At 41.7% G+C, this 72,089-nt stretch overlaps 6 protein-coding genes across 10 annotated transcripts; all 6 read left to right on the forward strand.

The window, feature by feature from the left end:
- The first annotated feature begins 14,272 nt into the window (after nucleotides 1–14,272).
- Nucleotides 14,273–29,630, forward strand: LOC117711855 (uncharacterized). Of its 5 annotated transcripts, none has more exons than XM_034507770.2 (2): nucleotides 14,273–14,579; nucleotides 22,936–23,428. In XM_034507770.2, exons 1-2 carry the CDS (start codon nucleotides 14,273–14,275, stop codon nucleotides 23,268–23,270), a joined length of 642 nt encoding a protein of 213 aa, XP_034363661.1. In that variant the 3' UTR covers nucleotides 23,271–23,428. The 5 variants fall into 5 exon arrangements, with proteins under 5 accessions (XP_034363661.1, XP_034363659.1, XP_034363660.1 ...); XM_034507768.1 differs by lacking the exon at nucleotides 14,273–14,579 and adding an exon at nucleotides 29,173–29,630 and having other exon boundaries at nucleotides 22,884–23,076; XM_034507769.1 differs by lacking the exon at nucleotides 14,273–14,579 and adding an exon at nucleotides 29,173–29,630 and having other exon boundaries at nucleotides 22,884–23,070.
- Nucleotides 29,631–37,141: 7,511 nt separating this feature from the next.
- On the forward strand, nucleotides 37,142–37,924 carry LOC117712086 (keratin-associated protein 2-1). The gene has a single exon (XM_034508107.2). It carries the CDS (start codon nucleotides 37,183–37,185, stop codon nucleotides 37,573–37,575), a length of 393 nt encoding a protein of 130 aa, XP_034363998.1. The 5' UTR covers nucleotides 37,142–37,182; the 3' UTR covers nucleotides 37,576–37,924.
- A 4,043-nt stretch (nucleotides 37,925–41,967) lies between these two features.
- On the forward strand, nucleotides 41,968–42,400 carry LOC117712007 (keratin-associated protein 2-1-like). The gene has a single exon (XM_034507987.2). The coding sequence runs from the start codon at nucleotides 42,008–42,010 to the stop codon at nucleotides 42,398–42,400; it is 393 nt and encodes a 130-aa protein (XP_034363878.1). The 5' UTR covers nucleotides 41,968–42,007.
- A 3,615-nt stretch (nucleotides 42,401–46,015) lies between these two features.
- On the forward strand, nucleotides 46,016–46,449 carry LOC117709863 (keratin-associated protein 2-1). Its single transcript, XM_034504266.2, has one exon. It carries the CDS (start codon nucleotides 46,057–46,059, stop codon nucleotides 46,447–46,449), a length of 393 nt encoding a protein of 130 aa, XP_034360157.1. The 5' UTR covers nucleotides 46,016–46,056.
- A 7,302-nt stretch (nucleotides 46,450–53,751) lies between these two features.
- Nucleotides 53,752–54,184, forward strand: LOC117711323 (keratin-associated protein 2-1). Its single transcript, XM_034506909.2, has one exon. The coding sequence runs from the start codon at nucleotides 53,752–53,754 to the stop codon at nucleotides 54,142–54,144; it is 393 nt and encodes a 130-aa protein (XP_034362800.1). The 3' UTR covers nucleotides 54,145–54,184.
- Nucleotides 54,185–58,746: 4,562 nt separating this feature from the next.
- LOC117711322 (keratin-associated protein 9-3) lies at nucleotides 58,747–59,163 on the forward strand. Its single transcript, XM_034506908.2, has one exon. The coding sequence runs from the start codon at nucleotides 58,747–58,749 to the stop codon at nucleotides 59,161–59,163; it is 417 nt and encodes a 138-aa protein (XP_034362799.1).
- Nucleotides 59,164–72,089: the final 12,926 nt, after the last annotated feature.

Raw genomic sequence — 72,089 nt, forward strand, 5'->3', positions numbered from 1 at the left:
CCCACCTGCTGCCGCCCCAGCTGCTGCATCTCCAGCTGCTGTCAACCCTCCTGTGGTGGATCCAGCTGCTGTGGCTCTAGCTGCTGCCGCCCCTGCTGCCGCCCCTGCTGCTGTCTGAGACCAGTCTGTGGTCAGGTCGGCTGCCAAACCACTTGCTACCGCCCTACCTGTGTCATCTCCACCTGCCCCCGCCCCATGTGCTGTGCCACGCCCTGCTGCTGAGAACTTTCTTGAACACATCCACATTTTCCCACCTCCTTTATTATGAAAATAGACCTGTGTACCTCATAAATATGTTGAAAGAGGACTTTCTTGTCAATTGTGTGTCCATACCCCATACTCAGGAAAGCTGCCTCTGGTGACTTCTATGTCATTTCAGACTAAAACACAGACTTGGAGGTTAAGAAATTAATAAGAAGGAGATGGGAGCGGATCCTGAAGGGATTCTAGAAAGGAGTGGAAATGTTAATGGGATCGAAATACATTGTATGCATGTTCAAAACTCTTAAATAATTAATACAAAATATTGTATTTTTAAAAGAAATTAATAAGAGTGCAGGTGTTCTCAGCCTAAATGTGGAAATACATCCAGCACCTGTAGAGGCCAAACCTTTAGGGTTGAAAGTCTCATGGTGCTTGCTATCTTACTTCACCTTTAACTGTGACATTTCTGTATTTTGCTGCTATTTCTAAATAAAATTCATTTAGTTGGAATAGAAATACAATTTTTTGCGTCTTTTGCTTTATGACTATTGACTTTGACTAATGAAGACTATACAACAAGCACAACTACACCAAACTTTCCTGATCCTGCTGTCACAAGTTCAGAAAGTTTCCAGCACAGTGAGTTAAAAATTTGCAAAAAGGAAGTAAATAGTCAGTTGCGGTGAGTTCCTGAGCACACCAACCTGTCATGTTCAGAAGACACTAACTCTTAGTCTTTCTACTCTTTTTTTTGTGTGTGTGTGATGCTTCCTTAGCAGTGTGTACATGTGTATGGATGTGCATGTGTGTTTATGTGTGTGCGTGTATGTGCATATATATATATATGTGTGTGTGTGTGTGTGTGTGTGTGTGTGTGTGTATGTACCTCCACACACGTGTGTGTGATAAAATGCCCTGAATTCTCTGCAATTTCATATTCTCTACTTTGATATTTTTGAGTCTGCATTAACTGCAGAGTCAACTGCAAAGAAAAGTTTCTCTGATGAGGCCTGAAAGATGTCTACTTTCTTCAGAGGCACAGGCACTGATAAGCTGCCCATGTTCCAAGAAATCACCTCCTAGCCATGCTCACGCAGATAGCCCTGTTTACACTCAGTTGGTCACAGCCACCCACGGACAAAGGCATGAAAGAAGGAAGGGGGCTGGCTAGTCAGGCGAGAACTCTAGGTCTGGGAGGGGATGAGACTGGGTGACAGAATAAGAAAAACTAAAACACACAGAAATGAAACTGTCAAAGAATAAAAAATTAAACAAAAATAACCAACAAAGAGAATGTGTACCTATTATTAAAACTACAGCCCATATTGTTTTGATTTGCATTTCTCTGATGACTAAGGATATTGAACATGTCTCTAAATGCTTCTCAAACATTAGAGATTCCTTTGTTGAGAATTCTCTCTTTAGAACTGTACTCCATTTTTTATTTGGGTTATTTGGCTTGTCGATGTTTAGTTTCTTAAGTTCTTTATATACTTTGGATGTCAGCTGTCTGTCAGATGTGAAGTTGGTGATCTTTTTCCATTCTGTAGGCTGCCATTGTGTTCTTTGTCTTACAGAAGCTTTTCAGTTTTATAAGGACCCATTTATTAACTATTGATCTCAGTGCCCAAGCTGTTGGTGTTTCGTTCAGGAAGTTGTCTCCTTGCCAATGTGTTCAAGGCTATTTCTCACTTACTCTTCTATCAGATTTAGTGTATCTGGTTTTATGTTAAGATCTTTGATCCACTTGGACTTGAGTTTTTTACTGGGTGTTAGATATGGTTCTATTTTCATTCTTCTACATGTAGACATCCAGTAAGACCAGCAAAATTTGTCAAAGACGCTTTTCTTTTTCTATTGTATAGTTTTGGCTTTGTCAAAAATCAAGTGTGAATAGCTGTGTGGATTTACTTCTGGTTCTTTGATTTAATTCCATTGATCAACCTGTCTGTTTATATGCCAGCATCATGTGAATTTTATAATCAGGAATGATGATACTTTGAGAAGTTCTTTTATTGTACAGGATTGCTTTAGCTCTTCTGGGTGTTTTTGTTTTTCCATATAAAGTTGAGTACTGTTCTTTCAAGGTCTGTAAAGAATTGTGTTAGAATTTCAATGGGAATTGAGTTGAATCTGTAGATTGATTTTGGCAGGATAGCCATTTTATTATGTTAATCCTACTAATTTATGAGCATGGGAGATTCTTCTGTGTTGATATCTTCTTCAATTTCTGAATCTATGAAGGTGATGAAGACTCCTAGCAATGGGGGATATGGAGTCTGAACTGGCCATCTCTCGTAACCAAGAAAGACTGCCAATGGAAGGACTGGGGCACCAACCCAGCCATGAAATCTTAGATTCACAATTTGTCCTACCTACAAGTTGTACAGGGGTAAAAGATGAAGCAAAAGTTGAGGGAAGGGTCAGCCAGTCTCAGCTTGAGACACATGCCATGAGATAGAACCCACCCCTGAATTATTAATAATATTCTACTGTGTTTCTAGACAGGAGCCTCACATAACTGTCATCCAGGAGGCTTCACCCAGCAACTGATAAAAACGGATAGAGAGACCAACAGCCAAATATTAAGTTGTACTTGGGGAATCCTATGGAAGACGAGCAGGATAAATTGATGGCCCCAGAGGGATCAAGACACCACAAGAAAACCTACAGAATCAACTAACCTGAGCCCATAATAACTCATAGACACTAAACTGCCAATCAGAGAGTATGCATGGGATGGACCTAGGCCCTCTGCACATACATAACAGTTATGCAATCTGAGTCTTTTTGTGGGTCTCCTAAAGTGAAAGCAAGGTCTGTCTCTGACTACATTGCTTGTATTTGGATCCCATGCTCCTAACAGAGCTGCTTTGTCTAGTCTCAACAGAGTAGATTCAAAATGTCTCTAATCTTACTGCAACTTGATATGCCAAGTCTGGTAAATATCCATGGGAGGCTTCCCCTTTTCTGAGGAAAAGGGAAGGAGGGGTGGGTGTAGGGCAGGGGAGGTAAGAGAAAGGAACTAGAAGGAGAGAAGGGCAAGGAAGCTGAGATCAGAATATAAAGTAAAAATATAACTTAATAATTTAAAAAAAAAACTTACAACCAGCTTTTTAGAATAGTCCACTAAAATACTTTCAAGCCTGTTGTCACTTTGAGTATCAAAAATACCTACATTAACTTCAAAATGAATAAAGCACAAAAAAACCCAACAACAAAAACCCATACATACATGGAAAGAAAACCGTAAAATGCCAGTGCATGGATGATGTTTCTGAAAACATGTGAAACATGTGAAGGTTAATTTTCAGGTGTGAAGAAACAGAGTTATATAGAGACTGAAACTTTCTAAAAGTATATCTTTGCTATTTCTTCCACTCAGCTTCTGACTATCAATTCCATCCATTTATAGGAAAATTATTTTCTATGGAGGACAAACTCATCATTCTGAGATGTTTTCAGAGAACATAAAATGAAAAACATTCACGCAATAAGTACAGAGGAGTCCCTCAGAGCCCTCCACACTCCACCCTAAGCTTGCCCCTTCAAAGGATTTTCCTTCTCCCATTCCTTTCTCCTCATGGACTATTTTCTTACTAAAAAAGAGATATCCTTTCCATAATTAACATAAATTTTGCCTTCTACCCCAACAACAGCTCCAAACACAACCCCACATCCTTCCTTTTCCTTTCTGAAGCCCCTATTTGTACACTCTGACTACCCAAAATCACAAAACCACCTCTCTTTACCTTTATGAACATCATAACACCCTTCCCAATATACTCAAAGACCCTTTTGCCTACATCTCCACACCTCATACTCTCTAACCCAAATCAACTTCAGAGATCTCAAACCCATCATTCAGTCCTTTTTATACAAGTTGTTTCTATATTCCACCTCTTTACCCTATAATGCTCCCATATTGACAGAAAAAAAATCCTAATAAAACCTTCTACCTAGTCAAAGACCTTTACTCCACTAATACTGCCATTGTCCCACTTCACCTTGTGGTCCCCAACCCTTAAACTATCCAATCTGATATCACCAGTAACATTATTACTTTTCAGTCCTAAATATTAAAGATACTTTTTTTTATCATTATCCCTAGATATGCGTTCTCAACATCTTTTTGCCTTCACTTGGACGACCCCAATATTCAACAATCCTGACAACTGACCTGGACTGTCCTTCCCTGGGGAGATTCAAAGATACCCACCACCATATCAGCCAGGCACTCACTGTGGAGCTGGCCTGGCTTCCTGCTTTTCCCTTCAGCCTGTTTCAGTATGAGGATGACCTCCTCCTTTGCAATCCTCCCCTCTCGGATGCCAATCAAACACTGCCTCATTCCTCAGTTTTCTTAGCTCCAAAAGTTACCAGATCTTGCCTTCCAAAGATTAGCTCTCCTCTCAAGTAATCTATCTTGGATTCTTTCTAATCCAAATAAACAGCTCATTTTAGACCACCTTGCCCGTCTCTGCTTTTTATCTCCACCATCAACAAAATCCAAACTGCTTTCCTTTTTGGGGATGGCCAATTTCCTCTGCTCATAGGTACCTAGATATTCACTTCTAGTACATCCTCTATACCAAGCTAATTCTGGATCTGCCCATGAGCCTCAACTTTCCAATTACAAACAAATCTTTAAATGAAACAAACATAAAATTTCTTACCTGTCCTCACCTCAACTCCTCCACACTGATATCTTTACCCCAATACCCCCAGACCCTCTTCACTCCTATCCAGAAACTCTCCAAGACCTCCTCCTCAATCCCTCTTACATACAAGAGTATCCTCTAAATACTTCTGTCTACACTTTTTATTCAGATGACAGCTCTGTCCTGTCAGATGACCACCATAAAGTATATGCATGGATCTAAAATGATGCCATTGTGAAGGTGACTTCATAACCCCCAGATGCTACTAATTAACAGATATAATTAATAGCCCTCACTACAGTTCCAAATCATTAACAGTTTATACAGACTCCAAATATGCTTTTCATATCTTGATAATTCAGCCATCTGAGAGGAGTGAGGATTTCAAATACAAAAGACAACTCACTTACTAGCTCTTCATATGTCCCTAACCTCCTCACGGCCTCTTATTTATCCTCTCATGTTGGCTTGGTTCATTTCAAGACACAGCAAATTGACCCCTCCCTTGTAACTAAAGACAATAATGGCACCAGATGGCAGCCTTTTTATCACCAAACTTTTCTTCAGCTATTCTACTACATAACCCAGATAGCAACACACCTAACCCTCTTTCAACACAGGATATCATTCCTTCCTTACATCATCTTTCACTCTAATACAAAATCCATTCTATCTTTTCTCCAATGCTGCTATCCCTTCCCTAGCCCCAGATGGACCCAAAGAGCCTGGACATCAACTGACAGCCTGCTATTCCTGTCCCTGACCAACATTCCGGCTTCCTTAGGTCCTTAACAACAATGCCCAATATCAACAGTAAGCAGCCAGACAGAATGATGCCCATTTAACCAACACCCAGAGACCCAATAATAAAACAAACCAGTGGGAAGGAAAGGCTCTCTAACAGGCCTAAGCCTGGAAAATATGGTGCCAACAGGTTTTTCCCTTTACCCATCTCTTTCCCTTGCTAAAAACCATTATGTTACAATCCTAAACCTAGCCTCTGTGGTCCTTTCCCTTATTTGGTCACTGATTCATTTCTGAGACTAAACATCAAAGTTTGACAATCAAAATTCATTATTTGGTTATACTGGCTAATATGTCTAATCAGGCCTTACAGACTCACCCTAGCACAGACTTCTTTTCTCCTTAAAAACTTTTGTAAATAAAAACACCTGCTGCTGCTGCTTGCTCTCTGTCTCTGATCCAGAAGTAGAATTGCCCCTGCATGCCCCTCCAGGGTATTAAAGATTTTTTTGTGCAGAGGATTTAGTGTCTGGGTGTGTTCTGTACTGCCTCCAAAGGGTCACAAATTATATATGGGACATTTTTATATAGCCACAATACAGATATAGAATTAAATTTTGTTTAGACTATACTGTTGTCTAATATGCATTTCATATCCAAATATTGTTAATATTGCCCTTTAGAGGAATTTCTGTCCATACATATACATTACATTTAAATATCACATCTTTTTCATCTTAAATCTAAAATATTTCCTCAGCCTGTCACTATGTTAGAAGGTTCTGACCATGCTAAAGAGGACGGAATTATGTGAAGAATGCCTCAGCCTTTTTTTTTTTTAATCTCATGTTTCCCAATAGCTACAGTTGAATTATGCCTTTGACAGAAATAAACTAGGTGTCTTTTCAGGGAGTGACTGCATATGTCATGTGTGTGTACATATGTGTGCATGAGCATGTGAGCCTGCATGCACATGTACATCCACGTATGTGTAGCCGCAAATGTATGCTCACGTTTGCGGAGACCAGAAGACAACCTCACATGTCATGCCTCAGACACTGCCTGCCGTTTTGTTTTTGAGAGAAGATCATTCACTGGCCTGCCTGGCTCGACCTGTCTCTACCTCCCCAGTGCTGAGATGCCAAGGGCCTGCTACCATGCTTGGAGCAGCTTCTGGAGTTTGAACTCAGATCCTCATCCCAGCAGAACAAGTATTCTGCCCACCAAACCACCTTCACGGCCCCAAAAATGAACACTGGTTCCCAAATTACATGTTCTTTCACATTAAGTTAGTATTTTTCCATTCTGAAATTAATAAAAGTTTGATAGAGAAATATTTTGAAAAACACAAGTATGTTCCTGGTCAAACCCATGATTTAACTCATCTTCATTCCACTGTTGTGGATAGCTTTTACCTTCTTTTGTTTCTCTACTTGGTCTTAGTATGGACTGATTATTTTTATTTCACTTGATGAATTAAAGTCCATCACTGTCATTATTTGTTTTGGTGTCCAAGTGGTCCCCTACTGGAGCTGTGAGATTCCCTAAATGTCCTGTTGGAGAATGGTTCTAACCCTTTGATTCAATCGCGAATCTGAGTGTCCAAATGCTAAAGGTCCTTGTCCCAATTGGTTTTCAATCAATCAATAAAAATGCCAGTGGCCAATGGCTGGGCAAAGGGAGATGGGGCAGAACCTTTAGAGTTGCATGGGCTAGGACACAGGAGAGAGGAGAGAGGATCACTGTGAAGTAGTGGGAGACAGAAGAATGTAGGCACTGCAGGATATAGGGGGAGCCAAAGAGCCATGTGAGATTACAGAGAAGTGGCTATGGCTACTGGTCACTTCCCCAATTGGGCCAGGGATAGCATGGGGAAGGTTTAGGAATGCCCAACCTTTGAGGTAGCCAAGGCATTTTAAAATTAACTGGCGTGTGTGTGTGTGTGTGTGTGTGTGTGTGTGTGTGTGTGTCTTCCATTGGAAAATTCAGGTAGCCCCTCTGCAAGTGAGTGAGTGGGATCCATCAGGAGCCAAAGCGGTATAGATCAAACCCACCTCTACAGTGTCCTATCATTAGTGACAATTTGAAGCACGGTAAAGGAAGTATTGTTTCTGCTGCATACCTTAAAGTACTTTGGGCAGCCCACTATGTAATAAGCATCTAGGACTCAGAGACAAGATTCACTTCCTCATAGCTCACAGGGAACTATCTCACAAAGATAAGCTTTTCCCCACTATTTCCCAACTACAATTACACTTCTCTTTGGACATCAAAAGAGATGTGAGTATGATGAGACAAATTGGCTTAAATAGCATCATGAGTAATTCACAAGGCACAGACATACACTAGTGACCCAATCCATGTGATAAACCCACCCAAGAAGCAAGGCTGACAAATAAGAAAGCAGAGAAGGTAATTCTGTGACAAAGACCAGATAAAATAATCTTAATGCATTAAATAATCTCAATGCACCAGGAAAAGGAAATCTTATACACTTTATCTTCAAGTATTTAAAAAGAAAAACCACTAGACTGACTTAATGATGACTAATTTTTCAGGGAAAAGAAATGCAACTAGGAAATCCTCTAGGCCAGGGTCACAGCACCCGTAGCAGAGTATAAAAGGGGACATGCAACACGGGCACTTTCAGACTCACTACACTCTCTCCTAATCAGAACCTAATCAGTACTAATCAGAACCTCCACCTCTGACACCATGGTCAGCTCCTGTTGTGGCTCTGTCTGCTCTGAGGAGGGCTGTGGCCAAGGCTGCTGCCAGCCCAGCTGCTGCCAGACTACCTGCTGTAGGACCACCTGCTGCAGGCCCAGCTGCTGTGTGTCCAGCTGCTGCAGGCCCCAGTGCTGCCAATCTGTGTGCTGCCAGCCCACCTGTTGCCGCCCCAGCTGCTGTGTGTCCAGCTGCTGCCGCCCCAGCTGCTGTGTGTCTAGCTGCTGCAGGCCCAGCTGCTGCAGGCCCCAGTGCTGTCAGTCTGTGTGCTGTCAGCCTACCTGCTGCAGGCCCAGCTGCTGCCGTCCCAGCTGCTGCATCTCCAGCTGCTGCCAACCCTCCTGTGGTGGTTCCAGCTGCTGCCGCCCCTGCTGCCGTCCCTGCTGCTGTCTGAGACCAGTCTGTGGTCAGGTCGGCTGCCAAACCACTTGCTACAGCCCCACCTGTGTTATCTCCACCTGCCCCCGCCCCATGTGCTGTGCCACCCCCTGCTGCTGAGATCCTTGCATGGATCTACTTCCCTCTCTATTGATTCAGATCTTTTGTGTATGTGTTTCAACTTGAAACACACCAAGTGTTTTGATGCTGCATAATTCAGCTTTGTGAGTCTGATGAGAAGCCAGACCATGGATGGTGTCTGAAACCTGGATTTCACCTGGAAACAGATTTTACTCAGCCAGCACACAACTGGAAAAATAGTTCTCTTCACACCCTATCCACAGGACTTTGCAGTTGCAGTAATCTAATATATCCCTGTAACAAAGGAAACCTCACATTTCTCTGCAATAAAAATTCAGTGTGACTGTTGCTCTTTTAAGATGGCGTTTACTTTTCTTAAAAACGAGTGTGTTTGGAGATTTGTAAGATAGTTCTATCAGTAAAGCACTTGTAGCACAAGCATGAAGACCTGAGTTCTATCATCAGAATCCATGTAAAAAGCCAGGTATGGTGGTACATGCTCATAAAGCCCATGTTGGGGAGGCAGAGCAAGAGAACCTCTTGGACTCCTGACGTAGCCAGGTTGGGCAAACTGGTGAACCCGGGATTCCAGGGAGAGAGTGTTTCAAAAACTAAGGTGGACCAACCCTGCTGAATGACATCAAAATTTGACCTCTGACCTACTCAAACACACACACACACACACACACACACACACACACACACACACAAGGCAAGTGTATTTTACTGACAGTTCACCAAGAAAATTGTCTTGCTTTTCAGGTTCCATTAGTCACTGCCTGAATTTTCCCCAAGTGCTATTTCCCAGGCAAACTACCTGCAAGCCTGCATCACTTCTGCCTCCATCTAGAGCAGAGCTTCAGTGTGCAAATAAAGTGCATGGACACGTATGTATGAAGATGCCAAGATGAAACTTGGTAGTTTGTATGCTAACCTCACATATTGATTTAAAAATAACCTACAAGCATATTTTAATATCAGATTAAAATGTCCTTGAAATAGAGTAGGACTTCATCCATGACTCACCTTTCCTTTTGATAGAAAACTTTCAAATCCAGATACATTGACAGGACAGAAACATAAACCAAAGGAGGGAACAGATGCCGTGAGAAAAACATACGAGTAAAATGTGCCCTATTGTAAATTGTGGCCAACTGCAGGCTGCGTGTCCACATCGTAAAGTCCCACAGAGCTTGTGGAGATTGTTCCCATGTTCTTTCGACGTGTGTGCCTGCTGAATGAGTCTGTTGCCATTGATTCTCTCAGATCCCAGTCTCTTTACACACTCATTCAAAGATCAGTTATTGAATGCTTTCAACACAGACCCCGTTGTAATTGAGGTGACAGCAGGAGCTGACATGCGCAAGACTCTGCACCCAAGTCTACATCATAGTGGAGTTTCTCAGTGAAGTATCTGATGTGCTCCTTCCTCCCTTTACAGTGTTTGTTCAGGGGCTTAACAGATGGCTCAGTGGCTGCTCTTCCATAGGACCTGAGTTTGATTCCCCAGCACCCACGCGGTGGCTCACAACTGATTATAACTCCAGTTGCAAGGAATCCAACCTCTTCTTCTGGCCTATGTGAGCACTAGGTACATACATGGTACACAGATGTAAGTGCAGGCAAAACGCCCATATACAGAAAAGTAAAATGAAATGATAACACAACAAATAAAAATAAAACCTTTGTCCTCTTCTGTCCATTTGTACATAGTATTTTTGCTTGTAATTTTATTCGGAGGGATGGAATTGAACTTTAGAGTTCCACTTTAGATTAAAAAAAAAATGGGAAATATTCCCCCCAAAGGAATATTTTTACTAATGACATTTTAATAAGGACCATCTTTCCATTCTAGAAAGTACCTGAAATCTTGACTTTGGAGAGGAAGCCGGAAGTGCATGCCCATAGACAAGGCACAAAATGGAGCTAAATCCTCAGCTATTTGCTTAGGTAAAAATTTGAAGGAGCTGAGTTTAATCCAAAAGACTTTGCAGAGGACACATTGTGATTTATCATTATGCTGCTGGTGGTCGAAATACATAAATATAGAGCAAATCCTCCAACTGGAAACTAGGACAGTGGTTCTCAACCTGTGGGTCACAACCCTTTTGGGAATCGAATGACTCTTTCACAGGGGTCACCTAATACCCTTGGAAGACATGAACATTTACACTCAGATTCATAACAGGAGCAAGATTACACTTATGAAGTAGCAACAAAAATAATTTAATGGTTGGGGAGGTCATGACAATATGAGGAACTGTATTAAAGGGTTACAGCATCAGGAAGGCTGAGAACCATTGCCCTAGGAGATGCAAAAATCAGAACAAAAGTCAATACACTGCCAAACGCAATTTACAGAAGAAGCTTTAAGGACAAGGGTAAGCTTTTACCCTTTATGGTGGGAGGACAGACACTGAGGGTGTGAAGTGGCTGGTCACACTGCATCTGTATAGAGCACACAGGAAAATTGACTGAATTTAAAATAATTAAATAATCTGTAAGGCAGAGCTTGTACTTGGCAATCTCCAAACCAGAACAAAGTAAAACATGCACCCCACATGAAAACTTGATTTCAAATATAATGTATCATTGTTATAATAAAAACCTGGAATAACCTAAATATTTCTCAGTAAAAGACTAGCCAAATGAACTATATTATGTTCACAAAACTGAGTATTGCATAGCTGAAATGCAATGAGAAATATCTGAAGCCACTACTGTAGAATAGATAGTAATATCCCATTGCTGTGGTGTGGTAAGTGAACCGAAGCAAACGGCAACTAAGTGTGCATAGTATAAGAGTTATCAAAGCCGACAGTAAATATGTGTAGGAGGAGCTAAGGTGGGAGGAGTAGGGAGAGGAAGAAGAGGAGTAAAGGAAGAGGAGGAGGTAGGGGAGAGACAAGACAAGAGAGAGGGGGACATGGAGGCTGATGTTTGCTTGTCTGTAGCAGTCAAAGGTAGTTGGTATATCTAGGTTGGGTATTGGGTTACACTTCTGATTGTATGGGCATCTTGTTATTGATCATTACTAAATATATAAGTCTTTGGATAATCTAAGCATTAGAGTCTCATCTGTACCAAGCCTGTGTGGTTAGTGGGATAGTCTGGGCAATGCCCAGCCTTGCAGAAACAGCATGGAAGATTGGCAGAGCCATCTCCCATGCTGGCATCTCATGGGTGGCAGGGATGGTGTCTCTGGCTGGCTGTTTCTAGCTGCAGCGCACACGTGGCCTCATGGCCTCGGAACATGGCATCTGATTTAGCCAGAGCTGCGGCAGCTTAGATAGTGGGCTTGACCAGCAGCCGCTTTTTAAAATAATTACTACAACAAATATGAACTTGTGTTAAAACAGTAATGTAAAGACAACTTTAAATTTAAAAAAAATAGAAAAACTTTTAAGTCAGTTGATATGGTAACTAGTCTGAGTTAATCATTACCTAATATACACAGGAGCACTGTACCTCATAAATATGTACAAATAGTATCTGTCAATCAAAAACAAGTTCTATCCATAGGGGAGAGAGAACATGCATGCAGAGAAGAAAGACAGAAGCAAGACTTCTTTGAATACATCTCATTTTGTAAAATTTATTTTGGAACCCAAAAATAATTTACAGTTATAAAACAATTAAATTTTAAAGTAATTTTTAGGACTATGAGAAGCAAACACGAGGTGTGTAGCCAATTCCAAGTAACTCTTGAAGTGAGAATTTTATCATTAGAACTATCCATCCTAAATGGATATGATAAGCAATGATAAGGTGTGTAGCCAATTCATGGTCAAATACCTGGCAAATGCAACTTAAAGAAGAAGCTTTAAGGATGAGGGTAAGCTTTTGCCTTTTATGAAGGGAAAGAGACACTGAGGGTGTGGAGTGGCTGGTCACACTGCATCTGTAGTCAGGAAGCCAAGAGAGATGATCACTTGATCACTGGTTCTTGGATTCCTTTTTCCCTTTATTCTGCATGGAACCACCACCTATGAGGCACATCACAAACATTCAGGCTGAGTCTTCCTTGATTTGTTAAAGTTTCCTGGAAACACTCTCTTTGATACACTCAGATGTGAGTTTCCATAGAGATTCTAAAAGCCATCAAGTTGACAACGATGATTGTACATCACACCAAGCACGATGACGATGTAGTAATGCATAGCTGTAAATGCTCGATTCAAGAGTTACCATTTGGGATGAGACAGTTGAACACATTCATATTATAGTCGTATGAGCTCAAGTAGGGTTCTTCCCGGTATAAAGACAAGCAAAAGGAGAAGTTTAAATTCCCGTAAACTAATAAAATAATGTCAAAGAAAACACTGGAGAGGAAGGAGGGTGAGGCTGCTGATTGACCTGAAGTAAAAGAACTTTCTGGAAAGAATCTGAAGAAGGTCCATTCTAAAAAGATGGAACAGGACAATTCAAAGTATGAAAGTTAATACTATTTCTGCTCAGTGGACTACTGAATCCTATAACAACTTTAACTGATTTCTGCATGAGTTATGGTGACCTGATGCCTTGTGGGTTCTTTGGAAAATAAACTCACTACAAGGACCACAAAGCACGAACAGATCTGAAGCATGGCCAGCGTTCACTAACAGTGATGATCTCTGTGAAAAGTACATGATCTCATTGAAAAGTACATGAGATGTAAATATGTGACTCTTGATCTGGATCCTGGTCTTAAGAACTTTACATTTGTGTCAGAATTCCCTTTGTAACAGAGCATACTTTAGTCTTTATAGACTCTTAAGCCTGCAATTATTGAAAGAGTGGCAGGGAAGGATGCTTTGCATGGAACATTTTTCATAGAAAACAGAATCCACTGCATATGCTGGCTTATCAGGAGACAGATCACACCCATTCAGACTTTGTATGCCACACACAGAAAGGATCCCTAGGGGGATAAGTTGACTCCTTAAATGAGTCTTTGGCATTTAAAAAATGCTCATAAAATGCTAACCAGCTGGATACAATCATTACAAGTTATAAATACACTTGTTCCTGATTGTATACAAGTAATTGCACAGATGAATCTTTCATCCCGTCCCTACCGGTGCTCTACCAATAGCTCTTGCTTATCCGCAGAAAAAAAGATAACATTTTGTGAGCCATTCTCAAAATATTATCAGGCAAGCATAAGTGACACGTGCATCATGTGCTAGTCTCAGTTTAGAAGGTACATAGGCAGAAATAGAAGTGTGAATGTCATTTCACACACCTTAATTCAATGAATCATAACAATGTAGAAAAGAAAATGATGCCCTTTCTAAACGCTGGAATATTTAACCTTGTAAACATGGTGATGCCTTAATAACACTAATTAACTTCCTGGTTAGGAAAACAAGGAAAGGAGCTTTGCTCATGGTGACACCACTTGCTGAGCAGAGTATAAAAGGGAATACCAGCCAGGAGAACTTCAGAATCTCAAAACACTCTCTCAGAAACCCACCAGAACCTCTACCTCTGACACCATGGTCAGCTCCTGTTGTGGCTCTGTCTGCTCTGAGGAGGGCTGTGGCCAAGGCTGCTGCCAGCCCAGCTGCTGCCAGACTACCTGCTGTAGGACCACCTGCTGCAGGCCCAGCTGCTGTGTGTCCAGCTGCTGCAGGCCCAGCTGCTGTGTGTCCAGCTGCTGTAGGCCCCAGTGCTGCCAGTCTGTGTGCTGCCAGCCCACCTGCTGCCGCCCCACCTGCTGTCGGCCCAGCTGCTGTGTGTCCAGCTGCTGCAGGCCCCAGTGTTGCCAGTCTGTGTGCTGCCAGCCCACCTGCTGTCGTCCCAGCTGCTGCCGCCCCAGCTGCTGCATCTCCAGCTGCTGTCAACCCTCCTGTGGTGGTTCTAGCTGCTGTCGCCCCTGCTGCCGTCCCTGTTGCTGTCTGAGACCAGTCTGTGGTCAGGTCGGCTGCCAAACTACTTGCTACCACCCCACCTGTGTCATCTCCACCTGCCCCCGCCCCATGTGCTGTGCCACCCCCTGCTGCTGAGCCTCCATCCCTTGATCCAGCTTCTATTTGACCTTTGTGCCCGTAGTTGGCCACAAGGGCATACAGAGTTGTATCAATGAGTGTTGTTTTGCTGAGTTACATCTCTGTAGTTTATTGGACCCAACAACAGCTGTTCTAGCTTCAATCCAAATCCCTCCTGTGGACCTCATGTGGACTTCCTTCCCATCAAAGTGTGAATTGGCTTCTACTGTATCAGCTGCTGAATTGAATCATCCCCAGATTCTTAACATTTAGTTCCCGGTCACAACTCTCAAGAGTCCACAGGTTGACTTCAATAGTTCTTTACTGTTGATCTTCATAGTCCCTGGTTTAACTGTTCAATGAAGATACTCTTCGGTCATTCTTACTCATCCAGGTTTCCTGTGTTGTGTCACTGTGTCAAAATAAATCACCACTTTTCCACTTAGAAAACCAGTGTGATTGTATCAATCTCTAATATTTCTCTTTCATCCTGAAGACCTTGTGTTTTGCCCATACCAGTAGGATAGATGACAAGGCTTATTGAGTGAAGAGAAAAAAAAATGTTTAGAACTACTTTAACGCCCCCCCCCGCTATTTTGTTTTTTTCCTTTTTTAAAAAAAATTCTATTGGATATTTTATTTACATTTTAGATGTTATCCCCTTCCCCATTCCCCCCCTCACCCAGAAACCCCCTATCCTACCCCCCTTCTTCCCTCTTCTATGAGGATCTGCCCCCACCCACCCACCCTTTCTCATATCCCCACCCCCGAATTCCCCCACACTGGGGCATCCAGCCTTCACAGGACCAAGGACTTCCTCTCCTACCTATGCCCAACAAGGCCATCCTCCCTACATATACAGCTGGAGCCATGGGTTCTTCCCTATGTGCTCCCAGCCTGGTGGTTTAGATCCTGGGAGCTCACAGCTAACCATTGAACTGCTCATGGGGTTCCCAATGGAGAAGTTAGAAGACTGAAGGAGCTGAAGGGGTTTGCAGCCCCATGGGGAGAGCAACAATATTTGTCTTTTTTTTTTTTTTTTTTCGTCAACCATCTCCTTTGTTTTTAGACAACATTGAAAAACTCATGGATAAAAATCAGAAAATTCATTTAGAAAGACTGTAGGTCGTGTTCTATGTGTTGATGTTCTGCATTTGCAAACATCTCGTAGTTACTATAAGGATAGTAGAATGGGCATCAATTGATTTTTTTTTAAAATGCAATTAGCACTAAAAGTGCTAAATAAGACAGAGAATGAAGTGAGAGATAAGGGGTTTATTTTAAACATTGTGTGTGTGTGTGTGTGTGTGTGTGTGTGTGTGTGTGTGTAAACTCTCATTTGCAAACAGAGGAAAGATGAAGTTGAAGATGATTCTGATTTAAAGAAACTAAGCTCCAGGATGCATCTTCTCCCAGTCCAGGCAGTTCTGCCACACCAAGATAGATTCCCTAACTAGGAAAGAAGACACTGGTATATGGAATGATAGCATTACAGTGGTATAACTAAAGACCTTACGTCTCTGAGCCCTATGGAGAAGAAAAAAGATCTTTTTTGTCATTGTTGAAAGACAGGATATCTCTTTGTTTAAAGGTGATGTAGATGCCCCAGTCTTGAAAGATAGCACAGATTTTCTACCCCTTCTCTCTGCTTTTCCTCTCTGCCACACACCAGTAGGCCCAATCTCCAGTCCTATCTGACAGCCAGTATCTACAAACCTATGTTCCCTTTCTGTTTGGCTTTCCAGTTGTCTTAGACAAGTAAGTAAACCCACCCTGCTACTCTTTGCTTTGCATGGAGATTCTTTCTTTTCTTCTTTTCTTTCTAATGCCCTCACTTTCTCTATTTTCTCATTTTAAAATTTAAGCAAGTGTGTGTGTGTGTGTGTGTGTGTGTGTGTGTGTGTGTGTGTGTGTGTGTGCAGTTTTTAAATTATATTTTGTGTGTGTGAGTGTTTTGTCTGTAGGTATATCTGTGCACCACATGTGTGCCTGGTACCTATGGAGACAATCAGATGCACTGGAACTGAAGTTTCCAATGTTGTAAGTCACTGTGTGGGTGCTAGGGATCAAAACCAGGTCCCCTGGACTGGTTAACCTCTGAGTAATCTCTCCAGCCCACGGGTATTGTTACATTTGTACCTTGGGCTGTTTAAAATGTATAGAATGGATAGAATATGATGCACATTTACTCCACTTACTTTACAACTGCTCAACAATATACTTCTTTTTAATAGCACAGAGAGAGGCACCCTGTTCGCTTCTAAGGCTGCCTAGTGCTGCACTTTAGAAATGTGCCAGCATTTACTCCTTAGCACCCTATTAAAGGATGCCCAGGCTATGTCCAGTTCAGCTCTGTTATTTTATTCCCCATTGTGAATAGAACTGATATAAATAATCCTATAAGAATGCTGTCATATACATATGTCCAAGAATAATGCTGCCATTTGTTGGCAAATCTTCTTAAGAAAATCACAAACACACTTATTTCTATATTGTCAATTTTGGGGTTTTTGACAACCCAATGAATAAAAAGTAGCATCTCTTAGTATTTTACTTCGTGTATTATGCATAAAAGGATCACATGCCTTATTCCTCCTCCTGTCATTGCCCACCTTCCAAATATTGGCAAGGCCTTGAAGTCGATTACATTTTTTTTCCATTTTCATACATCTTCGCAGGGTACATCTTTTTCCCTTTTAAGCAACTAATTTTTTTCTAATCTAGTTTTTAAGTTTAAATAATCAAATCTATTTAATTAGAGGTAATTCCTTTATTTCAAATATCAATGAGGTTTTTTAAGATATTCAATTCACCTTTTTCTCTCTTTTTATTTAAATTTTTTCATACAAAATATTTTAATGATATTTTTTCCTTCCTTTTGCTCCTCTCAGATATTTCCTTCCCACCAAACTTTGTGTCCTTCCTCTCAAACAAACAAACAAAAAAACAAGCTCATGTGGTCAGGGCAGACAGACCACAGCTGAGACAATGCCAGCCTGGTGCTACATAGCACAGGGCATAGCACTCCTGAGACAATCCCAGACATTCAGAGGCCCCGGAGTGCCACTAAGAGGAGCAAGTAAGTTGTAGAGAGATGAAAGAGAAAGAGAAGCAGAAGGATGTGTACACAATGAGGAGGGGCAGAACTGGAGACTCAAGGGTACCAAGGGGCAGCCTGGTGTGAACAGCCAGCGATGCCACATACAGCCATGGTGAGATCCTGCCCGGCCCCCTCTACAACCAAAGGCTATATCTGGGTCTGTGACCCCGAAGCAGCTGGGATCTGTTACCACCAAAGGCCAGGCAGACATCCCTGGTCTGAGCTGCCATTTGGGGCCATGTTAATATCTAAGGGCTGTATGGAGCTGACCCCACCCCCCACCTGGGCACTGTGAGAGAGCTGGCCCTTCCCCTCACCGGTTGCAATACCCAGGAGAATGGGCAGCCTCTGAATCTCAACTAGGCAGCACAGCAGTGCTAACCATGTTGGTAAGAGCCACCCCAAGGGTGTGAGCAGGGGAGACCTGGTGCTGAAACTTGTCTGCTGTGTGGTAATACCCTCCACTCCCATCTCCCCTCACCATGGCATACAGGGACGATGACCTGAGGGTATGAGATTGGGATACCTGCTCTGCACCCTGCTGACTATGGCATTGGGTGAGCTAGCTAGGGCTGTGCTGGGGAGCTTGCCCTGGTGGAGTGGGCACAGGAGCGCTGGCGGGCTGACCAGCTCAGCTACAACCCAGACTAAGATCCAGGCCTTTGAGCTGGCCCACCCCAACATCTACCCCATCTATGAAATGCTGCGTGAATGGGGCTGATCCTGCAGATCCAAAGCTATAGGATCTCTATGACACAGGGTAACAACTGAGAAGAGCCCCAGTGAGGATCCAGTACCGATAGTCTAGTGCAAGCCAGAGGCCACAAACCAGACCAATGACCCATTGCAATGAACATTTGCAAACAAAGAAGTGTGGACAAATGGTAGACAGTGGGACCCACTGTGACATACTACAACTACCACAATGAAGTTCTTTTTTCTTTTATGGGTGGAGAGCGGGTGCAAGGGCACAGGGAGATGAGTGAGACCGAGGTACATAATGTGACATTCACGCAGAATCAACAAAGAGGGAAAAACCCTCAAAAATGAAAGTCAAAACAAACAGTAAGACAAAAATAGCAAAGCAAACTAGAACAAGAAGCCCACGAGAGGAGTGCTTTTCTAATAATATTAGAAACATAATTATAAATGGGTGCCGTTCAACTGCTCAGTGAATTACTAACTTACCTTTCTCATATATCTAATCCCTACATCTGTCCCGTGCCCTTTCAAGATGTTATGTTCTGGAAAATGGGAGTTGAGTGGGATTATACTCTGCTCGACACAAACGTCCAATTTCCGAAGTTATGTCATTTCATATTTCTACGTTTTTTATTGATTAAATTTTCTTCTTTGAAAATTTCATACATTGGTATAATATATTCAGATTATTCTCACCTCAACCCTCTCTTACCTCCTTCCCACCCCACCAGTTCCCCTCCTCCCTACAAAACTGCTCCCTCACTTACTTTCTTGTTTAGAAAAACCCTTGACTTTAATCAAGCCTGTTTGTGTGCTACTAAATTTGGTACCTGATCAGTGAGTATAGAAAATAAAGGCAAGGACTTCACATCACCCAGAATCTATCAGTAGCCAATAGTTGAGCAGGAATGAGTAGAGCCCCACCCTAATCCATGACTGACTGCTGACAGGGCCAATCTTGTGCAGGATCAGAGCGGGTGGCTCTGAATCTGTCGCAGCAGAAGCTGTGCCTTACTTGGAGGATGGTGATCAATGGCCCTCCTCCCTATCTTCCAATGTTATATTCTTCTAGTCCCTGCTTTGGCTACGTTCCCTGAGCCTTAGAGAGTGTGGTGTAAGAGTCTAATTTAAGGTAAAGTATTGCTTGTCACTTATTCTCCGCACTTTGAGCAGCTGTATGCATCTGCATTCATTGCTGCTGGCTGCAAATAGAAGAAGCTTCTTTGCTTAAAACTGAGAGTAGCACCTGTCTACAGGTGTAAGCCTACACATCTGGAGGACAGTTTGCTTCTATATTAATTTAGCTAAACAACAGTAGTAAGTTTCTTTCTATGACTTTCCTAGACACATGTTTTCACCTGGGACTGGGTTCGTTCTAATTTACCTTAGAGGCTCTTTACATCTTATCGTGTGTGTGTGTGTGTGTGTGTGTGTGTGTGTGTGTGTGTGTGATGGCTTAGTATGCAGCATTTTAAAACTTTTATTGACTTTATTCTTTGACAATTCATAGATATAAAACATACGTCCTTATTATCAGTATGCATTTTTCATACCAAAACTATCAGGAAAGAATTGACTGCAAAACAGTGTATGTTCACATGCATGAAACAGGAGCATATTAAACTGAGATTCTTCTTGACTGGTGAGGCTCCATCTATGTCTGTTGACTTTATAACTAACTTAACTAACTTCATTGAAATGTCTATTGCATCAATGCTTTTCCTTTCTATATTTATTCTTATAATCTAAGACAGGCATTCACTTTACACCCCTAAAATACAACCACAACCCCAATGTTCTTCCTGCTTCCCGTCATTCTCACACCCCCAAATATTTGCAAGGCCTGGATGCTGCTCACATTTTTCTTCCCAGTTAATGACACAACATTCAGTATAAAGTCAAGAAAATCCTCAAATTCTCTCTGTTGTACTCACTGAGTATTGTCTTTCTCCGCAGTCTACACACATGATTGGACAGGTTGTTGAACCCATCAACTGCTGAAATGTAAGTCCATCTAAGCCTGAGTTCATCATCTGAATGGTCCTTTGTGAGGAGCCGACAGAAGGCGACTATCATCCTTGCAGCCATCTTGAGCCATATACCCTGATAAAAGACTTGATTACAATAGCCTACAACAGCTGAGCACACTCTGATAACATCTTGGTTTAGATACCTAGGATCTTCCCTTGGGTGTGTGAGATTAAAGGTGTGTGACTTAAGGGCATGGCTTAGAGATCAGATTTAGAGACAAGACCTAAGGGCATGACTTAAAGGTGTGGCTTAGAAGTGAGACATATAAAAGGAGAGAGGCAGACAGAAGAGTTCAGTACAACTTGGAACTAGGAATTAGGTTAGAGAGTACAACTTAGGGTACAACTTGGAGTAGGAATTAGGCATTGAGGAAGAAAACATTTGGAAGTTGGAGGCACTAGGGACTAGAAACTCAAGACTTGGGACTTGGAGAGAAGACGAGAGACTGAAGAATAAACGGGATTGAATCACACTCTGTCTGGTCTCTATTCTTCACATCCGTCCGTCCTCACTCTCTCTCTTGCTGAACCCTGACCCGCAGACTGGAGCAGCTTGGGGCAATTCAGGCTAACAAGTTAGTTCCCAAGGCTTTTGGCAGTGTGGGTCCCAACACTGACAGAATGGTCCTCGACATTTTGGCCCCCAAACCTGAGCTAGCTCGGGCCACAACAGTCCTTCTTTACTTCAACCAGCTATATCATCTCTATCATTGGTAAGTGCCTTTGGTTTTAATAAATCCCATATTGACTCAACTGATCTCACTCATGACTGGGCATCACACTAATAAATGCAAATGAAACATTTCCTGGAGACTAAAACCTTTTAGGCTTTACCTTGGAAAGGGGGATAAAACAAAACAATTTAGATATGATGTAATACTCTAGAACAGAGGCAATGGGAAAAGGAAAGGTGAGGACAGTAAATGTAAAAAAGGATCAGAAGTGAGCTGTGCTGGGTGTTGAAGGATGAGTAGGAGTTTGCTAATGTGACAAAGAAGAAAACTTTCTAGGAAAATAAAATATCCTAGGTGTATGAAATGACACCAGATTACCATTCTTCATATTCCATGAGAGACTGACTATGTCCCTTCAGTCTATTTGGGACCTCAGTGTAAGGAATTAACAAGAATAGCATCCATTTTACAGCATCCTTGAGAAATGTAAATAAGATAACAATTACAGGGGACTCCAAAAATTCCTGGCACACAGTAGGTCTTTTCAACCAACTTTAACTATCAGCGTTATCTCACTGTCCACTGGGAATACAGTCTTAAACATATGATTATGATTTTATTGACTAGTCCAACAACCCTTGGAAAACCTGACAAATTCTTTTTTCCATGCACATATCATGTCCTCTTGATCATCTGCAAATGAGAGTTTATGCCTTTCTTTGTATCTTATCTGAAGCAAAAAAACTTCTCCAATATACATTATTGAGGAAAAAAACTCAAAATATGGAAAAGACATAGCTTTTTAAATTATTTTTATTTATTCTTTGGGAATTTCATGCATGCAGACAATATATTAAGATCATCACTTGCACATATTCCCTGGGCTTGTTGACTTACCAAAGGGCTGATCAAAATATGCCTTTAACACACCCCACTCTGAATAACATGAAACTAGAAATTTAATAATTTTTAAGAACCCATCATGCCAACATGCTTTTGCTATTCAAAAGTAATTATCACTGCAAAACTGTTTCACCTTTGAGAGATTAAGTAAGACAAAACTGCTAGGGCCCTCCCTAAGCTTGCTCACACCAGACTACTTGAGAAATACAATACTCTTTGTTGATTGCAAGCTACCACCCACCTCCACGATCCCCAAATACCATTTTCATCCTCTTTTTCCACCAGTATCCTGTAAGACCTGATTCTAACCTGTTGCTGCCAGAGATATAGTCACCATAAAGTCCATTTTGAACATATTTCCCCAGGATAAGACCAGTAATAAAGAATTAACACTCAATCCAAAGAGACAAAGTCATGAACTGTATCTACTTCCAGGAATATAATATCAAAATGAGAAAAGGAAAGTTGATTCTCTTGGGCTTTGCCAAATTGGATAGCTTGGAATATAGCAGGAAAAGGAAGCAGCCTTTTCTATATATAAATAAACACAACTAATTAACTCAAACTAACCAATCTTCTGTAATATAAACAGGAGTCACGTGGCTAGTAGTCCTCAGCAGGGCATAAAAAGCAAGAGACAGCAAGGGAAGAGATCAAACTAGAACCTCTCCTCATCTTGTAAACCCACCAGATCCTCCACCTCTGACACCATGGTCAGCTCCTGTTGCGGCTTTGTCTGCTCTGAGGAGGGCTGTGGCCAAGGCTGCTGCCAGCCCAGCTGCTGCCAGACTACCTGCTGTAGGACCACCTGCTGCAGGCCCAGCTGCTGTGTGTCCAGCTGCTGCAGGCCCCAGTGCTGCCAGTCTGTGTGCTGCCAGCCCAGCTGCTGCATCTCCAGCTGCTGTCAACCCTCCTGTGGTGGGCCCAGCTCTTGTGGCTCCAGCTGCTGCCGTCCCTGCTGCCGTCCCTGCTGTCGCACCTGCTGTTGTTTGAGACCAGTCTGTGGCAAGGTCTACTGCCAAACCACTTGCTACCGCCCCACCTGTGTCATCTCCACCTGCCCCCGCCCCATGTGCTGTGCCATTCCTTGCTGCTAAATCTTCTCTTTGAGTGTGCCATTTATCTTCTCAATCTCTGCAGATGAAGTCCTTCTTTCTAAAAAGTGCATAGTGTTTGAGGGACTTGATCTCCTGAGTCCCAGAAGTCAGACTTGTTTGCAATTATTTCATGTGCACATTCTGACTTCTGTCCAAAGTTCTTCCTTAGAATGATTTTATCAAAAAACCTCTGAATAGCTTAACAGGTCTCCCCCAACATGCCTCACCTTGTATTTTTATCTATTCTTCATGCTGTAGGAATTTAAATTATCCCTAGCTCTCGGAGGAACAGGCATTTTAACCCTCATGACATTAAAATCCGTTGTCTTTTATAGCTTTTGCAAAGATTTTTTATACTTTACTACTTCTGTGTAACAAAAATAAAGATCCAAGGATGATGAAATTTGAACCGCTTTTTTCTTTAAAAATATATATGTAAATGTGTAAATAAAAAAGAGTGTGAGTGGAATGGTTCAATGGATAAAGGCAGTTAAGTAACAAACCCATTGCTCAGAGCTGCAAACCTGACATTCACATGAGGGGAGGAGACTGACTCCCATGAGTGGTTCTCTGATTACATGCATGCTGTACCAACTGCAAACACACACACACACACACACACACACACACACACAAAGAAAGACAAAAAATATTAAAATTTAAAAAGAGAGAAAGAAACCTTGAAACCTTTGCATATGTTTCCTGGGTAAATGTATTTTGTTTATCTTAGTTAGATAGTTACCTAGTTAATTTTTGAGATTGCATTTTAATTATGACATTTCTCCTTCCAAATCCTTCCATATATCCCACCCGACTCTCTTTCAAATCTATTACCTCTTTTTTCATCATCTGTTGTTGTATGCATATATTCCCAGATATAACCTATTGAGCCTACTACAGAAAACCACATAAAATCATTATGCAGTGTTGTGGAGCACAGTCCCAATAGATACAACTATTTAAAAAAACATTCCCTCATCCACAGCTCAGGGAACATTGTGGAAGAGAAGATGGATAGATTTTAAGAACTAGAGGATCAGGAAATTTGCTGTGAGATTGTGTCTCCTAGTGACATCAAAAACTACACCCATAAATCTCACAAACACGGCTGTCTACATTTGAATTGTATTTTGGTACACTTAAAAAGCAGAGCACACCCCCATCAGTTGCAGATTCCCATTGCCATCTAATTGTCTCTCCTGTCCTTCCCCACACCTGATCCTGAATCCCCCATTCCCCTCCTCATCTCTCCTCCCTCCCAGTTTCCTCTGTCTGCCTCTTATGACTATTTTATTCCCCCTTCTCAGTGAGATTCTAGCTTCCTCGATTGGGCCTTCCTTCTTGCTTACCTTCTTTGGGTCTGTGGAATGTAACATGGTGCCTGTATTTTATGGCTAATATCCACTTATAAGTAAGTACATACCATGCATGTCCTTTTGGGGACTAGATTAGCTCACTCAGGATGATAGTCTCAAGTTTCATCCATTTGCCTGCAAAATTCATGATGTCTTGGTTTTTGTTAGCTGAATAGTATTCCATTGTGTAAGTGAATCACATTTTATTTATCCATTCTTTAGTTGAGGGACATCTAGGTTGTTTCTAGTTTCTGGCTATTACAAATAAATCTGCTATGAAGATAGTTGAGCAAGCGTCTTTGTGAGATGTTGGTGCATCTTTTGAGTATATGCCCAGGAGTGGTATAGCTGAGGCTTGAGGTAGTTTTGCTTGCAGACAGGAACATGTTGTGCTCTGAGAAGCTCCACCCAGCAGCTGACTCAGACAGATACAGACACCCACAGCCAAACAGTGGGTGGAGCTTGGGGACTCTTATGGAAGAATAGGAGGAAGGATTGAAGGCCCTAAAGGAAATAGGCACAGGAAAACCAACGAAGTCAACTAACCTGGACCCTTGGGGCTCTCGGAGTCTGAACCACCAACCAAAGAACAAACACGGGCTGGACCTAGGCTTCCCCACTCATATGAAGCAGATGTGCAGCTTGGCCTTCTTGTGGGTCCTGAACAAGTGGAATGGGGACTATACCAAAAGCTGTTGCCTGTCTGTGGGTTATGTTATACTAGCTGGGCTGCTTTGCCTGGCCTCGGTGGGAGAGGAAGTGCCTAGACTCACAGAGGCTTGATGTGCCAGTGGGGGGAGATACCAAAGGAGAATGGGAGGGGGAGGAATGGAGAAGGGTTGTGAGAGGGGGTGACCAGGGGAGGGCAGTGAGTGGGATGTAAAGTAAATTTTAAAAAATTAAATAATAAAAAAAAGCAGACAACACATACGAGTCAAACTTCCAACAGAGCCAACGAGATGAAGTGGCATTGATCACTGCCTCGTTTTCTCTAGAAAATCTTCTTTGTTTCAGGTAATTTTTTAGGGCAGTAGGATTAAAAATGATGAAGCAGCCATAAGTACATAACAGGGAGAATTATCCAAGAAGACCAGACACAGCCCACACCACCTTTCAGACTCGTTGTGGGAAGTAAAAACAGCCAGTGGACAGCTTAGCAAAATGAAGACAAATGTGGTGAACCTTGTGCCCACATATGTGCTTCATGAGGGCAGATTATCAATGGGGCATTCATCTGCCTGCATAGAAAGACTGTTTCTGATGCAGACAGGTGATGTGGATGAAAGCTGGGCAGAGCCCACTGCAGTTGCTGGAGGTGGTGACATTTCCCCAAGCCTGTCCTTTTCCTAGGTAGCATGAAGAAGCAGCTCATTTCCCTCCTCCATTTAGACATGCTTCAAACATGTCATTCCATGTTCTGAACTCCCCAGAAGCCTGCTCACGAGGTACCCGTCCAGTTTTGTTTTGTCCCAGTATCTAATCCCACTCTCTTTCCTTCTCTTCCATGACAGTTGATCCCCAGAACATGTCTCCATGACCCTTCAGCATGCTGATCTCTGTCTCAGCACATGCTTTCTGGAGATTTCTACCTGTTCCAAAAACCTGTTCCTAATCGATGACATGAGAGCTGGAGCCATTCATTAAAATGAGTATTCACTCTCTCTGTGCCTCTTAGAAATAAGAACACAAGCATGATGGCAGAAACATGTTGCACATAATCCATGAAGAAAATTATAAAGTTTATATAAATAACATTTATTCCTTTCTAGGAAAACCTCTCTATCTTACCTCTCTCTCTTCCTCTCTCTCTCTCTCTCTCTCTCTCTCTCTCTCTCTCTCTCTCTCACACACACACACACACACACACACACACACACACACACACACACACATAGTTTTTAGAATTTAAAGCAACACAATAGTCTGTGACCAAAAGTAAATTTCTCTTCATGAGTCGTTGCTAATCTCACTCAGGATCCATTGGTATGCATTACAGCCTTATTAAACCTAGCCATACACATAGCGAGCAAACATCACTCACCCACACACCTAGCCTTTGCCCACACAATATAACCCAATCATTAATACAAATACTTTGGATGTTTTTTTTGTCCTCCTCTTTGGACCATGTTTCTCAATTCCTCTCTTGGACCTTCCTGGATGGAGTCTTTGTCCAGGATTCTATAGTGTGTACAATTCAAGCAAAGTCAAGGGGTTGTTCAGAAATATTTTTGGCTAATTGCTAGTTTTCCTAGCATTAAGAGTAAAACTGGGAAGTCTGGGGTAAAAGAGAATAGGTGTGATGATTTGATAAGTGCCTCCCTTCCTACCCTCCCCCCATGGCTTAGACATGTGAGTTGAGCAGTGTGTTGATGGCATTAGCGAACACATCTTCCTCTGCAACTCAAGGTTTTTTTTTTCAGCTTTCTACGTATAGCCTTTATCTGGTGACATCCACTATAAATGCCTCATAAGCAATATGAATGTCTGGCTAATGGGTTAGATAAATAAACATTCACTTTTGAACTATTTCCTATCTTTTCTCCAGTTTATACAGTGGCCCACTCCTATGCCTCCATCCACTCCACAAGCCACTATCATAAAGTAGAACGTGCTGAGTTAGAAGCTTGACGCAGAGGGTCATGACATGTGAAAAGGGCCATTTAGCAGGACAGACAAAATGCAGGAGGAAACGTCTCTGCTGAGCCTTGATGGGTGAGCAGCATTCCAAGAAGATGAAACACCTCCAGCCAAGGCTGCAAGCTTAATTCTTTATACTCCCTCTGCAACTCAGAGGCAGGCTCAGCTCACGCTTTGCTTCCTCTTGGGCAGATGCTTTGGTTTTAGCCTCTCTGTGCTTCTTAAGGTCCTCTATCAAAAGAAGGATGAGTAGACTTCATAGAACTGTGTTAAAAACAAAAGAAATACAATACAATCAGACAATGCATGATGCACAGTGACAATTTACAAACTGTATCCCCTCCATCATAACCCATAAGTGTCTAATATGTACCAACAATTTGTAAACTACACTCCCACCAAGGGTACATGGAACACATTTGTATACTGCATATTTTGATTTTAGTTGTTTCATTAAAGTTATTGGGATTCTTTATCTTTGCCAAATGTTTCCCTCTGCTTGTGTCTTGTGCAACCACTCACAGAAAGGAGTGAGGGCTACCTGCTCTATGCCTAGAATAGCCAACAGAAAATCTTGCATATATATTGTCAAAGTTAGGAGATCTCTCTCCATCTCTCTCTCTCTCTCTCTCTCTCTCTCTCTCTCTCTCTCTCTCTCTCTCTCACACACACACACACACAGTCTTTAAAATTTAAAACAACACAAGAGTCTCTGACCAAAAGTAAATTCCCTTTTATGAGTTATTGCTAATCTCGTTCAAGATCCACTGGTATGCATTACAGCCTTATTATATGAAATAAATTATATAAATAAAAAATAAACACACACATATATATACATATACACATATACATGTACATATTATATATATATATATATATATCCAGCAAGGAAACTCAGAGACTCAGCAGGTAAAGGTATATGCCGCCAAGCCTGATGACCTGAATTCCAACCCTGGGATCCACATGGTGCATGTACAAACACACATAAACACAATAAATGAATAAATAAATAAATAAATAAATAAATAAATAAATAGGTAGGTGTATAGGTCGATAAATGTGATAAAATGCGATAAATGATAAAAGTATATTACCTACACTATACATATTTTGAATGCCTTGGTGAGCAAAAAATGTAAGTTTCATGATTAAAAATGAATTAAAATTTCCCCACCCTTAATCGTTCTTCAGAAAGACATACAAAAATAACTGAGTTTCTATATTTCTAAGTGGTTGCACCACTGCCAAGCTCGTCAACTTCAGATACTGGAATGAGTTCTGACAACTTAGAACGTTCTCAGGTCTGCTCATCTGCCAGATCCTCTAATGGACACACAAAATCATCCTCCTGAGAGATGGACAGCCTCCTTCTAAATGGCCTTTCCTTCTAACACCTCCCTGAGTCTCAGCTGGAAGGAGCATCTCTTGATAGCACAGTGCATACCAGAATCTGGGGAAGAACATTTCTAGAATTAGCAAGGAATGGTGTACAGACAGGAGGGAATGCCATATTTAGAAAACAAAATGCCAGAGAGTCGTGTGACAAGTTACTTGCAACAACAGGTGACCCACTATGGAAAAAATGCAAGAAGTGTCTTAGTTGCAAACACGAGAGCCATCAGGAAAAGAAAATGTCATGTTTTCTTTCTTTTGGAGTATTTAAGTAGAAGCATTACAATTATGTAATTAAATGATTAAGTTTTTCCAAGAAGGTAAATATTAACAAGGAAATAATGACATAGTCATATGAGGCGTTCAGTGGGGTATAAAAGGGGGTGTGGGGCAAGGAGACTTCCAAACCTAATACCTTCACTCTCTCAGAAACCCACCCAGAACCTCCACCTCTGACACCATGATCAACTCCTGTTGTGGCTCTGTCTGCTCTGAGGAGGGCTGTGGCCAAGGCTGCTGCCAGCCCAGCTGCTGCCAGACTACCTGCTGTAGGACCACCTGCTGCAGGCCCAGCTGCTGTGTGTCCAGCTGCTGCAGGCCCCAGTGCTGCCAATCTGTGTGCTGCCAGCCCACCTGTTGCCGCCCCAGCTGCTGTGTGTCCAGCTGCTGCCGCCCCAGCTGCTGTGTGTCTAGCTGCTGCAGGCCCAGCTGCTGCAGACCCCAGTGCTGTCAGTCTGTGTGCTGTCAGCCTACCTGCTGCAGGCCCAGCTGCTGCCGGCCCAGCTGCTGCATCTCCAGCTGCTGCCAACCCTCCTGTGGTGGTTCCAGCTGCTGCCGCCCCTGCTGCCGTCCCTGCTGCTGTCTGAGACCAGTCTGTGGTCAGGTCGGTTGCCAAACCACTTGCTACCGCCCTACCTGTGTCATCTCCACCTGCCCCCGCCCCATGTGCTGTGCCATCCCCTGCTGCTGAGATCCCTGCTCTAGGTTCATCTCCTCTTACAGATATGTGCCATTCTTGCATGTGACCCTATAGGATACACGGAATTTGTTCAACGTTATTTAGCAAGATGAACCATACAATTCCTGTGAGCCACCATCTTCCCCAGAATCAGTCAATACCCCCTGGCTCACTTTACATTCTCTCAGTTGCTACCATGTCTTTCTAATGTTTATACTGTGCTGAAATTAATCTCTAAGTTGTGACCTAAGGATTTATCCCAATTCTCCAAATTGATTGACTTTGTAGCTCTAAATTATTGTTCCCAGTAAATTAGACATATTCTACAGCCCTTGACTTAGCATTGACTTTACAACCCCAGACCTGAGGGTTTGGGTGTATTCTATATGTTTTTTCCTAAAATGAATTTCTTGTATTCTGTTGTTTCTATTCTTTCTAATAAACTTTCTTACATGTAAGAATTCATTGGTACTGTCCTCTGTGTCTTTCATAACCATCGTACTCAATAATAGAGGTTAAACCAGGCTGGCTGGTTAAAAGCAGTTACTGTTCTTGCAAAGGACCTGAGATATTTTTCAACACGCATGTTAAGCCATATAAACTCACTGGCAGCCCGGGGTCCAGGGAACTGGCTGCCCTCCTTTGGCTTCCATGGGCAACTACATTCATGTGCACATACAGCCCCTCCATGCATACACATAGATACACACACACACATACATATACTTTAAAATAAAAATTAATCTTTAAAACATAATTGAGGGGACTGGAGAAATAACTCAGTGGTTAAGAGCATATACTGCTTTTCCAGAGAAGCTGAGTTTGGTTCCCAGCACCCAAACTGGATGGTTCACAACCACATGTAACTCTATCTCCAGAGGATCTGATGCCTCTGTCCTCAGTGGACAGTTATACTCACATGTACATACCCACACAGTTAATTATAATACATATAATTAATACATATAATTAAAATTAAGATAAATCTTTATAAAATAATTGAAGATTTGCCTTTTCTATAAATACAGTGGAAATTAAATTATTTTAAATCATTTTAAAAAATAAATTCTGTGTGAGATGTATGCATAAAAATGTGTATTTGTGTGCATGTGTCTATATGTGTGTGTGTTGATATTCAAATTTAGAAAAACTTTAACTCACATCTTTGTTCTTAATTAAAATACTTATGCCTTTAGTATATTATACCTTTAATCATATCAGCTCAATTTTGTAGACAAATGTAAAAGCAAATTCCTGAGGGGGGAAAAATGTACATGCAAGTGAAATCAAAAAATCTTCCTTTAAAAATATAATAAACCAGGTATAGTAGTGAATGCCTTTAATTCCATTATTCAGAAAAGCTGAGGCAGAAGAATCAATCATAAGTTGAAGGCAACCAGGCTACATAATGAATATTAGGCCAGGCGGCACTAGATAGCAAGGTCATGTCTCAATTAATTAATAGGCTAATTAATATAAAAATAATGTCCTCGACTTATTTCAATTAATGAAGCAGCATTTCAGAATTTATAATCACAAAAGTGAATTGTATTGCTCGTGGAATCGTGCTGTGAAGAAAGCAATTTGTTCTGTTTTCACATTTTGTTCTGTTTTCATGGTCACGTGACTCATCTGGATAGTGTGGAGTGTTTCAGAACATGGTCTTTTGGAGTCTTTGTATCTCTAGCATTTCCATTCTTAATATTTTAACAGATACACACTCTTCAAGGCTGGAATTCTTAAATTCCTCTTTTCTTTTTTGAGGAGTTTAAAAATTAGGTCATAGTAGCCAGGTGTGGGTGTAGATCTATTTCAACCAGACCCTATTCTAACAGTGCTTTAAGACAGCTCTGTAACTCACACCAGTGAGTTAGCTCAGTGTAGTGGTTTGAAAATGGCCCCCATAAGCTCATAAGGAGTGGCACTATTAGGAAGTGTGGCTTTGTTGGAGGAAGTGCGTCAATGGGGGGTAGGCCTTGAGCTTTCAGATGCTCAAGCCAAGCCTAGTTGGCTTGCTTTCTTCCCGCTGCCTGCCCATCCAGATGTAGAACTCTTGGCTTCTTCTCCAGCACCACATCTGCCTGCATGCTGCCATGCTTCCAGCCATGTCAACAATGGACTAAACCTCTAAACTGTAAGCCAGTTCCAATTAAATGTTTTTTTATAAGAGTCTTGGGTAGTGTTCCTGGGAAACACTGAGGGTTCCTCCAGGCTGGAAGTTAGGCACGGCTGCTGTGGCTCCATGGTTCCTCACAGCATGGCCCCCATGACACAAGAAAGTCCATGGGTTTTTACAGGCTTTAATGTCATGGTGGATGGTGGATGGTGGATGGTGGATGGTGGATGGATCTGGATGCACCCCCTCCCCAAACCCAGGGCAGACCTGAGTTAAATAGGAAGGGAAAGAAGGGGGAGGGGCTGGGGAGGAATGTTTAATTGGCTCCACCCTCTGGCCTTCAGGTACCTACTTAGTATGTAAATCTTTCTAGGGCCTGAGGCCTGCTCTTCATGACTGTTGGCCATAGACCTCTCTGTGGGAGGGGCTGTGGAGAGCTGAAGCTAAATGAAAAGAACCAGGGCTCAGGAGCAGAGCCAAACTCCTGCCATCCAGGGTTCCAAGCTCATGCTCGACCAAGCACCCAGCTGCTTCTCACAGCTCACTGCCCTACAAGAGTTGTCATGGTCATGGTGTCTCCTCACAGCACTAGAAATCCTAACTAAGACACTCTGTGCAGTTCTTCTGGTCCCAGTAAACTATTAAACCACAGCAGATGTGACACTTCTGGCCAACTAGCAATCAAGCAGACAGAATCTGTAACAAGCTGGTGCTAACCTTTCAGGTCCTTTCCTCGATGTCTTGCTTACAGCAACTCTTCATGTGGGTGAGTGGGAACCTTGCTTGCTTAAGTCATGATTGTAAAATTGTGGCCATGGTTGTTCACAAAGGAGAGGTCACAGGTGTCAAACGCTTTTCACATTTAATAAGTGAGATGAGGAGGATGGGAGCTCCAGATTCCCTGTGGATCTGAGCACCTGAGACTAGCTGCTCATGGGAGGTGGAAACTTCTTGATAGTTAGAATCTGGATCACCCCCCACACTGAGGATGTAGTAAGATGCACAATAATCATGAGTAAACAAAAATTGCACTGTCTTCTCTGCTGCCTTGATCACAGCAAGAATATCTACTTAACTGAGATGTACTGAAACTGCACAAATAACCCCCACCAAAGCTCATGGGCTACTTTGAGTTAGTAGGACCTTTTGATCTCAGAAAAAGTACTTTCACTAAGGCCATGGCATAGGACGCCACCAATTTTAATGCCACCTATATGACTGAATGGCTTTGAAGAGGAAGTCATGTCTATCACTGTAATAACAAACATACTAAATCGAACAATTCAGACATAATTGAGATCATCAGTTCGTTGATTAATAAAAAGTAAAACAATCAGCTGGGTGGTGGTGGTGACACATGCCTTTAATACCAGAACTCAAGAAGCAGAGGCAGAAGAAGATAGATCTTTCTGAATTTGAGGCCAGTCTGGTCTACAGAGTGAGTTCCTGAACAGCCAGGGCTACACAGAGAAACCCTGTCTCAAAACAAAACAAAATAAAAATAATAAGGGCACTCCGAGAGCCACGGAATATGAAACTTCCTATAGATGGAACAAAACCTGTAGACTATTAAATCATGATAAATAATGGTACATTGGGTGAGAAAATACACGGCCTATAGCATTTCTCACAATGGTTTCCAGGTTCCTACAAGCTCTCTGACCTGAGACAAATCAGTGTCTTAGCTTTGCATCCTGACATTACAAACATCTGAAGTTGGATTTGAAACCCATATTAGCTTTTAGATCTCAGTGTAAACACAGAGCTTACTCTTCTCCAATTAACTTTCTCCAAAGAACAGGACTTCTCTTAATCAGTAGACTTAATTTTTCTAGTTCTCCCGTCTGTGTCAGGGGATTCCCATCAAAGTCCCAGCTTTCAATGGGCTTGAAGTAACATCACATGAAGTAACATCGCATGACCTCTGTAAGAAGATGGTAAAATCCCAGCTCTGAGAGGATGATTCGCACCTGCAAGTTGCAGCACCAGCTCACACCAGCTCGCACCAGATCACCAGTCTGGTCTCCAGTTGCTTACAAACCCCACAGAATAGCAGCTGACTTTCTTCTGCCATTTAGATTTTCTTTTCTTTCAGCAGAAATTTATTAATTTAAAAGTTATATACTGAATTTCTTTAACTCTGCTGTCAAACAGAACTTATTAACCCATCTCTCTATAGGTCTCTTTTCCCAGGAGAAAAATTTACCTGTCTGTCATTAGAACCATCTTTATTTAATTTAAGCAATGAAATGGAACTTCAAAGGAAATGTTTAATTAAGAAAACATCTACTTCTGGGGTTAAGGAGAAAGCCCAGTCAGGAAAGTGCTTGCCATATAAGGACCTGAGTTCACTCTCCAGAACCCATGGAGAAAAAGCTCGGCATAATGGTACCCATTTGTAATCCCAGCACCAGGGAAGATCCCTGGTACACACTGCCCAGCCGGCCTATCCAGTTTGTTAAGTTCTAGGCTAGTGAGAGAATCTCAAATGAGCAAAAGGCAGATGACACCTGATGCCATTCAAGGTTGTCCTCCTGCCTCAGCAGATGGGCACAACAGAGGTGTGAGTGCATGCGCATGCATACACACACACACTCAGGAAAATAGCTACTTTCATAAAACTGGGTTTTGTTCTGTCTTTTGGATCAGAAATAAACTAACAGGAGATAGAAAGTGTGAGCATCTGAAAAGGAATCCGGCTGTTTGATAACTGATGACTTAACTGTCTGGAATGGAAGGAAGAGAGAGGAGTATACGTTATTTATATGAATACCGGCCATAATCTCACCCTCTAAAAGGCATTGTGTAAGCATCCCAGCAGAGATTACTAAAATGGTTGATTCTTAACTTCATTAGATTACCCTTCATCATCTCTACTCTCTTTCTTCCCACGTCCAAACAAAGACCTAATATGTGTTTGCGGACTCCTCTCTGCTAGCAGGAGTAAGGCTGGCACCTAAAACGCAGGACAACTCACTACATTTTTAACTTCAAATAAACAACAAATACTTTTAAAATGTAACTATGGGTCATCTACACTCAGATACAACTATTATACAATTATTCATTGTTTATCCTATACTTACGTGTTTCGAGAAAGTAAATAATTTCTGAAACATGACTCCTTTAATTCCTCAAGTCCCACACTAACCTGTGACCAGAAGCCATACCCAGTTTTAAATCATCCAAACTGACCTGCAGACAAGTAACCAGGAAATAAACACATATTACTGTACTTGATGGGAGTTTGCATCTGCTTGATATAGACCACATTTGAATGCAACTAACTCAGTTATGGTCGTAATAAAGTAACTCAGTATGCCAGTCAGTGTGCAAAGATAGGAAGATGGTTTTCCACAAAGATAGTCAAAGTTAAGTCATATCTAAGAATATGTGGCAGGTTATATTTTGAGTTTTAAGAAGTTTTGTAACCATAAAGTAATAAATTTGGAGGCTAATACATAAAACTTAGTATACACAGACAGTGTAAAGTGAACTTACTAGCATTAAGTTTCAGGATGATTCCATTGTTTGTAAACCTCTTTGTTTAAACATAAACTTACCAGTGGGGCACAGCTGACCTTGTATCCAGACTCTATTAGTAAACTGCGATGTCACCTCAGGAAAATTAGTTACCCTGTATAAGCTTCAGGTTACTCTTCTTTAGGGTGGTGGTAATAGTAGCCACCTCCATTGATTACTATGATAGTTAATCAGTTATTAAAATATCTGTTAAACAGTCAGTGGAACAGATAACATATTCGTTCCCATGTGGTAGGCAGAAAAAAATGGCCCCTGAAACATAGCACGCGTGAATGGAATCTATTCAAGAGGGTAACCATGGTAAGCTGTTCTTAGAGTAGAAGCTTTTAATAAAAACATGTTACTGGAATGAGATTCCCTACAATACTATGATATGAATCACCCATTCAAATGACTAAGATGAACAAAATGTCCATAGAGGCTGGTTATAAGTAAAAAGGTTATTAGTGAACAAACTCAGAACTATTTTCCTTCTTCCAGATCATAAAGCAGTACAAAGGAACCAAGGGGGGGGGGGGGGAATCTTTGCAGGTGTAATGGGTTTGATAAAAGTCACAGCTCAGTTTCCTTAATATCAATTACATACAATAGAGCTAATGTCCTCATGATGCCAACAAAAATCCCCATCACTAAAACCTGAGAGGAGTCAGTTCAGGATAAAAATAACATCTAAGTAGCATTAGAATCAGGTTGTTTTTATTTTTAACAGTTGTCATGTGTTTGTGTGCATGTGTAGGGGGGTGGGTGAGTTTACAATCAGGAAGACAGACAAGGGTGCCCAACAACATGTTGTCCTTTGATGACCTTCAGAAAGAACCTTCTGGGCTTGGTCCTTAGCCAGAAGTTATGTTTCTGTGGCCCAAAGTTTCCCTACTCCACCGATGGCATCAGTTAGCAATCCTACATGGACATAAAAGGAAACTTCCTTCTCACTTCAATAAAACCATGGTTACAGAGCAGTAAGCATAGAGCTTAGGGCAGATAAAATTTACTGATAAGTAAGGGGGCTCAGCACTCAGATCTCACACTGTGACCTCTCTGTGTGGCATCAATAAACCCTAAAACTTCAGTCACAAGAGGGAAGGGATGGGCCCATAGACTCTCCACAATCCTTTCCCAGAGTCTACAGATGCAGTGACTAATCCTAAATAAATCCCAAAGATAAAAATCTCGAGGAATCTCTGAAGCAGGTTTTATGATCGAGGTGGAAGTTGAATTCAGGCTCGAAGGATAAGAAGGGCATTCCAGGTCAATACAAAAACAACAGCCAGGACTGGAAAGCCCAGATCCTCAGCAAGAGAGAGTGATCAAGCCAGTGTGACAGGCTACAAATGCCCATGTGATCGTTCATCACGTGTGAAACCACACACCTGCCAGAGATGCATCCTGGGAGTTCTCTGGGAAGCAGATGAGGATGGTCTGGCTTATACTGGTGGTATTCATCTGCTGCTGTCATCTCCATGTGTACTAATGAGGTAAGTCCCTGCTTGGGTGGTAACCCAGGGAATCTTTGAAGGCAAAATGATGACATCAGAGCCAAGGAGAGAGTGGTTAGATCATATCTAGTTTAGAAAACAAATCCTTTCTTCTTTGCTGACTTAGAAATGTTTCAAACTCATCATAATTGAAGCCAGTGTTTAGATTCAGTAAGAATAAACCACAAAAGAAAATAAAGGGATATTTGTGATGTGTATGCATGATATGTAGGGGGTGGGGACAAAAATACCATTAGTCAATGCTAACTCTTCTCTTAATTAGCCAGAGCAGTTACAAGAATGATCATGTGCCTGGGGGTCATCAGCCACTGCCCGGGTATATAAAGGGACCCAACCCAGAGCAGACATCACATCTGAGAACTCCCAACCTCTCTTCACTTCTCAGCCCCACTCCAGCCCAGACACCACCATGACAGGCTCCTGCTGTGGATCCTTCTCCTCCCAGAGCTGTGGAGGCTGTTGCCAGCCCTGCTGCTGCAGGGACCCCTGCTGCTGCCGCCCAGTGTCCTGCCAGACCACAGTGTGTCGCCCTGTGACCTGCGTGCCCCACTTCACTAGGCCCATCTGTGAGCCCTGCCGCCGCCCCATCTGCTGTGACCCCTGCAGCCTGCAGCAGGGCTGCTGTCGCCCTATCACCTGCTGCCCCACCTCTTGCACAGCTGTGGTCTGCAGGCCCTGCTGCTGGGCCTCCACCTGCTGCCAGCCCATCTCAGTGCAGGCTCCCTGCTGCAGGCCCCCCTGCTGCCAGCCTGCTCCCTGTAGGACCACCTGCAGGACCTCCCCCTGCAACACCTGCTGCTGAGCTCCTGGCATCCCTACCAAGGACGTGTCTTTCCCCACACACCTGTTCACTTGGGCTTTTAGTCAAACTGAAAGAAAATATTTTTCCCCGAAGATGACAACAGCTTAACATCCTATGGCCTGGATATCACTTGAAATAAGAAGATGTCACCCTGCTCTATTCCAAATTCCCAGATGTCTGTATCAGCGGACAGGACAGCATTTGTCGTGGATGGTAAATCACCTTCAGAAGTCCCCAGAATGGGCCAGACAAGTCCATTTTGAGCCCTTGTGATTCAGGCAGATTCAGATACAGAGTCTCACCTGTGTCTCTGCCATGTGTTGCCCACTGTTTCAATAAAATGATTTTTCCCAGCATAGCAAATGCCCCACTCCTGCTTCATTCATTAATATGTGTTACTAATGTGTGCAGATGACCAGGAGTCTAGACTCTGCCCAAGGAAACTGAGTCCATTTGTCTCAAATATTCTTTCATCTGTTTAGCTCTGATTCATTTCTAAGAGTCATCTCAGTCTTCCCAGAAGATGGATCCTAAATCTCATACCACATATGCGCATGTGCACATTTACTTGCATGAAACCAGACTCCATTAGGTGCCCTGGTGCACTCTTGTAGCATCGTGAGCTATCCCACTCCACCAAAAAGCCCTACACTGAGCTATCCCACTCCACCAAAAGCCCTTCACTGAGATGCCCTATTTCTTTGCATCTGTGGAAGAGACTGATTTATCAGCTTCGTCTGTACAGAGGTAGCACTGAGCTACAAAGCTTTGTACAAAGCTGTACAAGGCCAGTGCTTGCCTCCCATTTCTTAAATGAAACTAAACTGCAAAGGAACTGCCTTTTCAAGAATAAAAACAAGAGATATTTACTTAAAGCAAAAGCAAACAAAGCAAAACTAAAACAAAAACAAAAAACCAACCAACAACACCTTTCATTGTATATAATATAACTTCTCTAGATTTTAGTTTCTGTTATAATTTCCTTCAAACTCTGTGACCAAAAGCAACTTGGAGAGGAAAGGGTTTGTCTCATTGTTCAGGTTAGTCACCATCAAGAGCCAAGCGCAGATGCTCCAGGCAAGATCTGAAGCAGAGGTCTTGGAGCAATGCTGCTTACTGCTGGCTCCCTCTGGCTTCCACAGCTAGCTTTCTTGTATAGCCCAGGTCCATCTATCTAGGATGGCACCATAAAATGAGAAATTGAGCACTTCTCAATATAGATCTTCAGAAAAGTTGAGCAACTGGTCACACACCAAGTATTCAGGGCAACACAGTTTCAGAACATCTCTATGCCAAATAAACTTAAAACAAAATGCTTTCCAGTTCAAATCAAGCCGTTGAGGGTCAGAGAGAATTCAGGAAAAATTGTACCTGCACATTTCATTTTTTTTCCCCTGAGACACTTCACATGCCCAGCAGAAATACATTTTTAAATTAATGCCAATATACCTTGGCATCAGATTAATATGGTCTCAGAATGAAAGAAATCTTCAAAAATTTGTGACAATTTTTAAAATCAATAGAAACAAGCTCTAGACTCTAGGACTTCCAAGGAGGGTTTACTAACCAGAGCAAAGAGCAGTATGTACTAAGTGTATCTGGAAGCCTTTCTCTTGTAACTGCCCATTCAAGGGAATTTAAAATCTAAAAGCAGTAAGAGATTCTAAAAGATTGGCTTAATTTTCCTGACTTTAGGCCAATGAATATTTAAACTTAAGAAAGATTAGTTAGATATATGGTCAATAGATTGTTTATATATATAATTTTGTAATCTGTGATATATACTGGTACATTACACACACACACACACACACACACACACACACACTTACATATACATGCTACAGAAACAAATTCACTAAGCTCCCTGACCATTGCTTTTTTGTATTTTGAAATTCAACTATCTTCTCTTTTTTGGTTAATTACATGCATGTTTGGTGAATCATATGCACCTGTTTATGTGGATAAACCAACCTGTGAAGAACCCCAGATAGTGATGACTTCATTTGACGAAACTATGTCTGGAAAGATGTCATTTGCCTGAGATACACAATTCTCTCTTCCCTCAACCGTCCCCATCCTCATTTCTGGCTCCTATGACCATATTTTAAAGATTGCTACTAAGAATGGATTCCCTATGAAAAACATACTCTGTTTTCAGAATTTTAGACACCTCCTGACATCTAGAAACCCCCAAACTAGTTCCTGAGATGACACAATCATAAAACTAACAAGATGAGGACACAGCCTACCAAGAGTCACCACCATTGTGTTCTTTCCCGATCAAACCACAAAAGTCTCATGATTAATTATCATTATCCTTAAAATGTACATGTTCCCACTGGTGATTATGCTCCTGCAGAATGCTTGGAACTGGAATAATATGGCATTAAAAGCTCACGTCATAAAGTTCGGGACACTCCCCTTGCAACAAGTCCATCCCTGAATGTGTGTCAGCAAGAGCTCTAGAGCCAAGAGTTGTCATGGGATCTGATGGTGGCAGCATTCTGCTCTCCTTGCAGGGAATTGTGTCTGGATAACCTGAACACAGGTGTTCACAAAAGATCCAACAACAGCATCAGCGTGGTCTGTGAGATAGACATACACCCCGTCTGCCACAGGAAATGATGTGGCGAGCAGAAAGGGCAGTGTTACAACTTCACATCCCCTACCTGAAATTTGAAGTCTTGTTATATTAGTTACTCCTTATTATGACAATATTCCTGACTGTGGCAATTTGAGGAAGCGAGGCTTTTATTTTAAAGCACCATTCCAGGTTTTGGTGCATCATTGCGGGGGAGTCCAAATGGCAGGAAGTTGGAGCAGCTGGTCACAACCCATCTGCAGTCAAGGTCAGAGAGCACTGAGTTAGTGCATACACCATGGTGCTCAGCTCACACTCATTTTCATGTATTCCAGAGACCAGGCCATGAAACGCTGCTACTCACATACAGGGTCAGTCTACCCACAGCCAGGTGAGCTTCCAACCTTAGTTAACTCAATTAAGGAAACAACACATAGGCATAGCCACAGGTTGACCTAATCTAGACAATAGTGACTCATTTCCAGGTTGATTCTCCACCATAACTAGTTGATAATCAAAACTAGTCATCATACACTCAGGGGGAAACTTGATCCCAAAGTCCTCAGCCATCCTTGCCGAATGCTTATAGCCACCTCCTAAACCTTGACTTATCTTCGATATCTGTTTATTGTGGTGGTGATACATAAAGTTCTTTATTCAGTCACTACCCCATTAAGTCTCATCCTTCTAATAATCTTATATCATATTTTATAAGCAGTCACAGTTCTCAACCAACAATCCACAGTATTGACCACAATAAGATAACTGATTCCTTCTCAAACATTTTCAACAGATTTGACTAATTTTTTTAAATTTTGTGCATGGGTGCACACGCATGTCTGTGGGTGTTGTGTTAGGGTGTGTGTGTGTGTGGAGATCAGAGGACAACTTGCAGGAGTCTGTTTTCTCCTTCTGCCATGTGGCTCCTGGGGGCGTTGAACTTTGGTTGTCAGTCTTGGTAGCAAGAACCATCTCACCCAGCCCTACAATAGATTTTAAAGAATTTAACATCCTGTGCCCATGTCATACTTAGAAAGCAAAAAATATAATAATCAAGAAACAGACATGAATGAAACCTTCATTTGGCTTTATCTTATTGACATTTAAAAAGCTCTTCACCTTTAATGGCTTTTAGTTTTAGCTTGTCTCCTTACAAAGTGTCACTATTCTGTGGTAAGAAAATTCAGGGCTTAGTTTTTCTTCTCCATCCCCCTAATTGCTGTGTTCACAAACTAAGTGTCTCATGCGAGGTTTCCAGTTACAGAACAATTCAAATGCCACTCTGATGCTTTGGCGACTATGTCTCTATGAACAAGGTAATAATCCATTTTCTAGACGCCCTGGGCCATATTTTCCATAACAGAATAGACACACACCTACTCTTTATGAGCCATCTTGGCTTGTCAGGAATTGTTACTGTGTCTGGATGTCAATCAGAGCTCAGGCTGGTGACTCATGTGCATTCGAGGCTCACACCTCATCAGAGATTATGAACAAGGAGAAAGTGACATCACCAGTGTGTTCTCTGGACTTTCAATCTGTCACATAGTCTAGCCTGGGAGGATTGACTGACAGGTGAGCAATAGTTCTGATGATACAAACTATCAGGTGTTCATTCCAAAGGAAATAGTAGAAGGCCAGAAAGAAAAGCATCCTTGCAGTCACTAGAACTGTTGCCTGGCAACTGAATCCAGGGCTCTCTTTTCATTGGGTAACCACAAGTACAGGAAATGGCCTTTGGTCAGCACTGTCCAAGTATATAAAGGGACCCAACCCAGAGCAGACATCACATCTGAGAACTCCCAACCTCTCTTCACTTCTCAGCCCCACTCCAGCCCAGACAACACCATGACAGGCTCCTGCTGTGGATCCTTCTCCTCCCAGAGCTGTGGAGGCTGCTGCCAGCCCTGCTGCTGCAGGGACCCCTGCTGCTGCCGCCCAGTGTCCTGCCAGACCACAGTGTGTCGCCCTGTGACCTGCGTGCCCCACTTCACTAGGCCCATCTGTGAGCCCTGCCGCCGCCCCATCTGCTGTGACCCCTGCAGCCTGCAGCAGGGCTGCTGTCGCCCCATCACCTGCTGCCCCACCTCTTGCACAGCTGTGGTCTGCAGGCCCTGCTGCTGGACCTCCACCTGCTGCCAGCCCATCTCAGTGCAGGCTCCCTGCTGCAGGCCTCCCTGCTGCCAGCCTGCTCCCTGTAGGACCACCTGCAGGACCTCCCCCTGCAACACCTGCTGCTGAGTTATCTAACGGGCAGCTTTGCCAGGTGAACAGAACTGATACCACCTTTGCAGCCCACCTGTTCTTCCACAGCTCAGTTGGCCATAAAGGCCTATCAAATTCCCCACAGGCATATGCAGCTGGTCATCTGCATAGTTCTAGACGTATCCTAGCTCCCATCAGCAGAATTCTTGGCGTCAAAAGCACATGTAAGCAAACGTCAAGCTCCTTCATGAAGATTCATCCCATTGAGTCTCTGTAACATTCCTTATTTCAAGGTTCAGATGGGATATATTTTCAGCACAGTATTTTTGTGCTGTGGTTTTGCGTGATGGAAAATAAAATTATTCCTGGTGAAACACACACGTCCTTTTTGTATTCTTTCTTGATATTTGAAACCTTGTTTATGTATAGATTACACTGTTCAGAATGGCAAGACTGGAAGGAAAATGTTCCTAACAGCTGTTATTTTGACCTTTCCTCTACCCTCCCCACCCCCGCGGAGAGCACTTGAGGTGTGTGGTCCATAATGGTGAAAAGAATTTGAATGTTTCAGATCATCTCGCCAATGGGCTTTTGTCTTTAAAGATACAAACTTTGATGGTAATGAGACAAAAACAGTGAGACAGGTCTTTGATCTTGAATATGACTTGGGAGTGGTACACACACACACACACACACACACACACACACACACACACACACACGAGAAAAGAAAGCTAGCCTGCCTACAGCCCCACTCGCTTCCCAACATAGAAAACCATGCCATTGTCATATCACCTAGCACCCAGGAACCCCTCACCACTGAGTTCCTTTTTATTTACTGGATCAGTCTCTCTCTGATCTCCCCCAGCTGCACCATCACAACAGTTAGTTTTCCAACGTGGCTGCTGAGAACAGAATAATACAGCCTTTGTTAGAACTTCACATACTGTGTCACTGAAACAGTATCGACCTGGGTTCAGATGGGATACATTAATTACTAATTAATAATAAAATCATTTGATTTCTGGAGCGGTTTCACAGCTGTCAGATAAGCCAGTCAGGAAGGCTAACCACTGAGTTTTGGTTTATTTATTTATTTATTTATTTATTTATTTATTTTGCTTCACAACCCCCATCAAAAAAATGCCATTCACCAGCCGGGCATGGTGGCACATGCCTTTATCTTCAGCACTTGTTCGCAGAGGCAGGTGGATCTCTCTGAGTTCAAGGCCAGCCTGGTCTCCAAAGTGACTTCCAGGACAACCAGGGCTGTTAGGAAGAGAAGCCCTGTCTTGAACAAACAAAAACAAACAAAACAAACAAACAAAAAGGCATCTACCACAGAAGTCATTATAGAGAAAGAACAGACACAAACAATTTACAAAACAAGGGCTAAAAAAAAGTGATGTAAAATTTTGAGTCTTTGGAACCAAATCTAAGTGAATGTTTTGAAATGTGTTGCCTGCACGTTTAGCCGTACGACTCTTAGCCATAAGTACTGATTCACGAGAGAGGTCAAACGAGGACGCTTTGTGAGGGGAGGGTCTGAGCTGGTTTCAGACAAGACTGGATTTTGATTCATCTGCACAATATATGGCACGTAGAATATAATAAATTATATTGAAAATACACAGGCATAAAGTAGGCGAGAGGGAAGAGAGAGACACCTTCCTAGCCCCGTTCTCTGCCTTTCTAATACGTGTATTCTTATTCCAGGAAGCTGACTCATCCCACAAAGTGTCGCAACAAAAAGTAGTATGTACAGGGTGTTCTGTGGCTGGGAACTTCTAGGGACCATTTGATAGCAAAAAAAAAAAAAATAGTATGCATACAATGGGTTTATTATTATTATTATTATTATTATTATTATTATTATTAAGGGCAATTATTTTCCAGCAGAGCTTTGGTGTACAAATCCCATTTCTTTACTTCGTTTTCACTGTTGGGCTTGGAGCCTTACAGACACTAAGCAAGCGGTCTACCACTGAGCTACATCCCTCCCCCTCTATAAGTCAAGTCTCTTTCTATATATCTTTGTTCACCACTTAAAATAATCTACAAATACCTCTGCTTTATTCCCCTCAGTACTTCTCTTCTTAGACTTATAGAAACTTTTTTTTCTCTTGCTGTGTTTTCTCAGACAGACGACATTGTGTTCCTTCCACGTTATTATCACCGGCACTCATTCATCTCTGCGGTAACCCTGCGCCTGTGTCAGCTACACTGGCTGCTATCGTGATGAGTAACCCTATAAGGAACTGTGCAAGCAGCAGGACAGATGGCAAGGAGTGAACCGGAGCCTTCAAATACAGATCTATAGCAGAAATCATTGCAGAGAAAGGACAGGCACAGAGCTGTAAAATATTGACATAAGTTTTGTAGAAGGCCTGAGAGTTTGACACAACTGAACATCACAGTTGATTCTGTGGGTGGCAGTGAATTTCATAAGGCATTGGAGATACAATAGACAAAATAGGACCTAAGACCTCTTTGTATTGAAACTAGCTAGGACTCTTCTACTAGGGGACGGAAGCCTCCCTGGATGGGCTCAGGGTCTTTGACTTCCTCACAAGTTTGGTGGCTTTGTTCAAAGTGCCCCATGACTGATTAACTATGCCCAGTTGTGACACTCTACCTGGAGGCATGTTTTAGAATTTTGAGAATTCCCAAATTATGTGGGACTCAATTCTTCTAGTTCTTGGGGATATTTGATGACAGAGAATGTGTGCGGATGACTCTTAGTGTCACAAATAACAACTATAAAAGTAAATGCACCATTAAAATTCTTAAAGCAAATATTCCATAAGTCATGTGCCCCTCATCATTAATTCTGTAGCTCACTGGACTCATGAACAATATCGTGGCACATATTTGGGGGCTGAGTATTGGCTGCAGCATTTACTAATGTTTGGCATTGAGCAAATCACTTACCGAGGCTGGTATAGGGAAATCGAGGGATATAATAATCTCTACCTTGTAGGAATTTATAAAGAATAAATTAATACACTTATTGAGTTAAGCATAGTGTTTGAAACAGATAGTATTCAGCAATACTAAATACAGATAGTAAACAATAGAATTCCCTTTGACTTAGAAAAGTAAGACCCTAAAACTCAGCGAATGTGAATTCAAGGCCACTAAAGATATGGGCTTGCTAGGGTGTGTCCCTCGAGCTCACAAAGGAGAGAGAAATTTCTGATCAACCTATTTTGACACACTCTTACAACATTCTTGCTTTGTTTTGTCCAGAAAGTTGAACAGTGGAGAAGGAACTGCAGATGATTTTCGGAATTCACTTCCAGTGTGAGTAAGCAACCCGGATGGCACCGGAGTTCTTTCGCAACATCAAAATACCACCTGGCAAAACTATAATGGTAATTGGCGACTTTGAAGTTAGAGCCATTAAGTTCATATTTGAACCATAAATAGCAAAATATAATGAGCTGCCATTAAGTAAGGGACACAAATAATCTTTTACGAGACCCTGAGCACTTAAAACATGTCCAGAGAATTTACTAATCCACCAATGCCCTTCCTGAAGGAACAAACCCAAAACAAGGAAATTGTCCTCTGTCATGGGGGTCATCAGCACTGCCCAGGTATATAAAGGGACCCAACCCAGAGCAGACATCACATCTGAGAACTCCCAACCTCTCTTCACTTCTCAGCCCCACTCCAGCCCAGACACCACCATGACAGGCTCCTGCTGTGGATCCTTCTCCTCCCAGAGCTGTGGAGGCTGTTGCCAGCCCTGCTGCTGCAGGGACCCCTGCTGCTGCCGCCCAGTGTCCTGCCAGACCACAGTGTGTCGCCCTGTGACCTGCGTGCCCCACTTCACTAGGCCCATCTGTGAGCCCTGCCGCCGCCCCATCTGCTGTGACCCCTGCAGCCTGCAGCAGGGCTGCTGTCGCCCCATCACCTGCTGCCCCACCTCTTGCACAGCTGTGGTCTGCAGACCCTGCTGCTGGGCCTCCACCTGCTGCCAGCCCATCTCAGTGCAGGCTCCCTGCTGCAGGCCCCCCTGCTGCCAGCCTGCTCCCTGTAGGACCACCTGCAGGACCTCCCCCTGCAACACCTGCTGCTGAGTCAACCAAGTTACCACTAAGGATCTCTGGGTGATGGCCAGGCTCATCCTGCTGCCACTTAGGACTTAATACATACATACATACATACACACACACACACACACACACATACACACACACACACACACACACACACACACACACACACACACACATATATATATATATATATATATATATATATATATATATATATATATATTTCTTTTTCTTGAGAAGTCTAGTCTTCAAACTATTTCAACCTATATATGGAAGACACATTCTTTTAGGGCCCCTTTCTGATAGATAACATTGTTTCCTCTTGGGACTGTGATCTAACTCTTCCCTGATATTATCTGTTTTCTAATAAACTCAACATTTTCAGCATAGATATCATGAGTGTTGTGATGTTTTCCTTTGGCCTATTGTCGCAATCTCCAGAGGGTTGTTTTTTTTTTTTTCAAGACAAGATTTATAATAACCTTAAATTGTTCTGAAAAACAACTTGAGTCTGTGTTGTTCTCCTGGGCTCACTGCAAATGGCATATGAGGAGACTGGAGGCAACCAGCCACCATCTGTTCATTACATAATCCAAATTCCACCCTCACCAGCCAACTGAGAATCTGCCAGCAGTGACCAGCCTGTTAGGAAGCTGTGTCCAGGTAATATCTGCATGCCCCGTCTGGTGGCTTGTCGCTTGAGCAGACACTTGTTGGTACATCATGAAAATCTGGAAAGCTGAGGTGGGAGAAACCTCAAGCTACTTTTGCTGAATCATCTCTGCTTTTGAAGTAAATAAATAGCTAATGGGTTGGAAATACATTGGTTATTAATGGAAATAAAATGTAATAATAGTTATAGGTGTCAATAAATTATCTTCCCCCCCCCCCCGAGAATAGACAATACCCACAATTCAACCTTGAAGTCAACACTTGTGCTCAGTTTGGTAAAAATGGAAGAAGCTTTTCCATCCATTCCAAGTCGTTCTGTCTCTTTTGCTTGTTGCCAATGCGACCGCTGCTTTTAACAATGAATCTCCTTCTATGTGTTTCAGAAGAGACATTTAGAATGTTATTGACAGTACCATCTCCTAGAGATATTAAGTCTTCAGTGGCCTTCCGAGTCTGCTTACCTTTGTACTCAAAAATTGCATGATAATAACATTTTTCAAGTAAATCCATTCCTGTTCATTGGTATGCTTTTATTATACAATTACTACAAATGAGGCACCAAGCTCTCCACACTGAAGCATATACCAAGGCTGAAGCAAGAGACCCTGTGTAAAAGAGTATTTACTGTATGTAGGGGACTATGTGTAAAAACTAAGCAAACTGCATACCATAAGCAACATAAATATACAGAATTAATCAGCTAAGCAAGATGGTCTAGACTTAGAGTCCTAGAGCTTGGGAGATGGAGGCAGGAGGATTGTCAAAACTTTGAGGATAGCCTAGGCTATGTAGTGAAGTCTTGTAAGAGAGAGGAATGGAGGTAAAGAGAAGAAGATAAAGAGAAACCAGACATGGTGACACACACCTGTAATGCCAGCACTATGAAAATGGAAGCAAGAGGATCAGGAGTTCGAAGCCAATGGTGGCTACATGGTTTGAGGTCTGCCCGGATATATGACAGAGAGCCTGTCGCCCTTCCACTCCTGCTCAAAAAGAAGAGAGGGGAGGGAGAGATGATTTAAATGGATGAAGATGATAAACCTACTAGGATATCCCACATAACTGTCCATAATATATTCACATTATGAAAAGTAAGATGTCATATATGAAGCCATTTTGTGGGAAGATTTTTTTTAAAATAAATTATCTGTTTGTGCCTAAATTCTAATATTATACAAAATCTGGTTATAGTTGATAATATTTAATTTCTTCTTTCAATTTTTTAATTATATAATTTTTAAGTAAATACATGTTTCTACTATGAATTAATCCAGTATCTAAAAGCTTTGGGGGGGATGCAAGGGTAAAAGAATTTACATATTATTATTATATTATTATTTAATTATTTAGATGGAATTATTTAGATGGGGAGGGAAGATCCAGGAAGACAGTAATTAGAGCCAATAAGTATACAATATATGTACAAAAGTTTCGCAGTGAGACCAATTTCTCTGTGTGCATGCCAAAAATCAAAATATAAAATTAAGTGTTTTTAGAAACTTTTGTGTCTGTAATTCAGTGATGTTCAATTATGGAAAAGGGGAAAATGAATACTTTAACTTTACTTTACCCCCAGAAACAGTATTTAACAAATTGGAGATATGTTTGGTCACAATAACCATCATCTTTGGGGTCAGAGAGACTCCTGAATGCTGTACCATTCACCAGAAACCCATCTCATGGCAGAGTTATCAGTGGGCCATTAGGGACAGTTTACATTTAAATGATACGATGCTGATACAGATATCCAGCATGATGGTGATGGTGGCTGAGTATGAATCAGCATGAAATGATTGTCATTGGATGTCTAGGCAACCCAAGAGTAAACAATTATAGTCCTGTTACACAGCTGTTCCTGACGACAATGCCATGTTTGTGAGATTCTGTGGACGCCTTCAAGCTCACCAGCCTGTGCATTTGTCTTTAGGCCTGTGTGCCATTGGGGTGTGTGTGTGTGTGTGTGTGTGTGTGTGTGTGTCCGTCTGTCTGTCTGTCTGCCTGCCTGCCTGTGCACAAACTTTTCTAATGGCTTGGGTGCCAGTAAATAAAATGTGTCATGTTTATTTATCTGCAAAAAAGAGAAAGAAAAAGAAAAAAAGAAACTGTTGCTATGCTGGAGAACTCACTTAAGCCACTTCCAATTATCTTCTGATTTCAAAAACTTACCTATTTATCAAAGTCTCATTTAACCTACAGCAGTGTTTTGTACTGTCAAAGATCTCTCTCTCTCTCTCTCTCTCTCTCTCTCTCTCTCTCTCTCTCTCTCTCTCACAGGCAGGTGTACCACTAGATATAGTGGGATTCTTTGACATTTTAAAAATATAACCAAATTATAAAACATTTAATTTATCTTTTAACACTTGAAGATTGTTGCTCAATTGTCTAAAGCAATCAGTATGTTTATTCTCCAAATTAAGAATTCTGTAAGCTGTAAGCTATTCATGTTATATGTACAATCATTCTTCTACTTGCATGAACAATCAGGAGTTTGAGATCACAGAACTCACAACACTGTTGTTGAATGAACTTCTATGATTTAGTAACCAAAATATATTGCCCGCTGCTGGTAGGGAGCTTTCTAAATTCGTTATAAACCTATTTTTTTTTTAAAGACTGTGTTGCTGGGTGGTGGGCTTTGCAGTAACACACACTGTCCACACCTCTGACTCAAACTTGGTCTCTTAACTCAGCAAGAGTCCAATTCCCCTGAATGAACACCTGGAAAGGGTTTGTTCTTTGCAGGTACATTAATTTTATTTTGTGATATTAAGAAAACTCACCACTAAATACTCATCTTATTTGATGGGCACCCTGTGGTGGCTGCACTGGCCCACAGCAAACATGCTGACCTTGTCCTAAATTCAAATTTTAAAGTCTATTGTACACCAAAATAATAAGATCTCTCTCTCTCTCTCTCTCTCTCTCTCTCTCTCTCTCTCTCTCTCGTATGTGTGTGTGTGTGATCACCTGAGGGCACACACATACATGTTTATTTGGGGCATGAACATGTGTGTTAATGCATGAACACCCAAGAGATCCATCTTGGGTGTTACTTCCTAGGTGCCATTACCACTGGTTAAGGTAGGCTGTCTATCCAGGTAGCCCAGGGCATCTGCCTGTTTCTGCCTCCCCAGCATAGGATTAGGATCAAATGCTACCACACCTTGCTTTTTTTAAAACATGGGTTCTGGGAGTTTAACTGAGGTCCTGATGCTTACAAAGCAAAGCACTTTACCCTGAGATAGGTCCCTTTCCAATAATGTAATCTCTTTTAAATACATTTTTTAGATAGCATCTCACTTCACAGTTCAGGCATTCCTCAAGCTAGAAATGCTTCTGCTTTTGCATCCTGAGTACTGGGATCACAGGACAGCAAAGCCAGCTAAAAGACATTCATTCATCTAACAAAGATGAGACACGAAATGCCTGACTCTGCTATTCGTCCTTGGTAAGTATTAGCTCATTTAATCCCCATGGCAACCAGATATGCACAATTACATGACCCAAGGACACAAAGCCGGTGAGTGGCACAGCTTCGTGTGAGTGTTGAGTGTTATTGGATAAGTGTTTTCAGAAAACAGCATCTGTCTTGCTGCCAGTGCCAGAGCAAGCAGTTGATCCTCACAGCCTTACATCATGGATGATGGGAACATGAACCATATGTCCAGTGAGGATGGGCTAGAAAGCCACGATAAGTATGCTACAGTAACAGAAGCTGAGCCATCCTCAGACTCTCTCCTTATAGATCACTATATAAGATCCCTATGGGGTGACTGATGAGAAATATATGTAACAGAAAAATTTGTCTTTTTTTGTCTTTAGAGGAGACTCCCAGTGCAGAAAAAAAAATAACCATAAGATACTATAACAACATGAAGTTTGATTATTAATGTGTACCAAACACAAAACTTTTTCTGTATATTGTTGTTTTAAAAAAGGAAGAGAAGAAGAGAAAGGAGAAGGAGGGGAAAGAAGAGGGGGAAGAAGAGAAGGAGGAGAAAAGGAGGAAGAGGAGAAGGAGGAGGAGGAAGAGGAGGAGGAGGAGGAGGAGGAGGAGGAGGAGGAGGAGGAGGAGGAGGAGGAGGAGGAGGAGGAGGAGGAGAAGGAGAAGGAGAAGGAGAAGGAGAAGGAGAAGGAGAAGGAGAAGGAGAAGGAGAAGGAGAAGGAGAAGGAGAAGGAGAAGGAGAAGGAGAAGGAGAAGGAGAAGGAGAAGAGAAGAAGAAGAAGAAGAAGAAGAAGAAGAAGAAGAAGAAGAAGAAGAAGAAGAAGAAGAAGAAAAGGAACCATCTCATGTATACAAAGGAAAGATTTTAAAGCATGTGAAGTGCCATTAGCCAAAATACATATCTATGTTTCTCCCTTCTCTCTCTCTCTCTCTCTCTCTCTCTCTCTCTCTCTCTCTCTCTCTCTCTCTGGTAATATATCCAGTCAATTCACATTCTTTTTTCTTTTAAGGTGATGTCTCATGTAGGCCATATTGACTTTGAACTTGCTCTGTAGCGGAAGATTACCTTGTACTCCAGATCCTCTTGTCTCTGCCTCCCAAATACTAAGATTATAGCTGTGTACCTATGCCCAGTATATGGAATCAAACCCATGGCTTTGTGGGTGTTAGGCAAGCATGCTACCAACTGCATTAGAGTTCCTTTTAAAGTAGTAAAATTATGTTTTAATTAACACTGAGGTGGCTTTAGATCCTGGAGCCCGAGGCACACTTATGTAATGTAGGTGTGGCAGGGATCTTTCTAAAATCATCTAGCTGCTGCCTCAGAAGTTATAGGACGATTTGCAAAGCTGGAAAGTAAGGAGACCCATCCTAAAGAAGCACATCCAGTAGGTTTTGAGCAGAGCCACAGTATTATAAAACTGTGGGGCAGCCTTCCAGCCTACCTCTCATGAAAGATATATTGAATAACACCTAGGCAGCCTAGGGTAAGAAAGCTTGCATCATTTCCATTTGATGATAATCACAGGATATCAAGGAATGGGAGAGGGGATCTCCCCACAGCATCTGTGCTGGGGAGATGGCTCAATGAGTAAAGTCCTTGCCACAGAATCATTCCTATCCAAGTTTGGACCTTTATCCCCAATGTAAAGGCTGGGCACATCAGTGTGCATCTGTAACACCAACCATGAGGGGAAGTGGAGACAGGTGGATCCCTGGAGTTCACTGGCCAGAAAATTTGAGTGAATTAGTGAGCTAAATTCAAGTTCAGGTAAGAGGTCCTGTCTCAAAAAAAGTAAGGTGAAGCCCAAGAGGAAAACTCTGACAGGGGCCTTTGGCTTCCACACATGCACATGTGTAATGTACTCACATCTACACCAACACATACATAGAAAAGCCATGTTTCCAGTTAGGCAAGATAGTATACATTCCAACCTTAAGGCAGCTGGAGCAGGAGGATCAGGAGTTCAAGGTCAGACTGGGCTACACAGTTGAGTCCCTGCCTCAAACAAGCAACAAAGAAAATAGGATTTAGAGATAAAACTCAGTTCCCTGTGACCAAAAGCATCAGAGATATACACACCCTGAACTAGGGAAAAGAATTATACTCAGTGACCTTAGGTGATTTCATTTAATACACACATGCTTTATAAAAATAAACTTAGGAAGACTAGAGAGATGGCTGATATTTCTAAGAGTACTTGCTACTACCAAAAGACCAAGGTTCAATTCCCAGCACCCAGGGAGGGGGTGACTCTTGGCTATCTGTAATTCCAGGTCCAGGGCATCCATGTCTCCTTTTGATCTCTTAGAGGACGAGGCATGAACATGGTATATATACATATATATAGGCAAAACGCCCAGGCATATAAAATAAACACATCTAAAAATACATGTTCATTTTCTGTATTTGAGCTGCTGTTCTAGCTAAGGAATTTGTATTAACTTGTACCAAATGGTAAACAACTGTATTACCAAAGAATCCCATAAAACACAATGAGACACATGCTTCCAGGGAAGCCATTAAGGGAGGAGAACCCAGTAGATGATCTATGTACCTCATACCATGTTATACATAATTATGTTGAAAACTGAGTTCTTTTGAGTCCATTTGACCCAGGTTATCTTAATGTTGGTAATTGAAATGAGCCCAAGAGTTAATAGAAGGATCCAGGGGATATTGGTCAACAGGTAAAATCACAGTCAGATAAGAAAGAAAGCCCTAGTGTTCCATTATACAAAGGGTGATCGCAGTTAACAATGTTGCATAACGAAAATGAGAAGACAGAATTTGGGAGTGTCTTCATCACTGTGGACTGATAAATGTCTGAGATCATGGTAACTTTGCCTCAGGAATTGATCAATACATGATAGGTAAGTGTACCACAACACCACACTCCACTCCATGAACCCTCAATTTTTCTGTCAAATAGCACTCTGTTGCCTCATGGCTGTAATTTTCAAGTTTCCACAATGAACAGTGAGTATAAGATGTTCATATTTAGAGATGCAATGAGAATTACTTAATGAGGGCAACTAATGACTCAACTCAAACAGACATTGGATTAATTAGTCAAAAGATAAACAAGAGGGGTCATCAGCACTGCCCGGGTATATAAAGGGACCCAACCCAGAGCAGACATCACATCTGAGAACTTCCAACCTCTCTTCACTTCTCAGCCCCACTCTCTAGCCCAGCCACCACCATGACAGGCTCCTGCTGTGGATCCTTCTCCTCCCAGAGCTGTGGAGGCTGCTGCCAGCCCTGCTGCTGCAGGGACCCCTGCTGCTGCCGCCCAGTGTCCTGCCAGACCACAGTGTGTCGCCCTGTGACCTGTGTGCCCCACTTCACTAGGCCCATCTGTGAGCCCTGCCGCCGCCCCATCTGCTGTGACCCCTGCAGCCTGCAGCAGGGCTGCTGTCGCCCCATCACCTGCTGCCCCACCTCTTGCACAGCTGTGGTCTGCAGGCCCTGCTGCTGGGCCTCCACCTGCTGCCAGCCCATCTCAGTGCAGGCTCCCTGCTGCAGGCCCCCCTGCTGCCAGCCTGCTCCCTGTAGGACCACCTGCAGGACCTCCCCCTGCAACACCTGCTGCTGAGCAGTGAGCAGAGCACCTGGGGGAAAGAGCCATCCTTCAGAAAATAGCCACGTTCCAGTTTCTCCATGTAAACTCCCGCCCTGAGCTACTGATACCCTAAATCAACCAGCTTGTGAAGGGAGGCCCGGAAGACTTGTGCAAGTCTTTATAGCTTTCTGTGTCCTTCTTTCTATCTTGGGTCTAAAGTCTTGGAACAAGTTTATTTTTAAATAAATTTTTCTTCTTGGGCCTCCCAAACCATTGCTTTGATGACTCTCACTTGTGCCTTTTAAAACATTTTAAATTTATTCTTTGAGAATTCACTGTACATGCATAACTCATGTTGATCACATCTGTCTCCCACACTCCCCCCCCTCAACTCCTTCCAGGCCTTCCTCCCCTCCCCAACAATCATGACCCTCTGAAAGGCATACCTCTCTTTTGTTAGCCCACTGAGTCCAATTAGTGCTGCGTTGTTTGTGTGGGTGTAGGGCCAACCACTGGAACACGGACAACCTCCTGGAAGAGGAGAGTCTGTTTACTCGTGCTCTTCTCTTAATTAGGTCTCAAAAATGCTAATTGCTTACCACCTGCAGGTCTCAAACTGCACAGACGATGAGAAACATTCAATTGAGATTTTAAATTTTTTTTTCCCTCAAAAATCTCACAAGGCCCCGCCGCTAAATGAAAGATTCTCTGAAATCAATGAGGACGGGTGAGCCCCCTAATTGGTTCTCCAATATCAAGTGGTCAGCTCTAAAAAGTACACACATGAGAAAAACATGAAGCTGCATTTATGTATTTAGATGTGTCTATACACGTAATAATCATAAAGGAAAAAACTTAATATGTCCATTTATTTATTTATTTATTTATTTATTTACTTTTACTATTTGATTTCATATGTTTTGCCTGTGTATATGTCTCTTCACCATGTATGTGCCTGGTCCTTTCGGAGGTCATAAAAGGGTATGGAATCCTTTAGAACTGGAATTACAGATGGTAATGATCTTCTCTGTTAGTGTTGGGAGTTGAAACCCAGTCTTCTGGGAGAGAAGCCAGTGCTCTTAACCACTGAGCCATCACTCCAGCTCAAAATGTTTCTTTTATTTAAAGCCTCTGGGGAGATGAGTCATATCTACCTTGCCACAATCACATAAACGAATATGAGAAACAGAAGTATACATATCGTATAGGATCCACAAAGATCAAGTATTATTTAGAAAGAATAAGTAATTTTGAAAAACGTTAATATCGTATATGAGTTAAAATTTTGCTGCCCAGACTCGATGGAAAGTGGTGTTCTCATCCATGGAAGTGGTATGGCCAGAGGTACAGAGGGAAGTACCTCAGGGGCCATCTATACATTTGGCTAGAGCAGTAGATATGTAGAGCAACAGAGGAAGGACTATTTAGAGAATTAATATGCTTTGCCTATCAGCCATCTGAGTCGGTAAGTAAGCTCTAAGGAGCTGTTTAAAGCCTTGGGTTCATACCCGGCATGATAGGAGTTGGTGCTGGGATAGTCTATGATGTTTTTTATGAAGACAAAAGGGAGATGTCTCAGTCAGAAAAGTGCTTGCCCTGCAAGAATGAGGAGAGTAGTTCAACTCCCAGGACCCATGGAAAAAATCAGACATGGCAGTACAGGTTGTAATCCTCCAGTCTGGAGGGCAGACACAGTTTAATCAGCAAGCCCCAGGTTCCCATGAGAGACTCTATCTCAAAAAAAAAAAATTAGACAGCTCCTGAGGATGACACTCAAGGTTGAGTTGTGGCTCTCATATGCATTCACATACACAGAAACCTGAACACATATGTACACACATACACACACACACACACACACACACACACACGAATCCACAACGAAGATGACAAACACAGAAAACCAGAAGATCCATTAAATTCAAAGTGGGAAACAAGAAAGAACTAGAAAGTAGATGTGACTTATTTCAATTCTGGGCTAAAAATGCTTAAAAGGGTTATGACATATTCATATGTCTTTCTGTATGTTTCACATTATTATTCCATAGTTTATCCTACCCAATACCTCAACATTTATATTTTTGAACTGCTAAGATCTATTTAAAATAAAGGCAATGCACAAAAGGGTTTTACTGATACACACCGAACCTGGAAAGCAGCAAGCTAGAAAAGAAAAAGAACTAGCTAGGGACAGGAGAGGGGACTTTCTTTCTTTTTTTTTTTAAATTGGATATTTTATTTATTTACATTTCAAATGTTATACCCTTTTCTGGTTTCTTCTCCGGAGACCCCCATCCCATCCTCCTTTCCTCTGCTTTTATGAGGGTGCTCCCCCACCCACCCACTCCTGCCTCCCCGCCCTGGCATTCCCCTACACTGGGGCATCGAGTCTTCACAGGACTAAGGGCCTTTCCTTCCATTGATGCAGGACAAGGCCATCCTCTGCTACATATGCTGCTGGAGCCATGAGTTCCTCCATGTATACTCTTTGGTTGGTGGTTTAGTCCCTGGGAGCTCTGGGGAGTCTGATTGGTTGATATTGTTGGTCTTCCTAAGGGGTTGCAAACCCCTTCAGCTCCTTCAATCCTTTCTCTAACTCCTCCGTTGGGGAACCCCATGCTCAGTCAAATGGTTGGCTGCGAGCATCTGCATCTGTATTTTCAAAGCCAGCTCTTCCCTATGTGAGCACAGACACTCATTTAACTTCAGTGAATTCATCTGATCCCAGATCACAGTGTTCTCCCAACAACTGATGCTGAGGGAAAAGGAGAAGTCACTCCTATTAGCACGCCGATGTTCCAGTCTAGGATTTTTGAGAATGAATGGCTCCGTATTTAATTCATTTCTTTAACTAATTAACTCCATTGATACCTAGCTGCTTTGTGAGCCCAAGCAAAATGAGACAGATAGTTCTACTCTTTCTTCATAACTGTTTAGTGTTCTGTGCATAGTAAACTGAAACAAGCTTGAGATACTTCTATTGAAAGCATATTGGTTTCTGCACCTAAAATAAGAAGTGGTCAAAAAGGTAACTTATTAGTTTTTCTTTGCATTATTCAGTGGTTGCATGTAACCATTTTCAACTTCATGCCTGTAGTCATGGCTACCAGACAGTATACATCTTTACTGAAACTGGCATACATGCTATTCCAGGGTAATCTTAGCACTGCTTGCAACAGTATCCCCATCTCCTAAAAGCCAACTTTGTGTTTCTATCCACATACATGGAGTCAGTGAACCCACCACAGGCAACAAAAACAACTTTTGATCACTACATGTTTTTCTTCAGTAACCCTAAACAATTTAGCAAAAATAAATATCACACTGCCTTCTGTTGGCTACCAGGAATTGTTTTAACTTATTGTTTGCTAAGATTAAACTTAAGTTTTTGCATTTGTAACTACTGACACATATTGATGAACCATTTTCTTTTATTTTTTAAGTTCCAAAACTTCCTGTATTTATTTGAGTCTGTGCAGAATTTGGTGTATGACCAGGCAGTTATTCAACTTAGTATGATTATTGTGGATTATTTTTTGTTTACAATTCTTTATATAATTTTATATACAATTATTTAATGAGGTAATAAAATAGTTAAATTATTTATAACAATTCAACTCATTGTATGATGACAAAATTTAAGAGAATATATATATATATTCAATAACTTTTCAATATCTCTTACGAGCATGAAGCAGAAAAAATAGTATTTTGTCTCCTTGGCTTCTCTTTATAGATTGGCTTGTTGTTCTCTTTGATGCAGTACCCTGTCTGCCAGGGCACACGGCACAATAACATAAAATGGCATAAATGAAATCAAAGCCTGACTTTGAGGGACACTGTCCAGATGATCTGCATAGCATTAATTTTTAACTCTCATAAAGAAGTATAAATTTCACTTGAAGGTTTTGTGAGTATTTTCCCCACTTAACAATTCCAAATTTTAGCCTCCTTTTAAATTGAATTAGAGTGCATCAGGATTTGTTCCATATACTCTCCTGACTGACAAATATTTCCTCAATATTAGTGGCTTGAGTGTAAAAGAATATGTGTGTGTGAGTGTGTGTGTGAGAGAGAGAGAGAGTGTGTGTGTGTGTATGTGTGTGTGTAGAAATCTATGAGTACCTCTTAATATGTAATGTATCACTTTCTGTACAACGATGTAGAAACTGTGATCTTACCAATAAAATAAAACTAGAAACATAAAGACAGTCTTCTTGAAGGACAACCAAGAATCAACAACTCTTTCTTGAACACTTGAGACTTGGTGAGTATGCCCCCATAATTATAATTCCAATGAGAGTCACCTTGTCAGGTGCTGTGACCACAAACACAAAACTGAGGCTAAGACTCAAATGGAAATCATGACTCTGTTTGGACTTACAGCATTTAACATGTCTACCTCAGATGAACACCTATGATGAGCATTAGCTGAGCAACAAAGACACACCCACTTACAGATATGTTTAAAGTAACTCAGAGGCCCAGAAAGTCTGGTTTTAAGAGTAACAAGATAAAAATGTTACGTGTCTCAGAACCACTGGCCAAGGCTTATAAAAGGCTCTGGGTGGAATAGGCAGCCAGAATTCAGAAACTCTTCTCAAGCACACAGCTCTCAACTCAAAGCCTGACACCATGGCCTGCTGTGCTACTAGCTTCTGTGGCTTTCCCACTTGCTCCACAGGTGGCACCTGTGGCTCCAGTTGTTGCCAGCCCAGCTGCAGCCAGTCCAGCTGTTGCCAGCCCAGCTGTTGTGAGATCAGCTGCTGCCAGCCAAGCTGCTGCCAGCCCAGCTGCTGTGGTACTGGCAGTGGCCAGGAGGGTGGCAGTGGAGGCGTGAGCTGCCGTGTTAGGTGGTGCCGCCCTGACTGCCGCGTGGAGGGCACCTGCCTGCCCCCCTGCTGTGTGGTGAGCTGCACACCCCCAACCTGCTGCCAGCTGCACCATGCCCAGGCCTCCTGCTGCCGTCCATCCTACTGTGGACAGTCCTGCTGCCGCCCAGCCTGCTGCTGCTACTGCTGCCCACCCTGCTGCTCTGAGCCCAGCTGTTGAAAGCCTCTGGCAAGAATCTTAGAAAGATGACACTTCAAAAAGAACTAACTAGAACCCTAAAAAGAAAAAACTTCTAAATTTCAGTATTGATAACTCAGCTATTGCCACGGCTACATAATTTTCCAGGAGGTAAATTCATTTGGGGTGGAAGAGCCAGCATCTGTGTTAGCTTGAACAAAAGGTCCACAGTGTGAAGAGGGTTGTATAATTCATTATTATAAATATTATCAGAGCTACTTCAGTAGCCAATTGGGATTTGTATTTAATAAAAAATATTTTGTCTCTTCAATGGTAAAAAGTTATTGTCAATGCTTTCTGTTCTTCCAAATATTTTAATAATACTGAGTATTAGAATCTTTCAAAATCTCAATAAGACACTACAATTTTTTTCCTTTAACTATGGTTGTTCTTTTAATAATTCTCTTTCTTTGATTCTCCCTAAATGGCCCATTATTTCTGCAACTGAAATACTTCACCACGAAACATAACAATAACTAAGACACTCACCTGAATAAAGTGGCCCCTGTGTTCCAAAGTCAGTTTTACAAAGAGGAAGTTTGTGTCATTTTGGTGTCTGAGGCACTGCCAAACCCCTCTTGTCACTCAAATGTGAGTCTACAGATAATTTTTTTAAGCATCAAAGGGATACTGAGGTGTAATGCAGAACAAAAGACCATAAACCCTGGCTGACAAAATAATAGCCAAAGATATTTCTAGCCACAGCTACAATGATCCATGACTCCCTGAGTAAGTCATTTCACTTGCCTGAGCAACAATTTCTCATCTGGAAACTGAGTTACATCCCTTCCATGGAGAGATATGTAGATCCTCTAATAAACGGTAGCATGCCGCCATTATCCTCAGACATGCAGAGAGGAAAAGCACTCAATGATCTAATAATATTATAAGCTTCATTGTGGTCCTGGTTAGTTTGTATTGCCAGCTTCATGCAATCTAGAGTCAGAATTCATGCGACCTAGAATCCCTAGGCAGGTCGTTCTGAGCTGTGTAAGAAAGCAAGCTGAACCAGGTGGAAATCCCACCAATAATGTATGAAAGATCCCTTTTCTCTTTACCCTCACCAGCACTTGTCAGTCATTTTCTTGATCTTAGCCACTCTGAGTGGGGTGAGATGAAAGACCAAAGTAGTTTCAATTTTCTGCAGATGTTGCATACTTTGATAGGTATTTCTTAGCTAGCTTAAATTCTATTTTTGAGAACTCTGTTTAGATCTATAGCCCATTTTTAACTGCATCCTTTGATTTCTTGGTTGTTTGTCTTTCGAGTTCTTTGTGTATTATGGATATTGATTCTAGATAAGTTCTCAAGCTCTCACCCCAGATGAAGAGTTGTAATAGGCAATCAATGGCTCCTGACAGAGACAATTATTTTTCTCTAGGGACAGCTCCCTGATATGTTACCCAATCCCAAATGGTCAGCATGTACACATGTGCATATCAGCAACACTAAAGAGACTCAACTCAGCAAGAGATATATTATTCTTAAGAGAAATAATTATGAATTTGAGAGGGGGTGCTAGGCACAAGCACATTTGCTGTGTTCCTTCACAATTTCTGCACCTTACTTCCCTCAGTGCTGCTGGACAGTGACTTAGAAGTTGAAACTGAAATAAAACACTTTCCTTCCATATGTTGCCCTTGGTCAGAATGTTTTCTCGTAGTAACAACAAATCAAACCAGGACAACTGTCATCTTGAAGATTTTATAAGAAGTTGCTTTAGAACATTAACAAGATCATGTTGTCCTGCAAGATCATCTCTTATTACCCCATTATGTCCAAACTGAGTAAGCCAGGAGGTTTGCTGTTCTTATCTCACTTGTTAACATCTTGTATCTAGCATCCGTAGATACGTACTTTGAAAAATGATGAAAGGAAGCATCAGTCTACCAATCTGCAGTTTTGTACCTTATACGATCCTCTTGAGGAGCGATCCCGTGAGGCAGAATACAGAACACAATGTTGGTCACATCCCGTCACCATTCTTTCCCTAATCTCCAAAGAGTCTTCTGGAGCAAAGCAAGCATGAAACAGAAGATACATAATGGAGCTTCTTATTCCATGGGATAAAAATCTTTAGTCATAGAATCAACATGGTGAGCTATAGGTCATGATTAGCAGGATAGAGCAAGTGATTCCTTAAAGGTTATAGGGTATTCTTCTGAAGTAATAAAAAACACTTTTGACATCAGACATTAAATGCACCATGAGGCAAAAAGATAGCACAGCAGGTGAGAGTGTTTGCTGTAGAAGGAAGAGGACCTGAGTTCAAGTCTCCAGCACCCACATGAAAAGCCAGGCATAGCCAGGCCTGCTGGTAAGCCCAGCACTGAGGGAGTAGACAGGATATCCCAGGAGCATTCTAGCCATCCAGCCTAGTTAACATGGAGAGCTTCATATTCACTGAGAGATGTTGTCTCAGACAATAAGATGGAGGAGCCAGAAAGAGGGTTCATTGTCATGAAAATCTGGCCATCTGAGTTATATCCCAAGAACCCATATGATAGAAGATGGAAGGAAAGAACAGACTCCACAACATTGTTCTCTTGCCACTACATGCACCTCATAACATGTGCACACACCCCAACACACTAATAATAATAATAAATAACGTGTAGAAGAGAAGCAGGAGGAGAACAAGGAAGAGAAGAAGAAGAGGAAGAGGAGAAGGAGGAAAATGAGGAGGAAGAAGATAGAGAATAAAGGAAGAGTCCTCATATCACCATCTGGCCTCCCTGGAGGCACGTTTACCCGCATGCTCACATGTACACAGACCGCACAGCACACACATACACAAAGCACTAACTGTCACTTTATAGTACACATTTAAATGGTTCTTTCACATTATATGAGTTTTCCCTCAGTTTATTAAAAAGAGAGGAGTGAGGCCTCCCTAGTACAACTTTATAACAATCATAAAAACAATACCTTGACATCAACATATACCCAAGGAACACAGCTTATCAGAACTACAGTGCATTGGCATGAAGAATGGCATATTCCTTCTTCTGTGTGAACACAGACTCACATTCAGATACAACCTGTACATCTGTGCTTGATGGGCTTATAACGCAGTCAACATCCCAGATCCTAACATATAAGTCTCTTGACTCCCAACTGGACTAAAAGGTTGAGGGTTGAGACATCTTTCACTTAGAAGGACATCAACTCAGAGGCATCAAAAGGAGATAGATTGGTGTTTAGAAAACTCAAGGAAGGCCTTAACACTTGATTAAGGCTAGAAAGCTGGGATATGAGGAAGTCCTTGAGTCCATTTGTTCCCCAGATGAGGTCATTGGAATGGATTAAAAAGCACAGAAGCGTAGATGCCCTAGGCAAGGATGCTGTGCTCCTGTGTCTGGTGCACCAACCACCACACTTCATCCTTCAGAGATCTAAAACAGTATTAGACCAGACTGATTTAGAATCCTGTTGAAATGAACATGAAGAAAGCCAGAAAGACTCCCAGAATCAGGACTATGCTATCTTAAACAGAAACCACTCAAAACATGAGGATCACTCTTAGAGAGTCAAATTAAAAACAAAAACAAAGACAAACAAACAAACAAAAACAGTCAAAAAAAAAAAAAAACCCCTTGTTCTTGTCGTAATGATGTTGTCTGTGCCCTCCAAGATGATGTAATGAAAACTGAAGAGAATAAGGATAATGTTTATGACATCATTGTCCAGACACCTGCATTTCCCCTTAGACCATAGGCACAAGTTCCTGGTACCCAAAAAGGATACAAAATCTATGAAGAGAAACATTGTGAATGCTTTTGATCTGTTTTTGATTTCCATGGAAACCAATGTAGAAGAAACAGGCTCTAGTGATAGAAAAAAGAAACCTGGTTACATCCCATGTTCTTGATTTATTAAAGGATAATAAAGAAGTGTTCAGACTCAGCTTCACCTTGTGACAGAGAAGGAGAGCGCTCAATTGTTGAGTGACAGGTTTTCAACATTTTCACTAAATTGATTGTGTGTGCATCCATGGGTATGAGGTCAGGTAAGAGGAGTTGGTTCCTCCTCCCACCACATGGGTAGCAGGGGTCAAACTCAGGTCATCAGGCTTGGTGGCATGCTCTTTTATCTGCTGAGCCAGCTCACCTGGAGCATTGTGTTTTATTGTTAGTAATTACCTAAGTCCATAATCATGAAAGTTGACTTAAATCTTGTACTGTTAAAATGGTGCCAAGTAGAAAAGTCCAGAAACAATAATGCCATGCACAATGCCATTATCTCCAGGGCTTTTATCAACAATGTACTGCAACATCTGAAACACTTGAGATCAGTATCTTTAGTACCAAGCAACCTGGGGAATTTGAATTTCAGCATGAATTAAACAGTCCCTGAGATTGTTATCAGAACACCTGTACCTTGCAAGCAATCAGAATGGAAAAAGACCTGACCAAAGAAGGTTGGGGAGCATGGGGGGTAGTTCAGTGGGTAAAGGGCTCACCACACAGGTGGGAGGATTTGAGTTTGGCTCTGCAGATTACACATAAAATCTTAGGGTATCTGTAATACCAAAACGTCTATGAAGACATGGGAACTGGGCACCAAAGACTTTCCAGAAGCCTGAAGGCCACCTAGCTTGTCCCAGGAAGTACAGAACAAGAGAGCTTGTTTCAGACAAAGTAGAAAGTGAGGACCCACACATGGAGTTGTCTTCTGACCTCCCCAGGAGCTCCATGGCACATGCATACACTCACTCGTGTACATAAATGTGGACGGGCACACACACACACCACACACAAATGAAAAAGAAAGGTAAGTTTTATGTGCAATCAGATGATAGAAGCTCAGACTTCAGATTCACTGTGGCTTTGAGGAACTTTCTTTCTTTCTTCCTTTGTTTCTTTCTTTCTTCTCCAATACATCCTGCCTACAGTTTTCCCTTCTTCCACTCCTTCCAGTGTCCCCCACCTTCCCTCTCCCCCAGATCCACACCTCCTTCATTTCCCTTCAGTAATAGTGGGTCTCCTAGGAATATCAACCAAAGATGGTGTAACAAGTTACAAGAAGAATAGGTACAAACCTTCAAATCAGGGCTGGGCAAGGTAACCCAACAGCAGGAAAAGGGTTCCAAGGACAAGCAAAAGAGTGAAAGACACCCCACCTCCTACTGTTAGGAGTCCCACAAAAGCATCAAGCTAATTGGTAATGGCTCAATTTTTCCCCTGTATTATGACAGCAGCAGTAGAGCCCACCTTTAGGATTGCTGTGAAAATACAGAGATTGATACAAGACATAAACAGTTGTCTAGGCACATAATAAATGCTCAACAATCATTGGTTCCCAGGTGCAAAGAAGACATCTTTTCTGCCCACTTGAACCCACCTTTGCTTCCCAGTCAAAGGAAACAGGTAAAGTTATTGGACTCCCATGTGATATTCAAGATGCAATTACAAGGGTCAACACTGAGTAACTTTTGACTCTTTTTAAGTAGGAGCAGTGTTAGTCAATTAGTCGTTGGCAGTAGGTAAATTATAGCGAATATGGGTGATCCAGGCTCATGTTTCCAATGAACGCTAATGACTACTTCACTGCAGTCAAGAAGCCTAATTGGACACCAAATAAAATCAACTTTTTACGGGCTTTCAGAAGTCCAAACAAGTAACTCCGGAACAAACAATTATCATTTAGAAGAAAATTACACAAACATAAACAAGGAAGACACTTTGGAAATTAGAGAAACAGCAGCCAGCCAAGGATTATAAAAAGACTGAAGTGGCACTCACCACCCAAATTCAAAAAACTTCTCTAAGCAAAGGAACCTTCAGCACACAGCAACTTCTGACACCATGGCCTGCTGCGCTACTAGTTTCTGTGGCTTTCCCACTTGCTCCACTGGTGGCACCTGCGGCTCCAGCTGTTGCCAGCCCAGCTGCTGCCAATCCAGCTGCTCCCAGTCTAGCTGCTGCCAGCCCAGCTGCTGCCAGTCCAACTGTTGCCAGCCCAGCTGCTGCCAATCCAGTTGCTGCCAACCTAGCTGCTGCCAGACCAGCTGCTGCCAGCCCAGCTGCTGCCAGCCCAGCTGCTGTGGTACTGGCAGTGGCCAGGAGGGTGGCAGTGGAGGCGTGAGCTGCCGTGTCAGGTGGTGCCGCCCTGACTGCCGCGTGGAGGGCACCTGCCTGCCCCCCTGCTGTGTGGTGAGCTGCACACCCCCAACCTGCTGCCAGCTGCACCATGCCCAGGCCTCCTGCTGCCGTCCATCCTATTGTGGACAGTCCTGCTGCCGCCCAGCCTGCTGCTGCTACTGCTGCCCACCCTGCTGCTCTGAGTCTAGCTGCTGTGAGCCTACCTGTTAAGATTCGCAAAGGATCAGCTTTCAACTCCTGGGTCGCGTGTTCTTGTTCTTTGATATGGCTTGATTTGGGGGCACAAATTCTTGGCCTCACAAAACATCTTTTTCATCTAACACTGGAAAGGCTTCGATATCCACTATGAAAATAATAAAATATAAATTTGATCCCCAAATGAGAAAATCAGTTTACCTTGGGATTGTCCATATTTGCCAAGGCTCGGTGCTGTCAAGGCCATGAAAGAATCTTCTATGTTAAGATATTTTTCATTCATCTTCCATTGTTCTGTAAATTACTCTTATAAAAGAAGGCTGATGTATCAAAAATAATAAATTATATCTGTTGGCATGGCAAAGCTTGCTTCTTTTTATTTAATGTGCAAAAAAATAGATACTTCATGGACATCTATATAAAAGATTTCTGAGTTTGATTCTATACACTTATCTATTTTGTGTGGGGAGTCGGGTATGTAAGGAGAGCTCAGATGCAGTCTCTCCTTCCACCTTATGGTTCTGAGGATCAAACTTCTTGGGTCATCAGGCTTAGAGGGAAGTGCCTTTACCCACTGAGCTACCTGGTCAGCCCTGTTTTTTATATTCTTCTTCTTACACCTGTTAGGAAATGGGATGCATTCCAACGATGGTTAGACCCCATTAAAAGCTGCAGCACTGCCATGGTCTTATTTATTTTGTTGCTGTTATTAAGCACTGTGTTCAAAAACATGGGGAACGAAAGGTTGTTTGGCTTATACTTCCAGGTCACAGTTCATCACTGAGGAAAGTCGAAGCAGAAACTCAGAGTCGGGAACTTAGTACCTTGTTCTCTAGCTCCCTTTCAGGATCATTTTTAGCTAGCTCTCTTACAAGTCCAGGACCACTGTGTAGGGATGGTGCTGCCCACAGTGGACTTAGCCCCCCTCAATCAATTAATAATCAACACAGCCTCTTGTAGGCTAAACTGATAGAGATACTCGCTTGGGTGAGAGTCCCTTTCGGGCTATCATAGGCTTTCTCCTGTTGACAGCTATCACTGACTAAAACACCCGGTAGTTCTTCATCTCATCTAATGCTTTTATAACTAGATGCATAGCATCGCTGTGTAAGCAACATAAATGTGGCTTCCTTTTCCATCCACTAGATAAAGATGCTATTTCAAGTGATCTAAAACAGTGGTAGCCCATGCTAATAAACCACTCATTTCCATTTACTTAGAGCCATGAAGGACAGAACGAGATGGGCATCAGGATGGCCAGCCAACTAAGAAGAAAATTCACAAGCAGGTGGCGATTTTAAAACTATTTATTTTCAGTTTCTAAACAGAAAGTACGAATTACCAAGTTTTCGCTCAATATTTAAAATTAAGATATATTCTTTGGTTTCAGATGCTTGCTTGATAGAAAAACATATTTATTATATGCAAGTGTGTTTCATGTAATATACATATGAATATATTTTTATGTAGTTACACATAAGTACCAGGAAATGCTTCAGAAATCTAGGCAGCTTTTCAAACTAATATGAAAAGGACTTTGGGCTTGGAACTGGAGGGTATAGAAGATGATAGACAGACAGATAGACAGATACATACACACACACACATACATACATACATACACGCATACATATATACATACATACATATATACATACATACATACATACATACATCAATACATAGACAGACAGATATAATACAACTGGGCCATCAATATGATGAAGTGAAGGTGCTTGCAACCAAGACTGACAACCTCAGTTCTATTCTTGAGACTTATACTAATAGAAGGAGAAGAACTGAGTTCCTCAAGGTATCGTCTCACTGCCACATGAGACCTGAGGCACATGGACCAATAGACATACACAGACACACAAAATAAGTAAGTGTGAAGAATTAAATGATGATTGCTTTAGGTTAGATTATAATTTATACATTCAAAGACTAACAAAAGCCAGAAAATTAGATGGTGTAAATAAAGGGGGAAAAAAATCAAAACCATAAGCAAACTGCTCACTTCCTGATGGATTGTGTAGACACCTGCTCCAATCCAAAGGTACCTTCTAAGGACAGGACAGACATGAAGGCACATTCCATCTTTCTACCCCCTTAAATCTAAGTGAAATCATGTTTGCCACTTAAACATCCCATGCTTATAAAAGAAAATAAAATACAATCATACACATAAGGTAGAGTATAAATTCAACCTTGCATCATTACCACATACTGTTTCATACTTGGGGTTTTGTTCGTTTAAAAATCGGTTCTCACATATCCCTGGATAGCCTCAAATTTACTATGTAACCAAGGTGAATATGTAACCTTGAATTTCTGTTTTTCCTACCTCCACTCCCAACTGCTATTAAGGGCATATGCCACTACAACTGGTTTATTACAGCCCGGGAATCAGAGCCAGGACTTCATCTATGCTAGGCAAGCGCTCTCTCAAACGAACTACGGCCACAGACGTACATAGACTGTTAGTCGTTCTTCAATTATTTTGTGCTGTTTTTATCCCTACTGGGGTTATGAATCTTAGAGGGGAACCAACTACTGACACTTTACTAAACAAGCATAATTCTTAACTGCATTCTAAATATTTATCCTTATACCTACAGATGGTTATAGCTCTCGTCCCTCATCAAAGAAGCTTCCCTTTGCAACAGATGAAGATCATTGCAGAAAACTATAGTCAGCATGCAGAGGACTAGTGATCATAGGCACAGTCCCAAGAGATACACACAACACAACTTCTGCATCCAAGTCCCAAGAACATCGCAGCAGAAGGTGCATCCAGATAGACTGTAAGAGCCAGAGGTCCAGGAAATTGTTGCGAGACTGTGTCTCCTAGAAATGACAGGGAATAGCAACCATGATACGGCTGCTTAAACAAGACCTGAACACGGACAGGACTAATAGACAAGCTAACATTGAAGGGGGAGCTCTCACAGGCCCCACCCCTAGACGAAGAAATACAGGCAACTAGGAAATGCTAAGAGAAGGAGAACTAGTCTTCCTCAAGGATGAGCCTCTTAATTCATTATCCAATCCCAAGTGGTCAGCTCTGAGATCATATACATCCAAGCAACTCTAAACAGACTTAGCAGATTATATCCATAAATTTATGTCCATATATGTGTGTGTGTGTGTGTGTGTGTGTGTATGTGCACAACAATAATAAAGAAAAAGAAGACACTAATTTGAGAGGAAATGAGGGGTGACATGTGACCCAGGAAGAACTAGGGAGTAGAAAGGGAAGGGGGACATTGTGCAATTACATTTAAATTTTTAAAATAAAAATTAAAGAAAAAAATCATAAGAATAAGTAGATAAACCATGCTATGGTCAGACTCTGAAATATTACACAGCTTTCAAAACGAGTTTTACATATCAGATCTACAAGAAACTGGGATCAGTCGGTAAATGGTTGCACTCAAGCACAAGAACATAACTTTGATCCCCAACACCCACGTAAGGAAAAAAGGTGAGTGTGGTCACGCACAGCAGCAAGCTCCAGGGTTAGGCACCCTGTCTCCAGAGGATAAAATGGAGAACAATTGGAGAAGACACCTAGTGTCAACCTCTGGCCTCCACACACGCAAATAAATTGAAAATATAGATACATAATATGCAGATGTAAACACTTCTATGGAGAAATTCCTACAAGCATGCAACCTATCAATACTCCGTCATAAAAAGTTTGAAAATCTGAGGATGGCTCTATCTACAAAGGACACTGAGTCGGTAATCAGAAACTCCCCATCAAGGAAAATCCAGGAAGCAGACATGTCCACAGGTAAATTCTATCAAACATATATTTAAAAAACAATAATTTTCTAAGAAATATCTCAGAACATGTTCATTCTTTTAGCAATCATGGGGAAAAAATAGAAAAAGAAAAAAATAATTCCAAGCTTAGCCTATAAAACCAGCATCAGCCTGATAGCAAAGACAGGAAAATCACAGAATAATATTCTCAACTAATATTCATACAACAGTACAGTAGTCATCCACCAACTATCATCAAACTTAGTTCAGCTGAACAATAAAAAGATTACAAAGCATTACTAAAGGAGAATTTACCTTACAATACAGGAATTGTCCAACATATTTAAAAAAAAAAAAAACAATCACTGTAATCTTTCTTTAACAGAAAAGGGAAACACGTCATTATTTTAAGAGCACTCAGTAGAGCCAAGGACATGGCTCAGTGGACAAAAGCTTCCAACCCAGACAACCTGAGTTCATTTCCTGGACTTACATGATAGAAGACTAGAACAGACTCCTGTAAGTCTTCCTTGAACCTCCACGCATGCACTAGGGCACACACAAATAAGTAAGTAAATAAATAAACAAACAAACAACATTTTGACTTAAAACACTCAAGAATCAAAACTACCTCGGTCTAATAAAAACCCTCAGTTAAAAGAGTACAACTAACCTCATTCTCAGCAGCAAAACCCAGCGTTTCCTGTTAGCTTGGGAGTGAGACAAGAATGCCAACTCTGCTGTGCTCTTTAGCAAACCACTACGAGTGCTAGCTGGAGAAACAGAGCAAAGTAAAGAAACAAATGTCACCAAATTTTTTAAAAAAGTAAAACTAACTCGATTTAAAGATAGCAGGATATTGCATGCACACACACATACACACACCTAAAGATTCACACACAAAAGAAGTGTTAAAAGTAATCAATGAACTTAGCAAAGTTACCAATACAAACTTAACACACACACAGGCACACACACACACTCTTTCTCTCACACACACACACACATACACATGCATATAGGTACACACATACTCTCACACACACACATGCATACAGGCACACACAGTCTCACACATGCTCACACTCACACACATCCAGTCTCTCACATACACATGCATACCCATGCATACACATGCTCTCTCTCTCACACACACACAGGCTTACACATACACTCTCACACACACAACACATACAAACTCAATGCTCTCACACACACACACATGCACTCTCTCATGCACATACACAAACATGTACACACATGCATGTACATACACTTGAATTTTTTTACACACTAGCAATAAGCAACACAAAAAGGAAAGCTACATGAACAATTACACTTACAATGGCCTCAGAAAGAATCAACTCTGAAGGGATCAACTTGACTGAGGGAAATATATGGACACCAGAAATAACGAAAGATTACTGGGACAAATTTTAAAAGATGCAATTAAGTGGAAAGATATCCAATGTCCACAGATTGTAAAACTTGCACTGTTAAAATAACAATGCTATCTATAGATCTACAGATTAAAGGCAATCCTATCGAAATCTCCATGGTGCTTTTGTAGTGTGCCCTGGCACCTACACTGAGTGGCACACAGTTGCCTGTACCCCAGGTCCGGGGAATCCATCTTCTCTGGCCTCCGCAAATGCTTGCACTCCATGTACGTATCCACATTCCATGTACGGACCCACACACAGACACATAATTCAAAATAGGAACAATCTTTTCTTTAAGGAACAAAACTAGTTTTGTAAGCTTTCTGATTTTAACATTTATGTAAAAGCTAAAGTAATCAAAACAGTATGATATTAACACAAAGACTGGCATACAGAAAAGGATGCCTAGAAATAAATCCTTATTCGTAGTCCAAAGATTTTCAATAGGGATAATAAGACCCAAAGGTTAAGATGATTGATATAAATACTAAAAATATTGACATGAATTACATGCAATGAGTATTTGCCACAATTAAAATTTTAATTTAAGCATGCATAGACCCAAAACTTTATTTAAATTGAAGACACACACACGTTATTACTTCAAGAGGCAGAAATTAATAAAGAATAAAACCAACTGCCGATATTGATTATCTCTGGAATACTAGTTTTGAAAAAGATATTTGCATATATGCATGTGTATGTCTGTGCACACTAGGAAAAGGAGATGTCATTTTTCTTTATATGATTCCATTATTGTTTGCCTTGTTAAATGGTATCCATATATGTGTGTGTATGTGTATATGTGTGTGTGTCACTATATATATGTATATATATATACATATATAAAGACAAAGACAGAAAGTAATGTAAAGGCAAAGTTATTAAGGGCTTCAGTTTTTAATGCATGTATGGGTGATTACCTTGTTAAATGCTTTCCATTGATACCATGCAATAAATATTATACATGATATGCTTGATATATATTATATAAACATACATATATACATATATATACATATATATGTATATGTGTACGTATGTGTACACATGAAGACAAAAAACAATGTAAAAGGCAAAGTCGTTAAAGGCTTCAGTTTGTAATGTGTGTATTGATGACCAAAAGGCAGACTTTGTTTGGATGCCGATCAGTTTAATGGCTTATGTTTTGATGACACCAATATTAGTCTGAGTAAACTGTTTATGAAATCATGATTGTTACTGAGTGGCTGCTTAGGAAATAAATTATCAGTTTGGATAAACTGTGCCTAAGGTTATCAAAGGTCAGCTGAGACAAAGCAAGCCAGGGTAATGTTTGTCATGTGACTTTTATAGAGGGCTGCTGCGTTTGGCACTACACCTTCTCTTAGACTAGATAGAAAAGAGGAAGCACTTAATT

This window comes from Arvicanthis niloticus, chromosome 6 (genome assembly GCF_011762505.2).
Source record: "Arvicanthis niloticus isolate mArvNil1 chromosome 6, mArvNil1.pat.X, whole genome shotgun sequence".
NCBI lineage: Eukaryota > Metazoa > Chordata > Mammalia > Rodentia > Muridae > Arvicanthis > Arvicanthis niloticus.

Coding starts and splice junctions, on each gene's coding strand:
- LOC117709863 (XM_034504266.2), top strand. CDS start 46,057: ATGACAGGCTCCTGCTGTGGATCCTTCTCCTCCCAGAGCTGTGGAGGC.
- LOC117712086 (XM_034508107.2), top strand. CDS start 37,183: ATGACAGGCTCCTGCTGTGGATCCTTCTCCTCCCAGAGCTGTGGAGGC.
- LOC117711322 (XM_034506908.2), top strand. CDS start 58,747: ATGGCCTGCTGTGCTACTAGCTTCTGTGGCTTTCCCACTTGCTCCACA.
- LOC117711323 (XM_034506909.2), top strand. CDS start 53,752: ATGACAGGCTCCTGCTGTGGATCCTTCTCCTCCCAGAGCTGTGGAGGC.
- LOC117711855 (XM_034507768.1), top strand. CDS start 22,884: ATGGTCAGCTCCTGTTGCGGCTTTGTCTGCTCTGAGGAGGGCTGTGGC. Junction 23,077..29,172: donor CTGCTGCATCTCCAGCTGCT/GTCAACCCTCCT, acceptor GCTGTGGCCAAG/GCTGCTGCCAGCCCAGCTGC.
- LOC117712007 (XM_034507987.2), top strand. CDS start 42,008: ATGACAGGCTCCTGCTGTGGATCCTTCTCCTCCCAGAGCTGTGGAGGC.